This window comes from Pararge aegeria, chromosome 22, assembly GCF_905163445.1.
Source record: "Pararge aegeria chromosome 22, ilParAegt1.1, whole genome shotgun sequence".
Classification (NCBI taxonomy): domain Eukaryota; kingdom Metazoa; phylum Arthropoda; class Insecta; order Lepidoptera; family Nymphalidae; genus Pararge; species Pararge aegeria.
Window position 1 is genome coordinate 293,535 of NC_053201.1, and position 72,089 is coordinate 365,623.

Genomic DNA, 72,089 nt, shown 5'->3' on the forward strand with positions numbered 1-72,089 from the left:
CTAATATTCTTATTTTTAGCATTTGCGTAAATGCTACTTTTACGTATTTATTGCTGTACCTATTCTGCTACCCTCCATTTCTCCCCCGACCGCGGTCACTGGTAGAGATCTCTTATAGCCATAGATATAAGTGTTTCTTTGTCAATATCTTTTTTGTTTATGCAACTACTTTTTTCAATTCTTTTGTTACTAAATAAATAAATTAATCAGTCAAATTTACTGGATAGAAAAAAAATTCAGTTTTGAAAGACTGAATTTTTTTTAACACTTTTCAAAATAACATTTTATAAATCTAAATTTGCTTACTAATTATCAAAAATTTGGCATAAAATAAAAAATTGTATACATAGAAAATACTGAGTATTAGTGTTATTTTATATTTTTCATTAGTAATTATTCATGAAAAAATATAAAGTTTAATTAAATTATACTGCCTCCGACGATGATGAAGATAAAAGCGCAGGCGGACACCCAGTGCTGCATAGTGCATACAATGACTAGAAGAGACAAAGCGCCAAAGGTTTTTATACTTATGTACTAAAAGCTATAAACAAGTCTTCTTTGTTTAATGACATATTAATATTGTTACTAGTAGAAATATATAAATATGTGCTATATTGGAAATGTTATACTCTCTATTGCTATTAATTCTGCTGTACACAAACCTCATTTAAACCAAGCGGGCATTTCTAACAATTCATTTTAAAAAAACTTTTTCAGACGGAAGACCATCGGAGAGTCACATATAGGTAACAAACAGCGCTTGACAATAATATGCGAACTATGTTGCAAGGACACGAACGATTCGCATAGAGGCGGCATAACGCTTTTTTCTAACGTGACGAAAACACAGTTAACACCTAGCGCATTTATCGATACACGTATGTTTTAAACCAAGCGATCATTAATTTCATTGTTATTCCAGCCGGGGTTTAAAAATACTTGTACCAAGAAAGTGATTTTCAATTTCAACAATTCAGCAAAATTTACCATTATACCCATCATAAATGGTAGTAAAAATCAGCTTGATCAAAATAAACCAAATGTTAATGTCACCTATTTACCGGTAAAAAAGCAGTGTAGAAAAATAAATCTCCTACCAAATATTATTTTTTGCCTTTTTTGGAAGCCCTGAAGAATTATTTATATGTACAATTAATTCAGATATAGAGAGTATCTTTCAAATTAATTGAGAGATTGGTGTACTGCCAAATTAACGCTACTTTATAGTTAATTGGTTTTGAAATTAAAATCTTTCGAAGCAATTATTTACTTATTTCTACATTTTATAAATAATGTGCATCCATATTTGTTAAATATTTTTAAAATAAAAAAATAATCACATCTACATCATTATGTATATTTGAGTTTGACCGCTATGATATACTTATAATACAAGATGCTACATTATTTTGCTTTCCTCGGCCCATCTTTATTTTTTGCATACTTTGTAAAACATGCCTAAAAAAGAATAATTTTTGTCAATGACGTATATTGCTTTATATTGCCAATAGGTTACGTAGGTAGTTATAGGTTTAATAAACCCTCTTTGATCCTACGGCTTACGTCAGAATTAAAAAAAATAGCTTAAAGTCAAAGTCCATTGAGTTTTAACTTTTAAAGAGTTAAAAATTACGTAAGGACCACTGGCCAACGGCTGAACTCCGCCAAGAGCACTGGCACATATAACTGCACATGAATTAAGCCTAAATATTAGGTCTATAGGAATTGCGAGCGTTCACACCTTGTACTAAAAGTACAATGAGATCGCAGTCAAGCTTGTCATCGAATAAAAAAAAGCTTGGTACTTTTTAAATAGGTAGAAGTTTAGGCACGATTTGGGCTAAAAAGGTACAGGCAAACTTACGCGCTAGCGTACAGAGCACGTAATTTTTTTGACTTTATGGCGTTTTACATGTCGTTGGTCGCTGATTTGTGGCGGGCCCGTCTCCAATATATTATACTCATATTTCATACAACTGAAAGTTCCGCTATTCATTACAAGGGTTACCCGTGTCCTACGCAGAGCGCGGCGGCGACTGTGCCGGCGGCGAGGCCGGCAGCGGCGTGTGCGGCATGCTCGGCGCGTGAGGCATGCCCGGCGCTTGGGGCGGCACGCTCGGCACATGCGGCATGCCCGTTGCGTGCGGCATGCTCGACGCGTGCGGCATGCTCGACGCGTGCGGCAGTCCCGGCGCGTGCGGCGGCAGACCCGGCACGCTGAAGTGCCGCACGGCCGCCTCTAGCGCCACGTTGTTGCCGCTGAAGTAGGCAGAAATAGCGTTGTGGAACAGCAACAGCTGTTTGTTCATCACCTTTACCTGGAATTAGCAAATGCAGGATAGAACTCGCCACTACTTTATAACATAAATCTATCTGGTTTGATTGATAGCTATCACACCGATACTCCACTACTCGGTCACTGGAACATTCTCAGATCAGATATTGTCAATTAGACCATGCATGTAAACAATAGATTGCTTATCTGCCCAGCTGGGATTTTTTTATAAGTACCTAGTATTCAGTGTCTCTCGATTTATTCTGGCACGAGTAGCCAAACAAAACAATGACGTCAGTATTGTCGACGTCATTGTTTTTAAAAATAAGAGTCACGTCAGAGGCGCCGTTATACAATTTGCTATAACAGTGCCATCTAGTGAGCATGCCGTTTCCCAGCATTGTTAATACAATTAGTGGCGACAGCGCCATCTAGTGAGCATGCCGTTTCCCAGCATTGTAAATACAATTAGTGGCGACAGCGCCATCTAGTGAGCATGCTGGTCCCCCGCAGTGTAGTGGCGCCGGGGGACACGCACCCGGTTCTCGTGCAGCAGCTGCAGCTTGACGGCGGAGTCGCCGCGCAGCTGCTCGTAGCGGCGGCGCTGGCGCTCGATGCGCGCCAGCAGCAGCTCGGGCGGGTTGCCGCCGCTGGCCTCCAGCTCGGCGCGGTAGGCGTCGTACTCCACGCGCGCCGCCTCGTACGCGCGCACCGTGAGCAGCGTGTCCGCCATGCTGCGGTTGGCCAGCGTGTCGAGCGCGTTGTTGAAGAAGTGCAGCGCGGCCAGCAGCGTGTCGCAGTTGCGCGTCAGCGAGCGCTGCGTGTCCGCGTTGTACAGGAACCTGCGCGCACACGGACGGTACGATCACGTATTGCCTTGCCTAATACTTTGCATATATTGACGATCATAGACAAGGCATGCATGTGTGTAGACTTATGTATACGCGTTAGAAGTTATACTTCTTTGGCGTAATGAGATAAAAATCTTTACAAAAAATTTAAAATTATAACACAATATGATCTAGTTATCTATTATTGGTACACCGAGTTTCACTGAATATTAAAATTTGAGATTTTTGTACAATTGAGTCTATTAAATCAATCGACCGTTCCGCTGTCTCTCGACTATGGCTAACTTCAGGGTGTCAGTTTTTTGTGACGGTGTCGTAAAACGTGAGCTGGCGGACGATGTATTCCCCTCTCACTCGATTTCGCAACTACCTTTATCCTGTTAAAATAGTGTTACCATTTGCATTTCATTACATTGTATAATTTCACTCCCATGATTTTTTCCTAACACCGCTAAAGAAATATAACTTCAAAAGTTCATTTAATATGAAAAATCTGGAGGGAGCATGTAAAATGATAGAAGGGAATCTAACTGGTTCTGTAGTTCAGGTGACTTTTGTGCAAGCTCAGCGAAAGCCTCCCCGAGAGCCCGTTGTGTACTGGAGGAAGCAGTGAGTTGTGCCGTTAGAGCTGTACTGAGGCGTAGTACTCCATTGTATTTTCGCTGCGTCTCTCGCAGCATTTCTATTTGTGCTTCTAGTTCTGAAATTTAATATTTCAACAATTCAGAGGTTATCAGAAATCAAAATTTAGTGTCAAGTTTTGCTCATAGGAGATTGAGTAATAGAGCTTAGACTAACCACACAGAAGTGATAAATACTGGGATTAATGGATTAACATGTTCTGAGAATCACAAGGCAAAGGTATCTTTTTCTTATTCTGTGACTATATCTAAATTTAAAGTAAATTGTATAAAGAGCTTCTGAAGCAGCCACTTGGTAACTCAATAACAAGTTGGAAGTTATTATTGCTAACCTGTATCAACAGTTCTGGAACTCTTGCCAAGTTTCTCATACAGCAGTTGCTTGGTGCATTTGTATGTTGACACACTCCAGTTCTTGATAGACTCCAGCTTGGTGGAGCCTGCCCGCAGCAAGGTGGATGAGCCTTGTGCACCATTCTGTGACACGTCGGGAGGAGCTGGGGACAAACATTGCATTACTTTGGTTTTTTTTTTCATTTCAAAAACATACAATATAGCAATTATAGAAAGTTTTAGAAATATGATATAAACCTTGGCTAGGCTAGGCATTTGAAGGTCTTCCTGTAACAGTTTTCAACTGTGGATAAGTATTTCAATCATTTACCTATCAGAATACAAAAATATTTTTCCATTGGTTATAAATATTTGGAGCTGCTACATTTTATAAAGAGGGGGAATTGGTAAGCTGAATTTCAGGTTCTAGAGAACCAATTGTAACGAAAGTTTGTTCAGTGTTTATGTCAATGTGCTTTTCAATTGCAAAAAATTGTTTTACAAAAACATAAACCAACAATTAAATTTGTTTGTTCTTTGATATGCAAACATAAGTATGTAGTGCAAATCTCAAAGAAAATTTGTGATTTTATAATAGCAAATTTTCACTTTAGTTACAAGTCTCAGAGATATTTATCTAACGGCACTAAAATTATGGGCTTTGTTCAACACACGAGTGCCAATGAGTGGGTCTATTTACCATATGCCGGAGGAAAAGGCATAGACCGCGACGTCGGGAACTTCGCTTCCGTTCCCGATGTGATAGAATCGCTCGATTCGCGCAGCGGCGGGGTGTCTTTTAACATTTCGTGTATGCTTCGCTCTGATTGCCTGAAAACCAATATTTTTAATGATTTTAATAGTTCACTTTTGTCCAATCCTGTTTAAAACTGTTACCATATGAAAGTAGCAAAAGTATAAAGTAAGGTAAAACTACGCTAAGTATTGTATGGAACACTAAAGGAAAAGTAACTTACCACTTAGACATTTTGCAGCAAAAGCCTGCTTTAGTCTTTCACTATTTAAATGTAAATATTATTTACTTCTTTACCGACTATAATCACAATTAATTAATGCATATTTTTCGACAAAATTCTCAAAGAACACAATGAAATTGACAATGAGTAACAGATAAATTATGACAATGACAGTGACAGTTGACACTAACATTTCGCTTTACCTTCAAGCATATTATGCACTTACCTCTAGATGTTTCATTACTTTTTTTTTAAATGTAAAGATCTTTTAACATATTGAAAAATAATGTAAAAACATTAGTAAAAACATCTCTTTTTATTTAATTTGGAATTGAATAGCGTAGAACCAAGAGATGAGTCATTGGTGCAGTCCGTTCATCTAAACTAGACGCGTAAACTTATTGGCAGTACTGTAACATGCAGTGCTGCACGTTTCACTATGAATTGTACGTTCAAAAAATTAGGGACTTTTTGAAAAATAACTCAGTATAGTAGTTTCTTCATCTGAGATAAATAGTAATATGTTGCTTTTAGATAGACAGGGTTCTGATCTGTTCGATCACTTGCAGCATTTACTGTGCCACCAAGGTATTTGTTTTTGGGTAAAAAAATAAAGTAAGCACCTCGTTATGGCACTAATATTGCGTATCCTTTATTTCATACAATAAAGCAGGTAAATACCACAAAAATAGTTTGTTGTATAGTCGCTTACCCAGAAATGAATTATTTTCCATTGGAATTTTATAGCTAATTTACTATTATATAATATAGATGCATATACTTATCATACATAGACGGTTATATAGCAGTAATACTTAGTATATAAAATAATAACTTTAACAGCTAAATATGTAACTTAATATAATGATTGATACAGTCTATTTTAAGTACAACAAAAGCAAATAATTAATTAGAACCAATGTGACAACTTTAAAAAATATCAATACTTATTCTTCGATGGCTAAAGTGTCTTAACCTAAGTCTTGCAGTGGGGTAAAGACAAAAAAAACAGAAGGAGTTCTACAATACTATACCTCTTACAACCGGTTAGCAAATGAAATCTTTCTAGATGATCTCTCTAAATTATTTCTACGATGGACGGAAGGTTCAGTGCGAGTTTGCCCATGAATAGATCGGTTAACTACCGATACTACCAGTGACATGTAACAACGATAAGAAAACTCAAGATGGGCAAAGAACGGACACTAAACCAACCAGCAACTCTGTACCTACTCTACTTTAACTTGCTCCAATTCTAGCTTATAGGACGCACTACACGCTTTTTTGTTATTCTCTTGAGTGCGTAGGATAAAGATTCGATCATGGTCAGCCGTGTACGGTATACTAGACCCTGGATAATTAGTGATTATACCATAGAATAGAAGCGAGACCAAGTCGAAAAAAAACCGAATCCATATGTAGAATATGTATGTAGGTATGCTATCTGTAAATTAATTAACCAAACAAAATTATAGATAATGCTACAATTATTCTTCTTCGGGTCTTATTTAGATCTTTTAGTTTCATAAAATATTCCTCGGTAATTTGCAAATAGTGTTTTCATTTTGTCTCTTATTAGCCAGAATTACATTATCTTTTAATTGCAATATTAATAATTAGCATTATTAATACTATAAATAGTAGGTATACCTACTAGAGCAATAAAAGCTTTACGCAAGCTTCAATCAGAGAGCAAATCACCAACGGGATTAGGTAAGCTAAGCCAAGCTATCCTATACCCCATCTTCGATAAAAAATTATTGCCATAATTTGTATCTATAAGTATACTAAATAGGTACTTAAAGATAAAAAACGTGTAGATACAATTTATAAATAATAATTTTATAACAATTACAATGTGCTTACGAAAGAATAATTATTACTAGTACTGAGGATATGTTATTACCTCGATAGGAGAAAATACCCCGTTACACAGAATTGAGAACGTACAGAAGCCGTGAACACTACTAATATTGAAACATGATCACTCCACTCCACATGATCACACACAAATCACACCACTTTGCTGTGTTTCTTGAAAAAACGGTTAGACACTATACCAATTTGCAGTTGACAGTAATTATTTTACCTCTTATGTTTTAAACGTTTACCATAAAATGGAAAAATAGGAAAAAGTTTGTAAGCTAGCAACATTCCGCGCGTGTAAAGTGAGACGTGCGCTTGGCGTTTTCACGGTTTTTGGACACAAAGCACTGCATTAAATAGTGACTGAATACGGATACTGTATGTTCGTGATTCTGTGCCCCGTTACAATATACCTAGCATCGAAAAGCCGGTACCCAGTTAGACAGTAGAAAAAGTGCCAAAACAATAATTATAAATTGATCTATCGCTTTTTCTCATGTAACTCTTTTCTTTCATCATGGCCATCTGATATAGGTATTAATTGCTCAGTATTAAATAAATAATAATTAAGTTGGATTCACACTTGCCATTTTTCTTGACCGGTCACTGGTGGTCGTTTTTACCTGACAGTATGTTCTTTACGAGGTAATAACATTTCGCTGCCTAGACTACTTCAATCTTAAGACTAGATAGTTCCATAGAATGCCTTATTATTAATTTTGTACAAAAATATAGCTAATTTATGTTATCTTAATCACCTTAATGTCTGAGACTTTGTGTACATGTCATGTAACAATACAAGAGTTGCAAATCTGAGACGATCATGATGCGAAACTTTAATGCTGGGCACTTATTTATTAAGCGACACGCCACTCAACACATCACGCGCGCTTTTTGAGTCTCACAAAATCAATACTAGTTAATCTACATAATGTGACTTAGCTATGGTTTATGGAAACGGCCGGAGTTTAGTAAAGTTATCCCAACACACTAATATTATAAATGCGAAAGTTAATAAGTTTGTGTGTAAAAATAATTTAATAACGATGTTGCAGATTTAAAACATACCTATCACGCCTGACGCCAGGCAACTAAATCGCTCGTTGTAAAAAAAAAATGAACAGAGTAAGTTTATGGTATCCTCGAGGCATACAGTATTTGACGTTTTACTTTGTGTAAGTAAAGTAGTATGACTTAGGTACCTACTGAAAATTTCAATGATAATTTGGGAGGATCTGACCTTAGTATCTACTTATAAAATTTAAAAATTACTAAAATTGCCTGCGGCTATATCCACGGTTGTTGTATAAGCAAATAAACAAACAGATGCACATACGCATTTAAAATATCAGTGTGGTTATTTTAATACCTATTATTATTGATGAACGAGGCCTAGTAGTAACCCAAAAGCGTGGCGTAGCGTTAATACAGTGGCGTGTTAGAGATGTGTAGAGGTCTTTATAATTGAAATCAAATAGATGAAGAAAATAAAGATTTCGGAATCTGCTTTCCCATAGAATATATTAATAACTAATTTATAAATAATTTACTAATTACAAGCGGTGATTTTACTTTCCTGCATTTATTAGGTATTAGGTATTGTAGACAGTAATTTGGTTTTGATAAGTGATGATAGTTTACATATTACTTAAATCAATGTAATGGAAAGAGAATGAGGAAAATTTGGACCCATTTTATTTCATGTAATCAACATGCTTAGGCTTTTCTCCTCAGCTACATGAAAGGAAAACAAAATGCACTCAGCGCATTACACATTCGCACTGTGAACAATCAAACAAACTAACAGACAATGAAGCTGTCTTAGTTGATCTATTAATTAGTCCTCCATTCACGCAGCACCGGAAAAATAGTGAATAATTCAAAACAAATATGTACGCGGAAAAAGTTGCGGACAAACGATAATTACTGTTGATAACGGCCTGACGTCAATGAATGTCAAAAATAAGTGCCTAATGCTTCCATGCTTGGAAGCTCGAAATTATCCTCATTAAGGGCTTTTTGAAGTGCAGTCTTTCCTCATTTAAACTGCCTACTTCATCAGATTGGAGCACGAGCACTGTCATTGTGCTCCAACCATGGGCGTAAGACTTCTAGGGCCAAGAGGGTGATGGCCCGGGGCGACAAGCTGTGAGTGTTAGGGTGTTCCTATGGGATTGCAAGCGGACGAAGCCGCTATGCTCTATGCTGTGTTGGATATTATTGTGTATATATATTTTTTGCTTTTTCTATTAATTTTGGAGAGGCCAAACTTATCGGGCGCTGAATCTTTAAATACGCCACTGGCTCCAACCGCGAGCAATCTAATCTGGATACATGTAGCAATAGCGCTTTGGGAAAAAAATTCTAGGCTGTATAACATAATGCGTGGAACGGGAATAACAGAAATTATGCGTGGTTCCAGCCATTAGTATTTGGTCTTAGGTAGGTACTTATTAGACAGTTAGGGTACGACGCAACATGTCATAGTATTTCTAGAGCTCCGGTAGTTGGAGCATTAGACACTCGGTACTTCACCCAGACATTGGACTGTGCTAGTCTACAACTCATCAGACTGTATTATATACTGTTAAGTCCCTAAACGATCCATTAATTCTGTCTGTTGTACACATTTATTTAATATGTTACTTTCATATACAGGTATCTTATTTGTAAGCTCACTAGTTATACCTAAATCCCTAAAATACAATAACATGTTTAGAAATAGTGCTTCTTCCAAGAGATAGTAGATTTGGTATAAGATCGCAATTTCGCTTCAGCGAGACAGATAAAAGAATTATGACTAGACTATTCATAAAATATAAAATTTTCTTAGGCGGATAATCTGCAGATAGCGACAAAATCAAATAATTCGCAGGGAGTCGTATTTAGGCAGCGCAAGGCCGTGGAATTTGGTAAACGTTTACAGTGGCGTCTGTCGTTTGATACCTAAGAACGATGAAAGTTGATACAATGATAGCAGTCAAATGTAGAAATCAGCGCCAGCACAGGCATCTGCATGTCTGGAGTCGCGCGTCGGCCGCTCGCGCGCGCGTCAGTCGCCCAACTTGAGGCACACGGGCGGGCGCAGCGGACGCATCTCCGCGCCGGAGCTGTCGCTGACCAGCACTGTCTCCTGTGGGCAGCACGACGTCTTCATTGACTCCGTCGATGTCTTATGATTCTGGAATAATAAAGACAAAAGTTTTTGCATAGTGATACTACTCCATGAAGGATTGACCATTCGTAAGTCTCATTTAGAAGTGAACTCTGGAGGTAGAGGAAATCTTGATATAAATATCAAATCTCAAAGAGGATACAAATACTACGTAGTTATCATAGAAATCTTAGTAAGATAAGATATTATGGTTGGTATCAACAGAACTGTACCACCTCAATTGCACAAGGAATTTATCGGCCCACTGAAATAAAAAAAATCTATATCTTACGGCTGGTAGACGTAAATTATGAGACACTAATGTTAAGAATTGATAATACTCAACCTAAAATACGTTTGGGCAATGCATACGCGCAAACCTTCGCTAAGCTTTGTCGATCACCTCGAGCGTTTTCAAAACGTTTCAGCTTTCCCTTCGAAGTGGTCGCGGAATTGGACTACGTTCTAAATGGCTACTACCGACGACAGGTTGGGTCGTTAGGCAAATATTTAAATTGCAAATGTATCCATTGTGCGTTGATGTGAGGCGGCGATTAATGCTGGCTCGCCAAACGACGCACAATGTGTCATTGTTCGCGCACCTAGAGCGGCGTTAAATCGTTACGCGCGATTTATTGCTTCCACTCCACTCATGGGCGCTAATCTGCATATTGATGCACCCCAAGAAACTAAAAAACATCAGCTCAACACTACGAAGTCTAAGAACAATGATGTATTAATTTTTCTTAGACACAGCAATAAAAATAACAGGTGAAACCAGTAGTAAAGTAAAAAAAGGCATATTTCATACTTTCCGGCCGGTAATGAGTGGATGATGACGATTATGAACAGCTGGCACTGAACGCTAATTTAAAAAAAAAAAAGTTAATGAAAACGGGGGCATCAACCTGAAAGCCGCATTACTAGTTTTTTCTCTATAATTTTTACGCACACTGTTATCCTCTGACATGGTGTCATATAACTCATAGACCTTCTTTATGCTACCTACTTTTGCTCTTTATAGGTGCCAGCTCACGATTGTTGTGATATGGTTATGCTGGAGAACTACATGTTTTTTTAAAATTTAATTTCACTTTTCCCGATGTGTGAGTAGCGCTGAGAGTAGCCCTGGGTACAAATCTACTGTTAAAACGTAGGGTTTGCAACACTGTCTGTAATACACTGAGCAGTGTGAAGCGTGAGCGATGCAAACTCCTCACCCGCTTGAAGCAGTCCGCGATGGAGTGGCACAGCGAGCCGACGCTCGCGTGCTGGCGCTGGCGCATGAGCACGTACAGCACGGGGTCCAGCACGTAGTTGAGCAGCATCAGCGCGTCCGACAGCTGGCTCAGCACCTTCATCCAATCAGTCTCCTCCATGGACAGGTACAGCACCGACGTCACCTGCACGCGGGAGCTTTCGGATTATTGTCATCGACATTATCATATCAACTAATAAATTTAATGAAGTTGCAAACCGCCTGTTCTAGACAAACTACTAAAGTGGAGTGCTTTTTAATGCTTTAAGATTAGTCTTGAATACGGTTTCTATATGTTCGTAATTCGGATAAATTAATAGCTGTTAAAGACTTGTTATTGAAAGATTAAGATCGTCGCACTGTTCCCGAGAAATCGATCGGGTGCGGTCCAACGAGGCGGGGCGACCTGCAGTGACAATCCTAATTAATTGCGAGCTATCATTGAGCTGATTAGTCCCAATAATGTCTACTCAAACTAGTTGACTACCTACGTATTTATAAAAAGGTACGATACTTTTGTTTTTATATCTATAAATAAATACACCTACTACGTCAATAAATACATCGCCCCAAAGTAAGCGTAGCTTGGCTATGGGTACTAATATTTTTATGAATAATATACAGATAAACAGTGTCTGGGACACTGAAAAAGATTTATGTTTATCACACAAACATTTTCCAGATGTGGGAATCGATCCCACGGCCTTGGACTCAGAAAGCAGGGCCGCTGCCCACTGCGCCAATCGGCCGTTAAATTTTATTCGAATTAACAACACAGAATAAAAGAGACAAGTTAGGGCTTGCCGAAGCTGAAGTGGCAATGGGCGGGGCACATAGCTCGGAGAACCGATGTACGTTGGGGTTCAAGGTGCTGGAATGGCGACCTCGCACCGGTAAACCCAGCGTAGGTCGACCCCCGACGAGGTGGACGGCGAGTCGCTGGGAGCCGCTGGAGGCAAGCCGCCCAGGACCGTAGAACTCCCTACAAAAGACCTATGTCCAGCAGTGAATTGGCTGAATTGATGATGATGAAGTTAGGGCTTGAATTTGATCTCACCTCTATTACCTATTTGGAGGAAGCAAACTAAACAGAAGCGGATTGATTTTTAAGATCAGTTTAAAAGCTTACACCTTAATTGTTTTCTACGCAGTATTGGCAAGTTCAATAACCGACATTCCTTAAATTATTTATAGTTACCTACATGTATAAAAAAAGGTTATGCTTTAGCTTGATATAAGACCCTGACAAGTAACTTATCGAGACCAATATCGTCAGCGTCATCAAAAGCTTCAAGCTTCCACTGCAGAAGTTTAAAAAGCGTCAAAGCGTGACGCTTGCTATGAATTTCCTTTCTTTCATCCAACCGCCTCTAGACACCATTGTCTGTTGGCTAAAGATTGACCTGATCCTATAGATATTATCTCTGTTCTAGGCTGTTCTTTCGTAACAATTAACTATCCTGAATCAAAATTAACTATCCTGATCCTATATGCACCATTCACACATAACCGGTTTGGTTCCATTGTACTGCCTCGTTAGTTTTGTGGTTAGCATGTTCAACTACAGATCATTAGGTCCTGGGTTGGAATCCCGGGTGGGGCCAAAAAAATGGTATTGTGTATTTTTCGTTAAAGAATTTTCAGTACCAGTCCGAGGTTGGGAAATTGATTAGTACCCCGGTTATTAACACTTGTGATTATAGACGTTACAGCCCACCAAAACGCATAAGACTACGGTGGTGAGTGTATGCTCTAAAACCTTATCTCCTATAAAAGACGCGGCCTGGGCCCAGCAGGGAGGCTACATCACAATGCTACATAGCACCGCAAAATATCTGCTCAATCGAAAAAAAAACGTGTCCCAAACATTCTGTACTGGAAATACAAATACGGGCAAGATAAATAAAATCTTGTGAAAACAAATCGTTAAAATGTAATGTAGGGCGGATCACTTCGCTGTCAGATATTAGCCGCGCGCTAATGAGCGCATCACGGGCAAACATGGGGGAGCGATAGCAAGTGCAGCCGGGGTATGTTATGACACCCGGAAAATAGGGAGGATTGTTTTCTACGCTACGTTGCCATTGGCATCCAATTGTTGATAGCGACCATTATATCGATATATAAATTGTTATTTGTTGGATAAAAGCAATGATTTTGAGTCGGGAGTTTTCGGGAAAACGTAGACTGTTAATTTTTAGTTTAAATCACATAAAATCGCTATGTAGCGATAAGGCCACCAAATTGTACTCTCTTGCACTGTATTTATATCTCTGTAAAAGTGTATTCATTCATTCATAAAAAATTCAACTCGCTTATCATGGGAAACCTACTTATAAATTGAGTTTCTCGATATTCGGTTTAGGAATAAGAACAGGAATTACATACAACAAGATGTTTAGGATGTCCCCAATCCAGAATGTTTAGTTTTGCATTTCTTTAATGAATTTATTTGATTAAAATACTCCATCGTACTTTGTAGGTAGGCAATGCAGTTGGTATGTTACCGAATTTGATTAATATATCATACTTTATGTTACGCTACTTTTTCGTATATATATATTCCTAGCGGACCCGGCCAACGTCCTCCTGCCTTTTATACGATTTAAACTAGTTTATAAAACTCTAATTGGTGTTATTTTCCCCAACGCCAAATTTTTTTTTTAGACTAATAAACCAAGCGGATTGTCCACCTGATGGTTAGTGTGAATCCATCGCCTATAAACAGAGCAGGATATGATCTCTATAGCTCTGCAGGATATGTGAGGAGCTTCCTGCAAAGTGTCAATCATGAGGCGTAGATGTTAAGTCTCTTGCGACTGTAATTACGCCGGCAACCACCGCGTTGTTCAGATCAGAACACAACAATGCTGCTTGGCGATAGCAATAAGCGGTAGTACTTCCCCGGAGGAGCTCTGTCACATACAGCTGTACTACTACTACTGTTGTGGGCAACTAGTTATTTTGGCAGTAAACCCGTCATACCATAGCACGCCTAGGATGGATTGATAGCGACTGCCATTTATCGAAACAATGAAATATTTCGCCGGCCATCGGAACACGTATCGCATACAAATCACTTCCCACTATAATTATTGTTATCGTTCATTTAAACACAAAACACACGGAACTGAATAATGTTCACGCACGCGTTTGTTGTTCCTACTTATAATGCGAGCCTGAGTTTTTGGGTTCTATTCAGCAATTGATAGTAATATTTTGTTATAAAAACCATCAGAGAAATATATTTTGTATCAGGATTGTTGATTGATGATGATGATATTGGTCAAGTGGTCATCCAATATGCGGGAGAGTTCTGTGTTTTGGTTTCCGTAAAAGTCATCAGAATCTTTACAATATTTGGATAACAAAATTATGATAGCAAAATCAAACCTTTCCAATAAACAAATAAGCGTTAAAATCAGTTCAGGTCTAACAGAGTTATATGACAGTGAGATCAATACACAATTTCAACCCCTCATTCTGAAGGAACCCTATTGGTTTTTAGGATATGATATATCCTTTACATTACTCATATTTATATAAACTTATAATTGCAATCAAAACGGGTCTGCCGTTTTTTCGTAATGCGCAAAAAGAACGACACACAGATAACTTAATAAATAACTGTTTCGGGTTCTAATTAAATGTTAAAGCTTTTCCTAATTAAATTTTTCTAATTTATATCTTTAAAGTTCAGGAATCAAAAAGAAAATTCAAAAGCAAGGAAGTACTTTTATATAAAAGTATAGATAGATAAGTTTGGTAAATCTATTCTATCAAAGTAATGCAGACAGTCTTCGATAGTTTTGAACAGATTCAATAGAATCAAATAGGATCGCATTCCTACAATATAATAAAATGTTTATTTTTATTATTCCCACGACGTGCTCGTCGTAAAAATGTTTACGTCAGTACACTCGCTAATTGAAAAACAAAAATAGCTCCGTGATACTACGATGCTGACTGGAATATTGATGATGATGATATGGCTGTGGGTAGCCATCCTCCATTGACTTAGTGAATGATTTAGTGCCCTGCTAAAGTATCGTGTAAGCAAAAAGATTAAAAACAATTTCCTCGACAAAAAAAAATCAAATTTGAAAATTAATTCTTTTCTAAGGAGGTTCTTCTTTGTTTATGAATAAACTTATTATTATTATTTATTTCAAGTAGGCCTAACATAAGCACTTTTGAAACGTTAAGTCTGTCTGTTTGTAGTGACCCAACCACCGGTCCGGAAGGCAGATTCCACTGAGAATTGGAGAAGAACTGAGTTATTACTTTGAGATGTCAAGTCAGTATATTTGTAGTGACTCTACCACCGGTACAGCACACAAATTCGAACAAAAGAAGCTTGTGATAAACTTTACACGGAAATATATCATTTATTTAATTAACAAAAAGAAAAAAAAGTAACCCATTGACGGCCTACTACAGGGCTCGGGTCGCCTCTTGCCATTAGAAGGGTTTAGGCCATAGCTTTTGAGATCAATTTGGAGTACTCAGCCGTGCAGGTTTTCTCACGAAAACCAAGCAAGCACAAAAAAGCTCACTGCTTTTTTGTGGCAGAGCTCGTCCTGGGAAGCCACTGCTTACTGTTTTGGGACGTGTTCCTCGTATTCCTTGTATGCCCAGTTACTTGTTGATCTGTCTATAGGTGATGGTTTTGCACTTACCATCGGTGGATCATCCGCTTGGTCCGTCAATTATTACTAATAAACAAGATTGGCAGTGACTTTAGGTATTAAGAACGAGAAAAATCAAGACAAAGAGTCGTCGTACACTACTTTACATTCTTAATTAATGCTTGCAATTATGAATATGGAGCCCCAAGGCTGTCGGTCATGTCGATGAGGAACTTAGTAGCCGACACGCGCCAACACCCCGCCGACACGCCGCCGGAATACTAACGACCCATCCCATTAACAAGTTCAGTGATACTGATCTATTAACTGACTCGGCGGTGGTTAGGTTCAACTTTGGATTCCATGGTACTGGTTCAGTCATGCCTAACTTTGTGCCGGCGGTTATTTTTATGTTAATAGTTTGCGGACCAAGCAGATGTTGATAAGTGGAAATCCATCCGCCCTGTGTCCATCACAGGCGCAGGTGTTAAGCCACATGTGTCTGTAATTACACCGGCTAGCCCTTCAGACCGGATTTGAGCAATGTTGCTAAGCGGCAGAGATAAGCATGGTGGTGGCAAGTACTTCCCGGACGAGTTTTAGCTGTGGTTTCAGGGTAAACTGGTATTGGGGTAAATAATCACCATCAGAATTTAAAGCCTCTTGTCTGATAAGAGACCAACGACTTCTAGTTTTATTTAGATGTAAGAAACAGTTGTAGAGTTCCTGAACCTGCTGTTCTTTTTTTTTATACCAGCCATTTTGGTATCAGCCAATCAGCGGGATGGTACAGTACCTGCGCGAAGCTTTACCCGCAGCTAATTTCCGCGACACATATTAATAATAATAATAAATCTTTATTGGGTAACTAAGACCGATCTACACTATTATACAACAGAATAATTAATTTTAAATATACAAAATTTGTAACTTTTTGTATATTTCAAATTAAATAAACAATTTTCTGGCATTTTCTCCAGGCAGCTCTACATGGAGCTTATATAAAGCTTGTAAATAAGAGAGTCGTATCTATTTATTAATGCTTTTAGAATGCCGTTTCTGCTCACCCACGTTCTTATCATCAAGAATGCTATTTGTTTCTGATTGCAAATGAGGACAATTTGAGCTCTCTGATACTCTATTTCTGATACCCACAATAACGTGGTAAGCCATAATGTCTGAATCAAACTATTATGTTTATTATTTAGCATTTGTCACCGGTTTCGGGGTCGCAACCCCGCACCGACAAACGTAGCGTAGGTAGACATAGGACAGATGAGTCGCTGGGAACCGCTTGAGGCAAGCGGTCCAGGACCGTGGATTGTGGAAGACAAAATGAAGAAAATCTCGAGTACCAGTTATAAACAACTTAAGGATAGGCATTGTAAGAGTTATAGAAAGCCTACCCTCAAGTATTTATAACTCATACTCGAGATTTTCTTCATACACTCTATGCACGCCACTTAACTCCCCACAAAAGACCTATGGCCTATGTTGTAATGCGACGAGGAGAGCTCACCATCTGCGGCAGCCAGCAGCACATGAAGAGCACGGACAGCGCGGCCATGAGGCGGCTGAAGGCCACCTCCTCGGGCGTGGCGGCGTTGCGCAGCGCGGGCCGCGCGCAGCTGCGACGCGACACGCGGCGCGGCGCGGCGGGGCAGCTGCCGGCGCGCGGCGCGGTGATGGCGTACAGCGCGCGGATCACGGCCGCGTTGCAGTACACCAGCAGCGCGCACAGCAACGTGCCTGACAGAACCGCACACGACCAGCATTAAAGCATCACAAACCACTTTAGTCGTGTTTCTCGGACAGTTACTTCACTCCCGGAGACGTGCGCGGGAATTTGAACCAGGGTAAGCACAAAGCAGTGAAATGGCATAAAGGATCAAAATCCTCATCTGTTGCCAGTTATAGCTATATATTACCTTTTGTGCATGTATGAAGTGCACGCCACGCCACTTAAGAGTTGCCAACAATTATTTTACCTCTAAAATTCTTCTTTACCGTAAAATGGGAAAAGTTTGTGAGCTAGCAACATAACGCGGGTGTGAAGACGTACGCGAAGCGTTTTCGCGGTTTTCGCATGACGGTTCTGTATGTTCTTAATTCACAGAATTAAGAAAGTTCAAACCTTACACAGTTTCACTGACCGATTTTGGCGACGGTGCTCAATCTTCAAGGAGATTTTCTAAGTACGCTAGAAATATTTTTTTTTGACTTGATGATGACTTTACCACCTGATATGGTAAGCAGGAAAATATCACGTCTGAATAGAGCAACACTTCACAGGCAAGGAGCACGTCCTGCGACATGCCGCTCTGTGCCCATCAATTTGTGGCGAGGGCCTCGTGTGCCTGTAACTACAACGACACCCACGCCCTTCAGACGGAACACAGAATTGCAACAATGCTGCTAAGCGGCAGAAATAAGAGTGGCGTGGAGTCTTATGTTTATCGCGTGCAAGGTAACTGTGATATGTATGAAATTGAAAGAGCGCTATCTAGTGACAATATTGAGAAACAATGTAGTCACTAGATGGCGCGCTTTAACAAGGTAAGAAATCTTACACTAAAAACCCTGTGCAGAAATCTACTCTCAGAATGAGAGTTTCTCGTACATATAGGCGAAGCCCTAACCACTAGTCTAACACCACTAAATATATAAAATTTTTAAAAGAACTACGAAATAGTATTGAAACACCCAGTAAAAATATTAAATCAAAAGTAGTATATTTATTTTTTCTAACAAACTGATTCAAAACATTGTAAGAGTCACATGATTTTAATTTTGCATGTGATGTTAGGGCTGTTACTGATTTTTCACTAAAACACAAAACTATGGCAGTGGTTTACCCAAATACTATTAGGTTTTCAGTTTCATAGATTTGTCTCAAAGACAGTACATGATGTACATCTAAATTCTGTGAAATATTATTTCGGTTTTCATTTACACGTTGTATAGGTAATAATACTTCTAAACTAAGATTATCACAAAGCCTAGGAAAGATAAAAATGTGTGAGAGGGATATACATTTTTTCCTTTCCCCATTGAGAAACTATCGTCTGTCCATGCTAGAGGCTTTGCACGGCAAGGCATATAGGCAGGAGACAACTATTATATTATTATCCCCTGACAAGGGATGAAAATTAACGAGTCCACCTGCCAAAGCGCGGCTACAGGGAATAGGAGAAGTTTATCCCCGTTTATACACGTATGTTATTTGGATATTATATTCAGTCACTTGAGCGCCAGTGCTCGGAGAGTTAACTAGGGAAGAAGACAACATTTTGACGTTTTCCTGATTTCGGGGAGAGAACTGTCTCCTGGCCATTTTAGCCGTGCAGGGCGCCTTTAGCTCACCGCATTCCTGCGGATCCCGCCGCCCCTCTGCACCACATCCGCGCCAGCTCCGTAGTTTCCGCCAAAGCTCGCGCTCGGCGCACGATCCCACAGCTATATTGACTTGCTGCATAAATACGTGATGACGTCACGTCCGCTCGTGTGCGCAGTTGTACACGCAGCTTGTAATAGCCGGCCGACAATGTAAGGACATCATACTTGAGATCTTAGTAGGTCCGAGATTGGTATGCTCACAATTGTGTATTCGTTTGCGACTGTCGAGTGGAACTTCAAAGTAAATTAGACCTTATATAGGGCTGAAGGCAAAGAGCTATTACACCTATATAATACTGTGTATTGACTGGTCCATTGAACATATAACGCCGACTTAGTGGTGCTAAAATGTTAATAGTGCACCAGGTTGGTGTACGAGATAACCTTGTATTTAAAGCGAGTTAGGTCATCGTATTAATGACCACAATACAACATAGTTCATTCGTAGTGAAATCCCTACAAAAGTCCTATTTCCAGTAGTGGAGGTCCAGTGGTTGAGATAATGATGATGATGATGAATAAGGAAGAATGTGTGGTGAAGGTTGTTAGCCCGTTCAAAGCGATGGCTCACCGAACATGACGTAGAAGACTGCGTAGCCGAAGTCGAGGCCGTGCGTGGCCTCGCGGTAGCGGCGGCACGCCTGCTGCGCCGCGTCGTAGTACAGTCCCACGCCCAGCACCGGGGCGCACGTCAGCACCGCCGCCCACAGCCACGACACCAGCAGCGCGCCGCAGATCATGCAGTACGTCACTTGCTGCAACACGGGCCATGTGGCGTACGCAGGGTTATTAGTAGCATAGCTTTTTGTGGCAAAGCTTGTCTAGGGATGTACTATCGCCAACACTGTTTTGGTCTGATGGGTGTTATGACAGGCAAATGGGCCATGACGATTTAAACGTGATCAAATCAGAAATAAGGAGATCAATAGAAGATAAAGTTAGCTCAACTAACGCACAGCTGAAGTGGCCTGGGTGGGGCAGATAGCTCGGAGAACCGATAGACGTTGGGGCCCCAAGGTGGTGGAATGGCGACCCCGCACAGTTGAACTCAGCGTTACCTATACCGTATACGGGGTGCTCCCAATGAGGTGGACAGACGACACGTGATGATGATGATCATGATGATAAACCGACTATCGCCTAGTTAAGCGGTGGTAGCCTAGGTTAGAGCTTCGCCATACCTTTCGGGGTGACCGAGCTACCTCACCTCGTACTGTGCGTTTTATAATTAACCGTTATATAACTTTGCTTTAACTTTAAAGGAAAACATCGTGAGGAAACCTACATGCCTGAGAGTTCTGCATAATGTTCTCAACGGTGTGTGAGGTCTACCAATCCGCACTGGCCAAACGTGGTTAACTACATAAATCCTGGATGAAAGCGGCACGCTGAGCATTCTGAGCGGAGACCCGTGGCCTTTAGTGAGCTGATAATGGGTTGATAACGATAAGCCTCACACCGCACTGTGTAACGTGCTCCTTGCATGCTCTGGTTAAAGGCGATGGTTTTGAACTTGGCACAGGCACAGGCAGGCGTTGTTCAAATATCTTATCTACTTTATAGAAAGCACTTTCTGAACGTATAGACCATTTTTTCCATGGTAGTGATATCGTGATAAGTGCTACATTCATAAATTGTGAATAAAGTCTCACACAACCACTAGTTATTACAAAATCAGTTTGCCACTGTAATTCAATTAGGATTGTAGCATGTAAATGACGGATACATAATAATTAAAGATCTGAGTGATAGATAGCCAGGCGAGTCTAGCTAGCTTATAATGTGGGTGAGTTGATAATTGTATGCGTCTACGCATAAATCTATGAACAGGCAGTGCCAGCCTCCGTCCGCAGTGCCGAGTGACTTGAGAGTGTTGCAAGATGGATTTTGATTATATCTGTGACAGTCCCTGTCATGCCCATCGAGTCGTCATGCTTTATTTTCGCGTTGAATTGTGTTACTGTGGCATATCACAGGTATACTGAAAAGTTCTTTTATATATTTTCCCCATTATTAATTGTTATGGGATGATTTAAACTACATTGAAGCTAGGAGCGTTCCAAAGGCACCGTGGTGTAAAAAAGAACCCATAACAAACTTACTGTATTTTTCGTTATAATCTCCTAAAATCAATCCCTACGTATATTGCATTGTTATAATTGTCTGTGGATAACAAGACTTTGACAATGTTACAATGCTTTAAGCGATGGTACGAAGCCTTTTAAATGTCTTCGTTACATTGATGAAAGGATGTTACCCTGATGAAGTACCTTCTGGTAGAGGAAGGGGCGGGTGAGCGCCAGGTAGCGCTCCAGGGCCATGGTGACGGCGATGCACACGCTGCCCACGCCGAACACGCGCAGCGCCACGCGCGCGCCGCAGTAGCCGCGCGGCACGCTCGCGCCCGCCCAGCGCTCCGCCCACAGCATGGCGGCCAGCATGCCCACCTGCGGCACAGCCCAGGGGTCATGACTTCCGCTTCACTTTCCGCGGGCTAAGTTCACAGCATGCATCTCTAACTATCTCTGCTTCAACGGTGATGGAAAACATCGTGAATTCTCAATGATGTCTGGGCTGGTGTGGTGGACTAGGCCCTAAGCTCTTCTTATTGTAGGAGGAGACCTGTGCTGTAGTGGGCCGGTAATGGGTTGGTATGATGATGAGGCTTAACACCAACACTTACGGCTGATGGTAGGTGGCACTTTGTAAACCTACCATTCTATTTTATTCGGTTCCTTTAAACTCGATGTCATGGTGTTCAAAATTATGTTGTAGATGAAAAAAGTATCATACATTGACTCTTTCGATACATTTATATTTTGTACAAGATTGGTATTTATTGCAAATAGTCTGATTCATACATTGTGATATGACACATGCTAGTACTCACCAGCGTCTTACAAGTAGGACTATCTGGGGCCTGACGACATTTCGCTAGAATATCTACCGTTGCAGAACCTGTTCCATGCACATGCTCTATTTGTTTTACGCAAGCTCTAGAGCCTAGCCTACCTAGGTAGTTAATTTTAGTGTTACTTTGTGCTAACAAGTTTGTCTTTCCTTTATGCTTTCTTTTTAGTCCACTACACGTTAACCCTTGACTGAAATCTCACCTGGTTTAGGGCTAACCAGTAAGGGAGTATGGCAGTCATACCCCTCATCGGTATCTATACGATATCGCTCCAGAACACTAAAACGCGGCCAAAGCCTCCCACGAGGCCAGACCAGAGAAAATTAAGAAATTATAAATTTCCATTTCCTGCCGAGAATTGAACCGGGACCTTCTACTTAAATTTACTGGATCACCACTGCACCCGCGGGTACTGAATAACTAGTTAGTTGGAAGGACGGAGAGTAGTGAGTTCTTAACCGAGGAAAACCAATGGTTCCCATGGCATATGTAAAAACTGTAATAAACACGAACACGGACACCTCGCTCTTTTCATATTGTTACGTTCCACCGCGTATATACTATGCGTCAGGTTCTATGCGATCTATTTATATTTTAGACTTTATGAGGACAGAAACAGGCATTTATATAATATGTCAGATATAGTATTTTTAGGCTCCAGGCAGTGGCGTGCATAGAGGGTATGCACAGGGTATGCAAATGATATTAAATGAAGAAAATTTCCAGGACGAGTTATAAAAACTTAAGGGTAGGCTTTTTGTAACTCTTACAATGCCTATCCTTAAGTTTTTTTTATAACTTATGAGATTTTCTTCATTTTATATCATTTGCACCTTCTGTCATTGGCTCCAGGCCATTAGAATTGTGATACTTATAAAAAGAACGGCATTTGTGTTTTAAGGTTTAATTGTTAGGCATTATTATCCTCATGTCCCACAACTGGGCGCAGGCCTCCTCTCTCATAGGACGGAGGGAATTACAGCTCCAGTGCGGATTTCCATCTTTATCCTAAGAATCTTATTCTTCTTCTGAAAGCATCTTTAAAGAAAAGAATTAGCTATAGTTTAGTTTTTAACTATACCAGACTAGTAGATGTTTATGATGTAGTCTACCAATCCGCACGGAGCCAGCGTGGTGGACTACCCCCTTCTCCGGGAGGCGACCCCTGCCCTGTAATAGGCCGGTAATGAGTTGATGATTGACATGTTGCCCGCAAAGTCATTCGCGGTTTTTATATGTTTTTTAAACTAACAAAACTTTGTGTTTTTATGCAGTGTTATGACCGCGAATGCGCTAAGGCTTCTCCGCTACAAATCATCCCATCATAGAAATTATCGTTGCACGAGTTCTTTCGTCCGCATTTATCCCGAACACAAATCCTGGAGAACCGTTTGTTTTCCTGGGATCAACAGAAGCCTATATTACTCTCTCAGTCCTTTCAACTAACTTTACGCCAAAATCAAGTTGATTGGTTGCTTGGACAAACAAATAAATAAACACACTTTTGCATATATAATATTAGTAAGGAGACAAAGAAGTACGGATGTCTGTTTAAGTATACCGTTATCTGAGTTCTTACCAAAGCGACCAGATCGTTGACAGCTAGGGACGTGAGAAGCAGCAGATGTTTCCTGTTCCTCACGCGTCGCTCCCCAATCCTTAACGCAAGTATCGCCGCCGCGTTCCCGATGATGCCCACAGCGTACGCCACCTTCAGCAATATCCTCAACATCCCGAGACTGCTTCTGTGCGGCGGATGCAGTGCATCAGTGGCGTTCAGAACCACTGAACTAAATGTGTCGTTTAACAATTCAGGCATCGTGGAATTAAACATATCCCCAACTGTCGTGCTGAAATTGTATAGCTCTGCGGTAGCGTCTGGTATGTTATACATTTTGTTATTTTTTTCAGGAAATGTTTTCACTGAAATCTGTGGTAATTCGTTAGGTTTGGTAAAGCATTGGTGTTATATGCTTCGTTTCGTATCGGATTGGTGTCGTTCAGAAGTATATTGTGTGTCACTTATCTCTACGTGTCTTCGTTTGTGACACTATTTGAAGGAATGTAGATGTAGGGACCTCGTTATTGCGTTGCTTGCGAGATCACTCTGGAACAATAGAATAGAAACATTAATCATCAATAAGGTTTGACGATTTTCCCTCTGGAAGAAAGGTAAAAAAACATCTGGTGTTAGGGCCAGGCTACCAGATTTAATTTCAAATATGAGGAAATCATAAAGAAGACCATTCTCAAAATTTACTTTTTTCGCATTGTTTCTCGCACACGCCAAAGACAAAACTTTGTCGCCAACTGTTGAAATTCGTAGAATCAAAGTCAAAAGTCAAAGTAAAAATATCTTTATCCAAGTAGGCCCATAGGTGGCACTTTTGCTGCGTACATGAGAATTACACGGTAGTGAAATGATGGCGATAACCACATTAGTTAACTTAAAACTAAAGCTACGAGGGTTCCAAACGCATCCTGGTCTAAGAAGAAGCCCACAACAAACTTAGCCGGGTGTTTTTTTTGTTATCACCATCTCAGATTGTCATTTAAAATTATTTTACTTCGTTATAAACAAACTCTAGTGCATGGGTTTTGTTTACACATAAGATCACACTCTGTACAGCTTGTATGCAAGTTGCGTCCCGCAAACAACATCATTACAAGGATCACATCAAACATAGTTAGTTATTGCTTTAGCCATTACACTGTTGACAAGGCCGGGCGACAATCAGCGCTAATGCACAAACACTCACAAATACCTAAGCAAATGAAACACCACAAACCAACTGGGAAGGCGTAAACGCACTTTAGACACACGACGATACTAAAGGCATGACAAAACTGCGGCGTTCAACTTGCGCCCAGTGCACGACCAATCACCAGAAGCGCCCGTTAAAGCAAGTCTTATGATTGGTCGCTCGCAGGACGCAAACTTCAACGCTGCTAAAGACTCAGGTTGAATGCGGCGTTGTAGCCCGCGCTCAAATTCATTTTACTTTTCAGGCCCTTTACCGCGCCGCGTAGCTTGTAAGGTTTTCTATTTGTAACATTAATTGGTTGTTGGGGAATCGCCGAGGTCAACCTTTATACGAAATTCATCACAATCCTTTCAGACGTCCGTTTTAGTGACAGTAGAGCTTATTTATTGCGACAAAGCTCGTTCGTAAAAGTCCTGTAAAGCACTAACTTGTTCTTTCCCTGGCTTCCCGACTAACCTGGCTAAGTAAAGCTCATGGGCTTGTAAAGTTAAGTCACAATTGCAGGCCCATGAGGCTTGAAACCTTCACCTCAGGGCGTTGAACGGCACTTTCTAGGAGGTGGCCCTTGCATACTCTACAAAGAGTTGATCTTTTTATATCTGCTAAGATCTGCTAAGTCCGTCAATTATTACTACATATATAAAAAAAAAGTGTGTGTACTTATGTACACGCGTTGGAAGTTATACTTCTTTGGCGTATGGAACATAACTAAAATGCAGAAGTGATTAACGATAAATATTAAAATTAATCAAAAATATTTTATTTTAATAAAAAAGGTTTTATTAACGTTATAATATTTATTTATTCACACTGTTTGTACTGTTACGAAACACGTGTTCCAAATATAAAAATACTAGAATATACAACTTGAACATAGTTATCGATTTTCATGCCACCTAGAACTAACTTTACGATGTAGAATCCAGGTGTCGGTGTGCGCGCGCAACGTTAGAATTTACTCTCATCATCTTTCTCCATCGCGCCAAAAGAAGTATAACTTCAAAAAGCTATAATTTTAACATGAAGAGGTACTAACAGAATTATGCGCTTAAAATAATAGCCACAGGAATCGTGAAATATTCAGGGAGGACAATATAAGCTATGAAAATAAAAAAATTAATCATTTCATACACACGCATTACAATAGGTATTGGGGATCACTGCAACTAATGGCCAATACCATAAATCCTGTTAAGGCCTGCCAAAGTTTCGTTTCCGCGAAGTTCAATTTAGTACTGTAAAATGTAGTTATATGTTTCAGGCAGTTTTCTCTTTTGTATAGTGCTTTTGTAAGTATTCGAATATATCGCTCCACAAAAGTTAGCTTTCGTTAGCGCGAGTGGGTACCCTTATCTCGATGGTTATCTGTTTATGGCGGTGTAATAACGTTTATTTATTACTGCGTCTAATTTGGCGCGTCGCTACCTCTTTTTGCACTTTACGTTACATTTGATCGACGTCAAAAGGGAGTTGGGTACCTATTCGACGAATGTATGTGTTTTTTTCTCGCGCGGTATAAGCGTCTTATAAGTGGGCAGTCTCGGGTTCCATCCGCGACAGGGACAGTTTGGAATTTATAATTTTTGAACACCATTGGTCTGGACAGGTGGGACCCTTGTTCTGGAACAACAAAGACGCATCACCTAGCGATTTAGGGGGTCCGATACCGATGCCGAGTGACACAACTATCGCAGTCGGTTTCGCCTTAGAATAACTGATCGGTATATTATACCTTTACCATTCTTTAAGTATAATAAGTGGTAAACCGGTGATAGCGCATTGGGTAGGAGTAGTACCTGCATGCCTGAGAGTTCTACACAATGTTCTCAAAGATATAATAAGACCAACCCTTAAAAAAATTTAAAAAAAACAAAAAAAAGGGTCATCTTTGCTTCTACTATCATCAACTGCGATGGCCAACCCGTCTGCCCAGCGTCTGGGCAAACCGTTGGGCCTTGGGAGAAGGCCTTTAGTCCAGCAGTGGACTGTTGTAGCCTATTGATTGATGATGAAATATTTTCTTAGGACTAGATCCACCCTCCATGGGCATTTTTTTTGCATGGGAAACGTCTGCTGGAACTCTAAAAGCATAATCTTCTTTCCGCTGACATATATTATAACCCCTGACTTTTAGTGACCCCTTTATGTATACACAGCTGATTCTATGGTTACCACTTTTGTCCAGATATTTCTCTAAATATTTCTCTAATGAAGCGGTGATAGCGCATTGGACAAGAGCTCGACTTCCCTTTCAGGGGTCTGAGTTCGAATCCCAGCACGTGTAACTTTTCTAAGTTATGTGCGTTTTAAGTAATTAAAACATCACTTGCTTCAACGGTGAAGGAAAACATCGTGAGGAAACCTGCATGCCTGAGAGTTCTACATAATGTTCTCAAAGTTGTGTGGAGTCCACCAATCCGCACTAGGCCAGCGTGGTGGACTACGGTCTTAACCCCTTCTTATTGTGGGAGGAAACCCGTGCTCTGTAGAGGGCCGGTGATGGGTTGAAGCGATTATGATAATGATGATCGAAAAAAATTGTCGAATAAAAGTTTATCATTATTACTGTTGCGTCAAATAAGGCTAAATACCAAAAAGATCAACTTTCACGTCTTCTTTCAGACTTTCAGCTAACACGCATACAAACATTCTCCTATTATACATACACAGCGCACATAAGTATAGGATATAGCCATCCCAATGAAATAATGTGAAATACTAATAACCAGTCGCAATTAAACCTTGACAAAGTGCATACGTATTTTCTTTTAAACTATCCACAACCTGCAACAATTATAAATACTGAAAATATCCCATCCTCATAAGGGGATGGTAGGTGGGGGTGGTTATCCCCACCTCATCAGCTTAATAGCCTTTTTCAAACTAGCCTTCTAGTAAGGAATATTGATTAATATTTACCTAAATTACCTACTCCGTTCAAAAAATTTCCGAAGATTAGCTTTCACAAATAGACAAACAAGTAATGGGAGCGCCTGTTATAGTATATGTTTATATTATTACTAGCTGTTTTTCACCCATTTCGTCCGCGCGTATTGCAAGTCCAAGTTGTTTTACTGGGTTTACTATACGTCTTTTCAGCAACACTGTGCCAAAATCAAGATGATTGGTTGCTTAGTTAAGGGAGGACACACAAACAAACAAACACACTTGCGCTTCTATAATATTAGTTAGGATAAGTATCACGTTCAACTTATTATTTACATACTGTTAGACACAATACGCCTTTGAAAGAAGGGTTCAGGGCTTGACCCACCGCGCTGTTCTAATGCGGGTTGGCGGGCTTTACAAATTATATCACGAGATTTATTAATCAACAGGTGGTTTATTCAAGAACTCAAGAACAAGAACACAGCTAGACTATCAACATCATATCAACAGGGCAAGGATCTCCTCCCACAATGAGAAGGGTTCAGCCGTAGTGCGGATTGTTGGACAAACTCTCAGGCATGCAGGATTCCTCACGAGGGGTTTCCTTTACTCCTTTAATATTTCAAACGCAAATAACTAAGAAGTTAGAGGTGCGTGCTGGGATTAAAACTCGGCTTCCCGAAACTTTAGCCGAGGTCCGAACCACTGACCTTTCACCGCTTCTATCAAAGGTACATAAACTAAGCCATTTAGTCCCAAGTAACGTTTAAACATTAAATTACAAAAAAATATATATATGCATTAAAGTTAATTGGGTACCCATCTTCGGGTAAAGGCCTCCTCCATCTTGCCCCACTGCACTCTATTGGTGGCGAGCCCCGTCCATGTTGGCCCTGCGACAGCAATGTCGTCTCTCCAACGATACAATTTTAAAAAAGTATGTACCTTTGATACATGCGCGCGTATTGTATACTACTACTACTATATTGTGTACTTTTTTAAAATTGTATAGATTTTAAATACGAAATGGACGGTGTAATATGTTGTAACTGAGGAAAACGTGAACCGTCCGAACACTGATTTTTGATGTAAGCCGTGGTGATGTAATGGTCAGAGGTTGTTGCTTCAAGTCATAGGCACCTTTGAGATTTACATGTAAAACTATTGCACGCCTCATAAGCGAAGCGTTGAGGTGGGTATTACTGTCAGTTTACGCACACCGAGTGATTCTCCAACTTAAAATGTCACTTTTTTTATTCTTTATTGCTTTTATAAGTAAATATAAATTGACAAATGTAGTATTATAGTTTATTTTAGGTTATATTTATAAAACAATTATTTTAAAGAATAGATTACGTGAAATTATATAGTAGGTATAATAAATAACCTCGTGAACGTTAGAGATCATGAAAAAAAAAAGACAAATGTTGTGATAAACACTATTTTGAACACTATTTTTATTTTTTTATATTTTAACTAATTAAAAAATCGTTTAAAAAAGTTCCGTCTTGGACGTCCGTGTGTCTTTATGTGCGGATCCCGTATTGTGGTCACGATAACGAGCGAAATACTTCACTTATCGAGTTGTGTTTTTTTATAGGCTTCAGTATTTCGAGGAATAGAAGCTTATTACTTTTCGCGGTATAATTAGATGTAGTTTAATTATTATCTAAAAATAATCTCAAAGTTATTGTAATGAATGAGATTCTGAGGCTTTTTGGATTTTCCAACTATAACTTATAACTTGTCGGTATCCGAGCTACTTAATGATGTAAAAGTGCGGTGCTAAGTCACTACCTACATCCGCTAAGTAACTTTTTTTATTAATAATTGACCGACCAAGCAGATGGCCCACCCGATAGGCGTCTATAAACAGAGCAACACTTCACAGGGCACGCAAGAAAAATGTCCTCAGGTTGGTCCACCAATAACCACGCCCTTCAGCCTAGAGCACGGCATTGCAACAATGCTGCTTAGCGGCAGACAAACAAGAGGTCGTAGTAGTTCCCCAGAAAAGCTCTCTCACATAAAGCTATTCGTTTTTACTTCTTAAAACTTACGTGGCGTGCAATTGGCGATGTCTTGTCGTGGAGCTTATTGTGACAGCGCTCGTCCGGGGAAGTACTATCGTAATGCTTATTTCTGCCGCTAAGCAGCAATGTTTCAATGCTGTGCTCCGGCCTGAAGCGCGTGGTTGCCGCTGTAATTACAGGCACATGAGGCTTAACACCTACGCCTCAAATTGATGGACACAGGGCAACATGTTGTAGGACGTTCTCCTTGCATGCCCTGTGAACAGTTGATCTGGATATAGGCGATGGTTTTCCACCTACCATAAGGAGGTCCCACAAAAAAAAAGGAGGTATCCTTGGCTTTGGCTTAGCGTTTCAGGTGTCTAAAGCCCTAAATGATACAGCGGATGTGACATAATAAAACTTTAAAGATTAGTTTGCTACCAACTATGAGTTACTACTATATGAGTTATTTCTTTAAAATCCTATTAGAAGGATGCCTTATTTGTTTCAGGAATACACACTCGTTCTTCCATTAGACATCAGCTTAAAACTAAGCATGTCTTTTGGCGTAAGAGGTTGTATGTACGTTTAATTATGACAATTATTTTCCGGAAAAATTACCTGACCGAAATGGAGAGTAACTACTAGTAAAGTAAATAATGAAATATGACTTGAGTACAGCCACCAATTTTTTAACCTAACCTAATTATATAATATTTTTATAACCTAATTATATAATATTTACTGCGCTAGAGACGTGACAAAGTGCATTGACCCTTAGATCCCTTTTGCTGTAGTTAGGGGGGACCGGCCGGTGCATTTGAACGTGTTCTATCCATAACCTAACCTAACTCCAGTTGAGTTGTTCACGTTTAGAAAATAATTATTAAATTCATTTGCTTTCCTGTTACATTACTTCCTTAACATTATCCTGAAACGTTTATTAAATTTGTCTCATCATATTGTGTACTCATGACTGGATCTGCGATAGTAGCCCGAAGATATCCTTGTAGTACTATAGGTTGGAGCATAAGGAAACTGCTACGAATCTGCTCCTAATAGTAGGAGAAATGAGTAGGTGCATGTGAAAGGGGGATTTTAATGCCGTTCTTATAAACTACGTTTACAACTAAGTTCTAGCCAGTACAATAACACCACTTTATTCATATTAAATTCACTTTTACTTTTCCACGCCCTCCATATTTATTACTTCAATAATCTGTCATAGAGTAGACAACAAGAGTATAACCTACATATTTAATTACATATTTAAAGTATCCTAGGCATAAATCACAATGTGTAGCTCTCTTCTCTCTACGTTTTATCTTCGTTCTATCTCATATAACGTAATAAGCCTAAACGTGACGCGTCCTTAAAATATTATTAAATAGAAATGCCGTCTTAACACTTGAAAAAAACGTGTGTGTACTTATGTACACGCGTTAGAAGTTAAACTTCTTTGGCGTAACAAGATAAGAATCTTTTCAAAAATGTTATCTTTCGCCTTATTCTGCGTTTGTAGAAAAAACTACTCTAACAATAGAAAAAGGTATATTGAAAGATTTATTGTAACGCTATATCTAGTAACCGCACTATCGGAAAACTAAGTTTCGGCATTAAAATATGAGGTTTTGACGTGACAACGTCTTATAAATTGGTTTGCCGGGTGACACTTCAAGAAACTGCGTTACGCTCCGCTCACGTTATGCGCTCACAATGAGAGCGAGTGAGAGGCACGCGTCCCTTCCACTCGGGCATGGTTAGCCCGCCTAAGAGCGAGAGAGACAGACATAAAAAGTGAAAGGCACGCGTCCCTTTGTAGTATACGCTGTTTCATTGTACGCAAATGTATTGCAAGTTATTGTATGTATATTTGTATATAAATACGTATGTATGTGTAAAGGTAAAAATAAAATTTTGTTAATATGAAATTCAGTGCGAGATTCTTTGTATAAATTAATGTTTTAAATATAATTCTTTGTATAAATAAATGTTTTAAATTGTTACTATTATTTCATCCTTCTTCCTACTATACGAATGAATATTCACATTAAAATTATTTTACCACTCAAAGTCGTTGTCACGTAAAACTTTCGCCCGTATACCGACTTTACAGGCAACCAATTTTTTTTGTTTGTACAATTGAATCAATTAAATCACCAGAATAAGCCCGCAAACTTTGACAATTCAAAGTGTGCAGTGTCAAACCTTTTATTGAAAAACAAAATTGTTGACTATAGCTAACTTCAGGGTGTCGGTTTTTCGTGACGGTGTGCGCGCGCATCGTAAAAATTTACTCTCATCATTTTTCCCTAACGCGGCAAAAGAAGTATAACTTCAAAAAAGTTTTCCTGTTGTAGCTATCTCACAATGTCACTTTCATAATAGTGTTATTGTACTGTGTAGGTAGTTGCGTATTATTCAATTCCAAACGCTCCAGATTCGGGTCGCAACGTTTTAATATTCTATCGTCCTCATATTGCCTGCTATCGGCATTACAACATAATATTACAATTACAAATTAGGTTTAAAAATATCCTATAACGATATTTTTAAACGGAATTCACAGTTTCGATATTCAACTTTTAAAACCTGCTGCAGTATAAAGCTTGCTTTCACATCATAATCATCATCATATAAACCCATCACCGGCCCTTTACAATGCACGGCTCTCCTCCCAATGAGGGGTTAAGCTTACTTTACTTATGATACTACTACAAATTTTTTGACGACGTTACATAAAGGTTTTAAATTTGACGGGTATGTTTTTTCATGATTTTCTTAACTGTGCCTCGTTTGTCTAGTAGTTAGCATGTTCGACTATATTACACGAGGTCCCGGGTTCGAATCGGGTCAGTAATCGTTAGTTACAATTTTTTATATATTATCTGTTTGTTATCCATGTTCGACTCCAACACTACACCGATTATGATGAAATTTGGTAAATAAAGTTACATGAGCTAGCTGGCTTGGAGATAGGAAAGTTTATTCCAGAAAAGCATCCGGGTAACGTTCTTGGGGATTTAGAAAATAGTATTACCCACGCAAGCGTATCGTGGAGGCGGGCATAGGATACATTTTACCCTGGGATAACTTTTTTTTTTTCTTTACGACAACTTCACATCTAGCCCCAAAGTAAGCGTAGCTTGTATTATGGGTACCCAGATGACTGATCAATATTGAAACCAATCATGTTCATTACACAAAATATATTTTCCAGTTGTGGGAATCGAACCCACAGCTTTGGACTCGGAAAGCCTACTGTTCCTGCGATATTTAAATATATGCGGACTTCGTCACGCGTAACAACTGAATAATAGACTTTACATACACTTTTAAACGTCTGCCTGAAATGTTTCGTTAGGGTTTTAGTGAATAGAATATCATAACTAATTCTGGACTACGGGACTCTAACCGTGATCTTGAATTTTTTCGTTAAATTTTGTTCGCAATATTTCTTTCCTTTTATCGAAAGTAGGTAGTTGTGAGTCGGCAATTATATTACTCAACAATTAATAATTTAAAGGAAAACCACAGACAAATCCATGGTAAAAGTTAATGACAGCATTTGTTGAGTTTTGTAAGTACTTAGGGTTTTAGTGAATAGAATATCATAACTAATTCTGGACTACGGGACTCTAACCGTGATCTTGAATTTTTTCGTTAAATTTTGTTCGCAATATTTCTTTCCTTTTATCGAAAGTAGGTAGTTGTGAGTCGGCAATTATATTACTCAACAATTAATAATTTAAAGGAAAACCACAGACAAATCCATGGTAAAAGTTAATGACAGCATTTGTTGAGTTTTGTAAGTACCTAAGGTTGCCAGATTTACCGGCCAATAGTAGGGTAACGGAGTACGGCCTTAGTAAACAAGAACGAATGAATTAAATGATTTTACTTGTATTATAATTAAGCGGTGAAAGCCTAGTGGTTAGGACTCCGGCTTCATTTTCGGAGGACCAAGTTCGAATGCCAGTACGCATCTTTTTTTAAGTTATGTGCGTTTTAAGTAATTAAAATATCACCGGTGAAGGAAAACATCGTGAGGAAACCTGCATGCCTGCGAGTTCTCCATAATGTTCACAGAGGCCTTTTAGCCCCTCCTCATTGTGGGAGGAGACCCGTGCCTTGTAGTGGGTAATGGGTTGATATCATGATGAAGATCATGATTGCCAAGTACCACTCATCGCCTTTACTGTGCTCTACGTTGTAGGTTCAACATAGATTTATTTATTTATACACTTTATCTGTACACCACAAATAGGAAAAAAAAAACAATGGGCACAACAATAATAAACTTAAAAAGTAGGATACATAACAATAATAAACTCAAAGGGCGGCCTTATCGCTTACTAGCGATCTCTTCCAGGCAACCTTAGGATAAGGAGAACCAATATAGATTATTGCTTGACTAATTAAATGGACGCAATATGAAGGTATATGTTATAAAATTTATAAATAAATAACTAAAATATCAGAAAAAATAATAAGAATGTATAAATATGAACTTGTTTGGTTCGTTCAAACAAAAATAAACATAAAATATCAATTTATCAAAAAAAGAGCTTGCGGTGATTAAATTCAACAAATTCTTTTACTTTTCCTATAATCCCTAGATACTAATATTATAAATGTGAATGTAAGTTTGTTTGTTACGCTTTCACGCGAAAACTACTGAACCGATCTTCATGAAACTTTTTATACATATTCTTGGAGGTATTACAAATAATATACTTTTCATTGAAAAAAAATTACATAAGAAAAAAAAATGAAATAAAATCTCATATATGACTATAGGTGTAGACTATGTAGCAGTACGCTGCCTCCCAAAATTACGCGGGCGAAGCCGCAGTGCACATCTAGTAAGCTTATAAAAAAGCTATATTATAAAATATTAAAACCTTCGATTTCGATGATTAAGACGTGCTTTATTTCAGGTGCGATGAATTATTAGTAAATATTATTCATAATACTTATTTTAAATATTAAATTAATACCTACGGGAGTGGGAAAAAAGAACATAAAAAAAGCATCAGACAGTATTTACCCAGAATATAATCAGCGGTATATTTTGCGGATCCAAAAAAAAAACAAAACGCTCACAAAACACAATAAATGTCTTCGAGTACCCTCCAATAAGTAAATTGTCTATATTTTGAAAAAAAAATAAAAAGATCAATATTGCTACGAAAAGAAGTACGATGGAAAAGTTCGCAAATATAATTTCCGCGACTTCACAGGCTACGATGCGAGAGCGCGAACACGAGTGCGCCTCTATCGAATTCCGAGTCGACTGTTTACTGTTTAGTGTTTACAGCGCTGCTACAAGCCCACTGCAGCTTCTGGGCTGTGGCTATTACATCAGGGCGGTTATTGCTTATTGATATTGATTAGATAAAGAGCCGGAATTATCTTAATCACTTAACTGATAAACGATATCCTAATGGCGAGGACTTGGGACCGCTGACACGCAACTCAAAAAATTCTAGTAAGGGTTAATTTAAATCCCACTAATTTTATAAATGTGAAAGTTTGTACGGATGGATCGATGTTGGTTACTCTTCACGCAAAAATTACTAAACCAATATGACTGGATTTTGGAATAAATATAGATGGTTGAAAATAGTTCGTAGTTAGTATGTTTAACTAAAAAATATGTGGTTTATTGTTGGTGGATGTGGTTAAGCCCGCAGTTTGGAAGTTCACAGGTCAGTCGCTGTAAAATGATACGATAATGTCCCATCTTCGGTCCCGTCCACTCTTATATCGTTAGCTTGTAATTTTCCTCCGATAGGTATAATTGCAATATATGTGGACAATTTACTAAGCTATGAATGGGACAAGCAATTCCAATCCATTGGTTATGATTTCTTGGCCTGATTTATTTGTATTGATGTACAAAATAATCTGTACAACATACAATTAATTGAAATTGATCAGTCTGTCTGTGATTCGAAAGTCTAGTCTTTGGGTCCAGCGGATCCTTGCGACTTGCTTGATATCATCCGTCCAAGTCGTCTACCAACTACGCGTACACGGTACACTAACGCTGTGTTAACCGACAAGGTCGCCATTCCAGCACCTCGGGCCCCAACGTCCATTACTTATATTATTCGAACTATTAATAAATTATGTTGTAATATGTGCCGTCTATAGCCACTTCTACAGATTCCACGAGCTCTAAGCCTTCTTGCAAGCCCCAAAGTAAGTGACTTTGGTAATCAGGTACTGAGTTTTTGACCAAAAATCTGTTACGAGGGTTCGCAGACGCGTTTAATTAAAAAAAAATCGAGTTTCTTGCTCCAATTTTTAAATAGGTACAGAGTCCTTAACAGTTAGGTACTTAGCGGTGCAGAACATGTGCGTTTGGCTTCTCTTTCTCATAGACCCACCTGTTGGGAAACTTTGTTGCTATAAACGATCTATGCATCATTGTAGCAAACGCACTGTTTAAGGAGTTTTATTTTAGTTAACATTATATCAACCCATTAACGGCCCACAACAGGGCACAAGTCTTCTCCAAAGTCTTCTACCAAGAAGGTGTTAAGGCCGTAGTCCACCACGCTGGCCCAGTGCGGATTGGTGGACTTCACAAGCCTTTGAAAACGTTATGGAGAACTCTCACTTATGCAGGTTTCCTCAAAATGTTTTCTTCCCCGTTGAAGCAGGTGATATTTTAATTCCTTAAAACGCACATAACTTAGAAAGTTAGACGTGCTGGGATTCGAACTCGGCCCCCCGATAGTGAAGATGAAGTCCTACCCACTGGGCTATCACCACTTCTTTATATAAGCAGCAAGATAAACCGAGAGGAACTGGTAGTTTAGAATTATCATGTTTGCCTACTTAACGAACAAGCTGCCTTTGTAGTCAGGAGAGGTGGTCGCCGATCACGAGTCACAATAATTGAGGCAATATAGAGCGTGCGTTGAACCGTGAACACCTCGCGAGTTCTGCGAGCCACGGGTCACGGGTAGTTACACCGGCTCCAAAAAAAGGCGGATCATATCAATTATGTCAAAATTTCAACAAATTTATACTTAACTAGCTGTTGCCCGCGACTTCGTCTGCGTTTTATTTCATTTTTTGATCCGGCATTATATATAGTTGTAGTTCTAAAAATATTTCAAGTATTCAGTATAGCTAGCCTTAAATGAGCTTGCTGCTGTCCGCTGAGGCGTTCTGTCCTCAATCTCCAACCATAGTTTGGGCAAAATTAAACACATATTATAACCTCTAGAGTACAAAAATAATTAAGTATTTAAATCGGTTATTTGTCGGAGTTATGGTATAAAATCGTCAAACACTTTCATCCCTTCTCCCAAACGAATCGAGCTTAATGTCGGGATAAAAAGTATCCTATAGTACTTCTAACACTTCCAAAAACATGTGTACAAAGTTTCATGAGGATCGGTTAAGTAGTTTTTGCGTGAAAGCGTAACAAAAAAACTTACATTGACATTTATAATATTAAGTAGGGAAGTAGGGATAAGGATAGGGATGAATACCCGTATGTAAAAAATATTTTTTTATTATCATCATCATATGAACCCATAACCGGCCCACTTGGGCTCGGGAGAAGGGGTTAAGGCTGTAGTCCACCTCACTGGCAAGGCGGATTGGTGGACTCCACACACCTTTGAGAACATTGTGTAGAACTCGCAGGCATGGTGCTTCTTAACTATGTTTTCCTTCACCGTTGAAGCAAGTGATATTTATTGCATATCATGGAATTCCGCAAAGAAACGCCTGCTTCTATCCAATAACTAACAATTGGTTGATGGCCGCCAGAAGCGACGCGGCTATCCAAAGTGTTGCTCGGTGTATAGGCGTTGGTGTTCCACTTAACATTAGATGGGTCATCAGCTTGGCTTGTAGTCAATTATTACTATAAAATATTCAATCAAAGAATCATAACAACACGGAATCCTAAATATCATATAGTCGGTCCGACACTGATTCGCCATAAGAATTGATAACCTTTTTGTAAGTCAATCGATAATGGTTTTATTACAGCAAATATGGGACGTCTTATATTTTCTGTGGTTTTTACTAAAAATGCTTATATTGAGAACTATAGAGCATTGATCCAATGTTGAACTGATTATTATCACATGCAACCATGTCAAACGGTGTAGCGTGCTTTCCGAGGCACGGAGTAACAAAGCAACTTACTCACCGCTGGTGAGTAGGAGCAGAGAATATCTTGACAGAAAAACCCAATACCTAACAGACTTAGGTCTGACTGGGAAAGTTCATATTTACACCCTTAATATAAAACGGCCCGATTTCGATTCTCGGCACGCAGCTCTAACGTTTGAGAGTTTTGTGCATATAACATTTACCTAGGCTTGTTTTGAAGGTAAAGGAAAACATAATTATTTACTTTAAAACTAAACAAAACTACGCGCGAATTTGTAATTATAATATGCGGTAATGTGTAGGTACATTAATAGATAATTCATCTACGTAACATCATGTTTTTACCGAAAGTAAGTGAAACTAGTGGTTTTCCGTAGGTACCTACCGCACAGTGGCTTTGAATGACAAATATTCATGTGGTGACTTAAAAAACCCTGGTGCAGAATGTTATCAGCAGTAGATATTACCTTTTTCCGGAAGCAGTCAGCTGGTTCAGTCGATGTCTTCTTGTGATTGTCACATTTGGCGATCATCTCAATAGTTGTCACAGGCTGAACTTAACAATAATTTATTCAGAGGAACGAAGGTACATTAAGATCTTTAAATTAACGAAGTGCGTTTATGGCGTTACCTAGATTTATAATTAAAACTGTTTCAGTATTGTTCTTTACTCGAATGTATAATTTTGTAACATAGGCTATGCTTTATTTCTGGGGTCAAAGTACCTTTGTCTTAATCCATTTGGCACGGTCAATAGTTACATAGAAAAAAGCGTATAGGTACCTCTTACTAATCGGTATATGTAATAAATAATACATAGTAAATTAATAAGGAAATTTTCAAATCAAATGAAACGGACCTTTGTAAAGCACATTGGCGCAGTGGTGAGCGCTGTGATCTTGAAAGCGGGAGGTTCTCGATTCGCTCCCCAGCAGAGCCAATTCGAGAATTTATAATTACTTAATTGTCTCTGGTCTAGTCTGGTAGCCGTGGTTACCGTTACTGCCCTAACATCGCTCAAAAGCATACCTAACACCTGATTGTTTTTGTCGTTTGCTTGGGGCAAATTTAAGCCAATATTTAAGTACAGCAACCAATTACAATGAGTGTATCTCTGACGGCCCACGGTCGTTGGGGCCCAAGTTGCTGGTGTGGCGAGTTGGCGACCCGGTATACAAAAACGCAGCGTTGGGAGAAGTGGACAGAAGAGTTTCGATCAACGACGCGAGTTGTAGGCGATAGACGACAGCTGGCACAAGACTGTCGTGTGAAGACCTACGGGTATGCCCAGCAGTGGACATCGATTCGAAGGCTAAGTGACATTATGCAAAATTCAAAATTTATTTTTTCAAAATTCAAAATTTATTTATTTCAAGTAGGCCTAATATAAGCACTTTTGAAACGTCAAGTCTGTCTGTTTGTAGTGATTCTACCACCGGTTTGGAAGATTCTACCGAGAAGAAGACGGCAAGAAACTCAGCAGTTGCTCTTTTCCAACATCAACAATTTACATTTTGCATTTTAACATTCATTTTTCTATCTTGTGTGAGCTGAAAGCGGAGCCGGAAGCTTCCAAGCAACCTTGTCATTAAAAAATTCATCAATTGTATAGTAACCTCGCTGTAATAAGTGTGTTTTAACAAATTCTTTAAACTTGTGCATTGGCAGGTCCAAAATCACCTTAGGAATCATATTATAAAAGCGTATACTCAATCCCACAAATGATCCCTGTACCTTACGCAGACGATATGCAGATGACACTAATTTATGACCATTTCTTGTAAGTCGACTATGCACTAAGTGAAAACCATTTTTTTGTAGTAATAATTGCCAAACCGAGCAAATGGCCCAACCGACCGATAGATGATCTATATTCTCCTGTTTCGGTGGTGTTCTATAATGATAGTAGTTATGCCCAATCCGCACTGGGCCAGCTTGACCACCAAGGCCATACGGTCTGAAGCCCCTCCTAATTGTGTGAGGAGACCCGTGCGCTTTGCACGTGTAGTGGCAAATGGAAAACCCTCGCCTGTAAACAGAGAAAAACTGGGAATGCTAGGAACACGTCCTGCAACGCGCCGTCGTACGTTCATAAACCTCAGACGTTGGTGTTAACCCTCATGTATCTGTCATAACATCGGAAACCCCGCCCTTCGGACCAGAAGACTATGGGGATCACAAAATATTCACCGAGGCAAAGTCGCGCGCTACAGTAGGCGCCGAATACATATCCTTAAAGTGTGAAAGACCCCGGGCACGCGCCCGATGCCGATACCTATTCCATAATGCAGCATCTATCTTCCCAACGCCTGGCGCTCTTATCAGTTATCACTATGTGGCGGCTGAACACCGCCTCGCTGCCAATGTCGACAACAACCTCACCGTTTTATAGTAATAATTGACGGAATAAGCAGATTACAGATGAACAGTACGCCTATAAACAGGCCACTTCGCCTTGCTCATCTGCAACTTGCCACCCTGTGTCCAGCAACCTAAGGCGTAGGAATTAAGGCTCACGTGCCTCTTGTTACCGCTACGCTTCTGGGACTAGAACACAGCTACGCTGCTTGCGGTACAAATAAGCATGAAAGCTCAGCTCTCTCTCCTAGCTTAGCTACGAGTATGTTCATATAATATACTAGCTGTTGCCCGCAACTTCATCCGCGTATAAGTCACCCTTAAAAGATAAACAAATATGCTGTGGCGGATTTTTTTAGAAAGGGGAACAACATTATGATACATGTTTTTATCGAAACTTTAACCGTTTATGCAGCGCACGCAGCGGAAGCTCTCAAAGGGAAAAAAAACACCGGATTTTAAAACATTCTTCATTGATGCCATGCTCTTATTGGTCTTAGCGTAATGCTATACAGCCTAAAGCCTTCTTCGATAGATGGAGATCAAACACAGAAATAATTTTTCCAATCGGACCAGTAGTTCCTGGGATCGTCGCGTTCAAGTAAACAAACAAACTCACTTCAGCTTTATATATTAATACCGTTGGTGTGAGAAGTGGTGGAAGGCGCCCGACGTGACGGCCCTGTGGTGGAATGCGCGTGAGCTGCGCGCTGTACTCCACAGTAGGTACTTAGACATTATTATAAATAAATAAATAAATATACTACGACAATACACACATCGCCATCTAGCCCCAAAGTAAGCGTAGCTTGTGTTATGGGTACTGAGATAGCTGATGAATATTTTTTTATGAATATAATACACATAAATACTTATACTACACAGATAAGCACCCAGACACTGAAAAACATTCATGTCCATCACACAAACATTTTCTAGTTGTGGGAATCGAACCCACGACCTTGGACTCAGAAAGCAGGGTCGCTGCCCACTGCGCCACTCGGCCGTCACATTGCAACATTACTTTATTTTTCTAAAATCAATGTAGCCGAAGTTACTCCCTATCACATCAGCTACGTACCGATAAAAGTCCCGTCAAAATCGGTCCAGCCATTTCAGAAATAAGGTGGAACAAACAGACAGATAGACAGACAAAAATTGTAAAAAATGTTATTTTGGTGTATGTACCGTATATATATTCATATAGATGTAACAAAAAAACGGTTATTTCAATATTACAAACAGACACTCCAACTTTATTCTATGTATAGATGAGCTCCAGTGGATCTAGACGTATAGTCAAGTAGGTTAGGGCAATTCTTTAAAACAGCAAGGGCTATTGCTGCAATTATTATTGCTGAAAAGTCTTGGTCCGGCCAGTGCCGACTTTGCCCCTCGTGCAGACTTGGTCCGCAACCGATACTATTAGTAGAGCGGTGAGATAACGATGTGTAGTGTATCCTTTATAGAAATAGAATAGATAGGTAAATTGACAAGGTTGTCGCATTGCACTGTGATGCCGCGGTGGGCGCTGGAGTTTTAATTAGGAGGGCCCGGATTCGATTCCGGGCAGGTACAATTTGAGAATTAATCTGGACTGCGGCCTAACCTAGTTATCACTTTACCGACAATAACCCATTAGTGTTATGGGGTTTAATATAAATGCCATGCTTTCTAACAGGTTATACCATCTAAGACTGCAATATCTTACCTCCAGGTGAGATTGCAGTCAAGGGCTGTGGTGGAATAAAAAAATGTGAGTGTAGAGTCGTATCGATCGCAATGCCGCGATCGATACGACCGTTGTAGGTAAATCTTTGATAACATGACGAGGTCAGTCACTTAGTGAACCGTGGAAGAATGAACAATTATTCTAGAAACACAACAATGCAATGAGTGTTTTGCGCTTCTCGATAGTCGAGCTCCATCATCAATCGCCTAGAAGCATAAATAAAGCTTAAACAAACATAGACAAAGCTTTAAACCAAATTTTGATGTTTCTGGTTAATTTTTTTCTTAGCGAAAAATAATTTAACATCTTAACGCACCGAAATTGATTTAATAATTATAAATGCGTGTGAAGCATTGACAATTAATAAATTTATTTACGTAAATGGCGGTTTCTACATATGAAATACTATTTGCGGTTTAGCAATGAGTGGGTAACTATATTGACTTATTCTAATGTAAGTAAGTGGAAGTAAAACGCTTTTGTAATTAACAATACTAAAGAAAACAATCAGAAAGTTTCCCTCGCAAATGAACGGCAAAGAGAATATAATTAAGATTTAAGGAGGAGATAGAGAAAAATTAAGGCAGATTAGCAGATTATATATATAGATGTAGCAGATTAATTAAAAAAGTTATGAATAGTCAATACTGGGTTTGATCCATCCAAATTCAGAAGTGGGATTTGATCGGTAGACCTACATATTAAGTTTAATATGTCTCTTGATTTATATAATTTTATGACCATGATCCACGTTAATAACTTGAAGTAAATCCCATTTATTTACACTACTCTATGATCGCTTCTAGTATAAGCTACAGTAAAAATATTCTGAGCACAAACGACAGTTCTGCCAATCATTACAGTTAATAGCTCGCGAACAAAACGCAATATCTCGTGAAGCGACACTACAGCGGCCACATAAGGTGCGTCGCCCATTACGATAAAGGAAGCGTGCGATGAGCGCGCGATATGGGCACGGCTGCTATTGTACGCTGAAACTGCGCTGAAACCATGTGCCAAGCGTGTCACCGCGCCTTATGCGGATCCATGTGTATACACTGAATTATTTATCACAAGTACTATAACAATCGCCTACATTTTATCCAACTAAATGTACTGCAATCTCCCCTTCTTGCATTTTCATTTGTCTATTAAGAGCGGACTTTAACGATTTGTGACAAATAAGTGATAAGACGGATAAGTGTTAAGGGACATATAGAAGACATTGTGCCGTTCCACTTAACGTTAGATAGCGGCAAGAAGAAAAAGGAGAACATATTATGCTCTTTGCTTTCAAACTTCTAATTCGTCTACAGCAAGTCCTCCTGGCAAAATAAAAACAGGATCACAGAATTTTGTAATCCAGGTGAATTTTGTAAATTGGAAACTCTAAATCGAGTTCCATTAGGTTAATTTTGCATTGACATTTCGGAAACGATTAACATTTTGGTAACTACTCGAAATTTGCGAGCCTGAATCTTATACTAAGCGTACTGTCATCAACCGAGTTTTTACACATATGCATAAATAATTGTGTTAAGAATAAAACTATTGGATAAAAGCAGGCGTTACTTTGCGAAAATCCATGATATACAATAAACATTAAGCTTTATTTGCTACTAGCTGTGCCCTGCGGTTTTATTCGCGTCTACTACGGATCGCAGCGTACAACATAGTCATGGCGTAAAATCGACAAAAACTTTCATCGTCTATCCCGAACGAGCTCAATTGTTTTGCAGGATGAAAAATATATTCTGTTTGAGCACATGCGCATTTAAAACTGCGTAAATAATACTCAACTTTAGGCAGTGTACCGCGTGCGTGCACAATGAGTGATGAGTGGCGCCTGCGCAGGTTGGCGAGCGGCGTGTCGTACGCATGTTTATGACATTATTATAATTAACGTTGGCACTTTGTATGTGGCGCTGGCAGCCGGGAGGCACCGACAATGTACTTTATACCACTTGTAGTGACATCAAGATGATGATTGAATTATTTGATTACTTTAGAAGTAGTTCGATTGATTAGTTAAGCTTTTTGTGAAAGAGCTCGTCTGAGAAAGTACTACCCATGCTTATTACTGACGCCAAGTAGCTCTGCTGTGATCCGGTTTAAAGGATGTGGTGGTGCAATTACAGGAACATGAGACTTCACAGCTATGCTTCAGGTTGATGATGATGATGATGATGATGAAGTATTTCGGTAAGTATACAAGGCAGCCAAATTATCCACCTTCAACAATTCCTCCTTTATTTTTCTTCTTGTGGAGAATGATGAGCAGGATTTTGAAAATATTAAGCAATAAATGGGAAAATTTCATTATGGAGCACCGGGTTGGTACAGACTCATGCACCAAGTGCTCAGTAGAAGTGGGTACTTACCTTAATTAGGAGATATGTTTGATCAATTTTAATTTATAAATTGTTAATATGATAATTGTTAAAAGCTATGGAATTTTATCCGAAATAAACTCTATTAGTTTATTGCTAAAAATACGAAGGTAGGTATTTTAATTTAATTTTAATTAGTATATTTAATGAAAGTTTATTTAATAAATGGGAAAAATTAGTTTATTTAATAAATGGGAGAAGTATTCGCCTATCGTGTTGATATGTACGCGATAAATTTTAAATCAGCTTCGCCGGTGCGAAGTTGCCATTTCTTCAGGTCCTTTGGTCAATTTTCCGAGCATAGGGCCCTGCCCATTACCACTTGTAAGGCAACTGCTACGCCATAGAGATCGCTAGAGAGGCTTACAGTAGTGTCGCGGCGCTTCAGCCGCGACACTACTGTAAGCCTGTCTCTAAAAAACGTAGTATAATCAATACAAATAAAAATAAACAATTAACATGAACACCCTACGTTATCGTAGATTCCTCTTTAACGTAGCTGGTTATTGCATTCACAAATATGTCGCTTCCCACTACGTAGTATTGTAACTAAACATGCAAGCATCGGTTCAAGGTGGCAGTTAAAGTTCAGTTCATTTGTTCGGTGTAATGGATCGTTCAAGATCAAGTTGAAGGCTCAAGGCAAGTGAAATGGCGGCATACACGAATGTGGGGTCATTACAACATATTGTACGAGTATTTTTACTGATAATATGAAGTATTTGTTGCCCCCGACTTCATCGGAATTGACTATCTCTCTGAGGTCAGGAGCGTTGTGGTCATATGGGAATTTATAATTTCTGAATTTCTCTTTTCGGTTCTGCTTGGAGGCTTCGGCCTTGGCTAGTTACCACTTTACCGAAAAAGATGTGACTCAGCGTTCCGGTACTATACCACGTAAAACTAATGTTCTCGCTGATTTAAAAACATGTGTTGACTAGCCTCGGCTTAACAATTTTGCATGTAGAAAGATAGCTTAGATGGCATCTTGGATCCTCTTTGCTCGCGAGAAAACGTACTAGCCAGTTAAGCGCACAGTGGGTACAGTAACTCAAAACTTCTCCTATTCCCAGTTGCCGTGCTTTGGCAGGTGGGCAAGTTAGTTTAATCCTTTGTCAGTGGATATAATCGCGGGTTACAAAAAGTTACTGTATCGGTAAGTGGCAAGTTATATCAAACTAGCCCCCGCCGAGTTCGAATTGGGATTTTTCTTTTACAATCTTAAGGTCGTCACAAATATCTGAAAAACGATGATCTATCTGAAAGCTGAACGTCCATTGACCTACATCTGTTTGAATCGATCCAGGTCATTGGTTACGCACGTTATCTTCGAATTTAGATATTCGCGCTTAAGCTGTGTATTCACTTGGATGTTTATATATACATAAAAATACATGTGCATGCCATGACGGGGCTTTATGTTCATATGCCTATCTACTCAATAATGTGTACAGTGTTGTGTGATATAAAATATGAAATCAATAAATAAATGAATTGAATACTATAAATGTAAAAAGCTATAACAGAATAGATAATAGGAAATAATAAATGGATACTAATACTATGTTATATAATATTAAATAATCGTCTTATTTCAATTCATTTTCATGACATAATAATTTTTAACATAATTTTATGACAAAACAATTGGCTGAGCAATTATTTAATTTTAAAATAGATTTATTAACCTGACGATCTTTAATAGTAACTAATTATTCTGACACCTAATATATATTTCTACTAACACTAATTAGAATCCTGATATCGTGTATTTGTAATAGTTATAAGGGTCAAACTGTTTGTTATTGCAATGCCCTGACAGGGCTTCATGACTATGTGAAGGCATGGATGCAAAATAATTAAATAAATAAAATTAGTAAAAAAAAGTTGGGTTGTGTTGCGTGTTCTAGACAAAGACATAATTAAATATAGATAAAACTAAGAAGAAAAACCTCACCTAATTACAAAACTTTATCCAAATCTTTCGAGCCGTTTTCATGATAAGTGCACGAAGTATATCATGTAAGTAGGTGAATAACAAACAAGTGGGTGAACAAGGTATCAACTTAATTATCTTCATAATACATATTAAAAATACATAAATCAAATGGTTTCAAAGATCTCTTTACAATGTTGGCTGCGGTAAGGATAGTAAAACATTTTTAGATCTGTCAATTTAAAACCTACAGATTTATGTAGAATAGAATCGGTAGCGTTTAATATGTGCAAATATCTACTCGGCAAGTCTGCGTTTGCGCAGCTCTGTTACATCGCTAGTGGCCACGCTCCCTAATGGTACGCAATTTTGAGTGGTGATCTTATTTATTTGCGAATTGGTATTTTCTTATTTTATGTGTGAGTTATTGCGCTATTTTAATGATGCTGGCTAAGTCCATTCTTGTTTTGGATCTATCCGGGTATTTTTATAATTTTTTATTAGTGTTTTTACCTACACTTGGATGAATTATCAATTTACAGTCTACAGTGCTACAGTCGCTATAAAACTGATGTGAAAGGCATATACTAATTTTCGGCAGCGACGGTAGGAGAGCTGTAGCTTAATTGGTGAAAGCGCTCAGACTCCGATTGCCCGAGAGTCGCAGGTTCAAATCCTGTCGGTTCCGAAATTTTTTATATGCATTTTAAATTTATAAAATTATCCAGGTATTCGGTACCTATTTATGCAGTCATGATATTTGTTTTATGGGAAGCTTTAGCCGTGGCTAGTTTGGCCATACCTTTTTGTTCTCGCTCTTGCTGTCGTAATCCTTTTGTAGGTCGTAGGTTGCCTGGCAGAGATCGCTTTTAAGCGATAAGGCCGCCTTTTGTATTCTACTCCAGTCTTAGTGTTTCTCTCTATTCGTCCTTTATTTTCTTAACTGTGTAGTGGTGTACAAATAAAGAGTTTAAATAAATAAATAAAACTGACATCTTTGTCAGTGTGATCAAACTAGCCACGTGCCGCTAAGCTATTTAACTTTCTGGTATGATGTTGCGTACAAATCCAGTAGGGGTATAGGTAATATACCTGATATACCCCTAACCGTTAGTCTGTTACCAGAACGTGTGATTGCAGTCTTGGGCTAACTTGTAGTGGGATTTAAAAAAATTAAAAAAGCGTTAGCAGTGGGGATTTTAATAGTTGGTATAATCAAATAAAGACCAAATATTTAACTTAATGAATTAGTTAGGTTATGAGAAACAAGTGGTTTTGTGGGGCTTGCATCCTTGCACCCATTAAAGACATGGGGTTCCTCAATAAATAGGCGAGAGTACGGGCTACACTTGCATATTCATCACACTTTCTCCAGGTTTTCAGCCACCAATAGCCGTATATTAAGTTTTTTTTATTCCACTACAAGTTAGACCTTGATTGCAATCTCACCTGGTGGTAAGTGACATCTACGGTGGTAGCGGGCTAACCTGTTCTCTTTCTGTCACGTCTTTTTAAAGTTATAAATGCTTACTATCCAAGGTATAGCGTTTTATCCTGAAATCCTCCGAAGGGAATGCAATAGGTCATGGAAAAATTTCAACGTTTTATGTTAGGGATTTTTAGATTGACAGCATGCCGAATTTTAAAAGCAATCTATCCCTAAGGAGGTAAAATAGGAAAGACGTACGAAAGTCCTATTTATCTAAGTTAGGGACAATCTCACGGGAAATCAGAAATCGTACGCGGACGTAGGTCGTGTTTGTTTCCTCATTGCGCGATGGACTATAAAACCTTCTAATCGTTTATTGTTTGACCGTTGCTGACCGATGTCATTAAAAATTATGCATTATCCTATTGTCACATCAGGCAGCCATACAAAACTTATACGAGAGCCGCAATACCAAAAATAATTGTATTGACGACCGAGAGCAGCAGCCTAGGAATAAGGGAATTCGATCGCCAAACTTGTTAGTCAGCGGCCGAGCAGTATCAGCAAAATGAACTCGTTGCTGCACGCTGCCGCCATTATTCTGACTGTGATGCTGTTCCTTTTACAACCTCGATGTCCGCTCGCCGCCGTCTGTTACGTACGTACAGTAACCTAAGAATACAGATTGTTTTGTACTCTGTGGTACGTACCATAGAGGTCTTATTAAAAAGGCAATAGAACTTAGCACTATTAGCTAAGGCGATGTAGCTTGAAAATTACAATTAAGTCGCTAACTGTAACATGTTTTTTTTAATTCGACTGCTCTGAGTCTCGTTCGCTACGACCAGGTGATATAACATTTCTATTGTATTGTTGTTAACATTTCTATGGTGCGTACCTACTTCCGATTCCATAATAGAAAAATACGGGGTTTAGCTGTGTCGTTGACACTGGCCTTGTGTTTTACGACTTGTAAACGGTATATATAGCAAGAGTACGACTTATGCCGACGTACTTGCAGGTGGAAATAAAAAAATATTGAAAGTACGCCAGCTAGCTTGTGTTATTGGTACTAGCATAAATAAATACTTATAATTTACAAATAAACACCCAGATACTGAAAAACATTAATGTTCAACACACACACATTTTCCATTTGTGGGAATCGAACCCACAGCCGTGGACTCAGAAAGCAGGGTCGCTGCCCACTACGCCAATCAATGAGGCAGATTGCATGCAAATTCCTCCGCATCAGATATAACATACATTTGCAATAAATGGCCGACCGAGCTGTAATACATTGCCCCGTGTACCTTAGAAATAAGGCTATCAATTTGTTTTTGCACGAGACACGATTGGCAGTCACGCTGCACACGATGCGACGCGCAGTTAATGCTCAGGTGAAGGAGTAGCTAGTGCGTTTTGCGTTGACGTAGGCGGCTCAGGTATCGTGGATCGTGTAGTGCAACGTCAGCTAGTTTGTATGTTTCTTACAGCCGTCGCAAAAACTTAATAATAGCGCTCCGACGACATATCAAAACTTCGTTTACACTACTGACTATTTTACAACAAAAATGAACCACAATACCACTACTCTCTTAGAATATGTAAATTCGAATTCAAATAAGTATTTCTTCATTCAAATAGGCCCATACGGCCCATACGTAGCACTTTTTGATTTTAACGTTACACAAAAAAGGTGTAAATGGTAGTGAGATGATAGCGATAAGTGATAACTACACTAAACTTAAAAGCTAGCTAGCTTTACAAAGAGGGTTCAAAATGCGCTCTCTAAGAAGCCCCCAAAAAACTTAGCGGGGTTTTCTTTTCCTTATCACCGTCTCACATTGTAAACTGTTTAAAAAGCAAACATTCACACCCAAGCTTTTCTATCATTTAGGTTATCCTTTTACACTATGCTTATATGACTTTAGCTTTTAAAAGTTACTAGTTTTGTACCTACTATTCATTTTCCGTATATTTTTGTTTCAGAAAAAACTCAATATAAGCCAGCACTGGTTTCAATCAGACAACGTGAAGGAAATAGATTCCATGGACTGCGCCCGCAAGGCCTACCACAGTGCTCCCAAGTACAAGAAAGACCCCCCTATTCACATCGACAGCGAGCTCGTAGGGCAAGAACCGCGGGACTGAAATGAAACTACTAAAACCCCTTGATTATTTAGTAACTAATGAAATAGCGATTGCTTTAAAATAAATCTCGAAGAAAGTTCAATAAAAATAGTTAATTATCTACTTTCATGTTTTATTTTCATCGTTATGTCACTTACACCCGTCGGCACGACATAGGACATAGTGCTTGTATTCTCATTGGAAAGAGGGTCGATTTTTCTGAAAAGTTAAGGTACAGGTAATAGCCTAATGTTTCATTCGTGGGGTCGGGCACTGAGTTAGATCTCTTACAGCCCGCGCCTTTAAAGCAAGTGAATTCATTAGGACTTTTATTACCGGTGGAGAAGATCACCAAACTGAAAGCAAATACTAATGCTATAACTGCGGCTAGGAGGACCGCGCTCTGAGGAGCCTTTCTTTCTTTTTCTCCAAGAGTTTTAGATTTACATAACGCTTTTTTTGAAATATTGTAACATTTTCAAAACAAAACATAACATCAACCAGTAACATATTAAATCAAATTTAATTAACCCATATCTTTCTTGGTTTTCCTCTAATATTCACCTTGACGTTATCCTGTTATTTTTATTTAATGCTATAATTTATTTTATTTTATTTAATCATAATTAAATTATTGAAATTAGTACTAATGTAAGAAAAGAAAATATTTATTACAAGAACTAAGGCAGTAATAAATATTACATGAATATATTTCAACAAGTCACATAAAATGCTTCTCTATCGAGTGGGCGAGTTGAAGTGGCGGCGCCTCCTGGCCGGCACCATGAGGTACCTGCTGTTCTTCTTGTAGTACGGACACGCGGGCTCGTCGCAGCCCAGCACGTCCGCCTCGTGGATACCGCCATGGCCTTTCAATAATCATTTAATTCTAAGTCAGCCTATTATAAGTCCAATAGATGCAAATAATAAAAAATAAAAATTATGTAGACATCACATAATAAATATACTTTATTTTTTATCATTGTGTTTTTGGTTATTTTAATTTTAAATTACTAATTCTAAATTACTAATAATATGTTCTCCAATCGTTAGAATTGTAAAAAAAATATTGCAAATCATTGCAACGTCGCATAATGAAAAAGAATATTTTAAAGGTCTGGGTTGGATTAGACGCTGCTGGCACCATTTCATGAATAGGGTCTTTTCGCCTTTTCGCGTCCGACGCCCAATTCGCGTCCAAACGACGGTACACTGTTATACAACAGTGAAAAATAACAATACCGACACACCAATCTAAACAAGAGCGCTTCTATTGATGTTCGGACCTATGACAGGTACTCACAAGTCACACACAAACAAAAGATCTGTGCGTGCAACCCAAATTTAATGAAAAATAAACTAATCTTGCGTGTGCAACCAACAAGTGCTGACGCGCGAATGTGTTGTAAAAAAAATAGTGAGCAGCTGTACTTTTCACGGTAAGTATTTAAGGTGTTTATGTGAAATTTAGAATACTTTGTTATCCCTAGACCTTAATTGTGAACCACACTATAGGAATAACGATGTTTGTGCTTATATTTTTCTACTGACAGTTTTATATAAGGTGGAAGCGAACTAGTACATAAAATTTATAAAAAAAACCACTTTGCGTCCGCTGTGGACGCAGATTACTCTAACTATTTCTCAGTAAGATGTTTAATTAAATACGATAACATGGGAAAAACAATATAAACTTCCTATCAATTTTAACAACATTAACATGCATAATATGATGGCCGATTTGCGTCCTTATTATTAGAAATATAAAAAAAGATAATGAATGTCAAAAATCAGACTTGGACTCACAGTTTTCCTACATAAGAAACCCTATAACATTTTGCGTCCATCTTTTTATCACACGAAAATAATAGAGTAAAATTTATATAATTTTATTTAAATATACTCTTTATAACCTAAAAATATAATAATTGTTATTATACGAAAATTATTTTATATATTTGCCAATATTTGAATTTTGTTCCATTTTTAGGGTTCCTTACCCAAAGGGTAAAAACAGGAACCCAGTACTAAGACTTCGCTGTTCGTCTGTCACCAGGCTGTAGCTCATTAATCGTGATAGTAAGACAGTTGAAATTTTCATGAATGATGTATTTCTATTGCCGCTATAACAATAAATATTAAAAAATAAAATAAAACACGGAACGCGCGAGTCCGATTCGCACTTGGCCAATTTTAAGGGCTTTGTACCGAAATGGTAAAATAGAATCGTATAAAGCCATCGACATGAGTTAGTTGGAGGAGAAAAAAAAATATCCTGAAGTGCAATTTATGTTAACTTTTATGATATCAGCAATAATTAGGTATTAAATAAATGTTTTGATTAAAATCACAAGCTTCCCTTTTTATTTCCTATTTCCCTTCCTAATTATTTCTAAACAGGTGTACTCCAATTGGTCCACAGGCGGGCGCAATCTGGATTTTGTGGACGCAAAATGGGAAAATCGCCTGTTTCAGCTATTTGTACCTGTGTAGAATAAAACATCAGATGCGTTGTCCAAAACTGTGCATTAAACTTGACAAGACTATATAGGGACTACATTACAACCATATTTGATTAAAAACTATCGCACGGACATTTTTTTTTTCACGTTCAAACCTAACAACTCCACTAAGTGGACGCAAACAGGCGAAATGACCCTACACTAATAATAGTACCAACTTCGGGTCTCTGCGCAGTAGGTATGATTGTAATAGGATGGACTGAAACCGGTGTGGCTTAATTCGTTTTATTTGTTTAAAAATATCCGACCTTGTCTCTGCAACAACTCGTCTCCCAGAATAAGCCTTCGTGCACAAGCAAGCAAGCAAGGCCCGCAAACAGCAACAACACAAATTGCTGCTAAAAACTCAAGCATAAGCATTACAGTCTCATTCCAAAACATTTTTACCAACACTTGGTTCAATTAGGTAATATTTCCATGCCTAATACCTACTATAGGTACCTATTTGAGTTGCAGCCTTTAGTAGAATCAATTTTATTGAAATAAACTAAAATAGGTTTAATTTTATACATAATATACAGATTCAGCAAATAATATTTTTTAGCAAATAATAATTATAATATAAATGTTTAGAAGCTGTTAAAAAATATTTTAAATAGTTTTGCACCAAAATGTCATCTTTACGTTTGCTGCGACAAATGAAATGACAGTAATTGATGACAGGCAAAGAACAAAAAAACGTAGGGTTTGCCACTTAGGTTTGCTCAGTATTGCATGTTCGAATATTTATTGGGCGTCCCAAATATTAGGGACTACAATATATTTGTTTGGATTTCTTTTATATCTTAATAACATAATATGTATTTACGACGTCCTTCCTCCTAATAATCCCCGTCCATTTAATGTCCTAAGTTTTCTTATGCTAGTTTTTAGTCGTTATGTAAAATTTGTATGTAAATATATTCAATCTAACAAAATTAAGCTTTAAATATATCCTATTATGATTTATAATAAAAAAAATCTTTGAATTATAACTCTAACAATTATTTATAGTAACTACGAACCATAGGTGACGCCCGTGGCTCAAAGAGAACACGCATTTTTAGAAACAAAGATAAAAACATAGAATAAGCGTTATATAGCGGGTTCGAAAATGTTACTAAAAATGCTAGTGCTAATCTTTCAAAAAGGTCGGTTTATAAAATCCTAGGTATGTATGGAAGTTGTATGCAAGCAATTCAAAAAGTTTTAACTGGTGCTAATGGTAACTGTCCTTTTTTTTTACAAAATGCAAATCTGGTTTGTTTTGAGACATTTGTACCACTTTCGACAATCGACACTTAACTCTATTAAATAGATTTTGAGTTATTAAGGCGGAAAAAGAAGCTCTAAATGGTACGTAATAATAAGGGTTGCTTCGTCGCCAGAACCTTTCTTATGGCTTGACACGCTACGGCGTGTCTTGATCCTCTTTGGTTTTCATCTAAAATCTCCCTACATTGTGTAATTAAGTATGTGGTTCTTCTTCTTCTTCTTTTGATTTATGGCTTTTCGTAAAGTATGTGGTTGCAACTGTCAATTAGCTTGTGACGTTGGGTAAATGTCAGTGTCAAATTGACAAAAACATTTCACTATTGACATTTAAACATGTGACGCCGACGATATGTTTTGGTATTTTTAATAAAATAAATTAGGTTTAATGAATTAAAAAATACTACTTACCAATCAGTTAAGAATCTCACGTGTGGTTTGTACATTAGTATAAATCACTAAGTTTAAAGTAAGACGTTATGTACCTAATGTAGAATAGGATTGCATTTATATAGGTTTTGTGCGTTTTTACAACTAATTATCAATCAGTATTTTAACTAAGATCTATTTTATAATTAAATAACTATAATATCAATACAATGCGGTCAAAGATAGTAATCGGGTAAGTCCAATTTTCTATACTAAGACTCATTATCGTCACCATTTTCCGTTACTTTCATAATAGAGGGTTGAGAACCACCATACATAGAACGGTGGATTTTATAAGTAGCGGTTTATCTTAGTATTATCATTTCCATTCACAGCTTAGCTGGTTTGTTAAATGGGAGAGAAGAGCTAACCAGCACTCAATATGAAATTAGAAAGCTTGCAATTTTTGTTTTTGAGTATTAAAACTAACTTGTGAGTTGGACATAATTCACCATGTTTTAAAATTCAAATTTATCTAACCTGTATTCCAGTTGAACCTTAGTTAATTAAAATTAACAATATGTTGTACATAATTTACAACTTGGGCCATTTGATCAGTTTTACTTTAATTTGTTACTCAAAACCAACTTTATAGTGTGTAGTTCTGACAGTTCGACTATTGGGAAAGGAAAATAGCTACCACCTTTATGCTTACTAGACCTGTATCAGTTTAGAAATTATAGACCCTGGACTCCTTTCCTAATAATAAGGACACTGAATATGCATTCGTGGAATGTTACTTGATATGATATTTTGTTCTTGACATAATTTGCTATCTCATTAGTTATGCAAAATCAAAGCAGATAATTATATGGAAATTTATCATGCATTGTGCCTACTGTAAAGTTAAATAGTTTTGCGATGTAGCTATACAATGAATAGTTTAGTAGATCCCAGCTATTCATACATAATCTACTTCCAATAATAGAGAAGGCCAGTTCTTGGAAGCTAGAAGACTAGCTATGATTATCATCAGGCACCAGCCACCTCACACAGAACATAGGGGGTTATAAAGCATACACAAGTGCTATGTTGCCTGAATTGTGCTACAATTTTGCAATGAAAAGATTTCAATGTTGACAACTCGCCATAAGCAATAGCAACTCTGAGCCAGTAATAGAATGTAATGAAATATTATATTTCAGGTTAGTTTTACTGCTGTGTGTGTTTGCGGTTTTTGCCTTGGGACAGATCTACCACCAGCTTGTGGCTGCCTATGAAGAGGTTGGCACACTATCGGATTCTGAGTACTCATGGTAAGTATATGTGTTTTCCGCTCAAAAGACCCAGTTACATTATCAGCAACCTCTCCTGTTAGTTTATTTAACTAAAACTAACTAGAACTGTGCATATCATTTATGGTAAAAAAAAAAATCCCTTTCAGTAGTATATGTAAAGAGTACCTAGTACAAACTGGTTTCTGAACTCGTTACTTATGTAGGATCTATTAACTATAATTTTTTGTTTCAGGTGTTTCAGATTATTGTTAAATCTTATTGGATACTCCACAGTGCTATTGCCCTGCTATGTTTTGTATAAGTATTTGGAGAGGACTAAATATTTTGACAAGATTAGTAAGTAACTACTTATTTATAAAACTTTTTAGGAATTCAAAATATATGTGTTGTTTAGATTTTATATTAACAATAATTATACATATTTTGGTTAAATTCAAAATATGATTTGAAATGTATATTTTTTTATAACAAAAAAATTGAAGATTTTTCTGGACAAACATATTTTATAATGAAATTGACCAAAAAATAGGATGTGCATTTCATTCTTGATTAAAGGTAACTTTTTTATTAATTGTTTAAACTGCTACAAGCTAGCCCTTCACTGCAATCTCAACTGGATGATGCAGTCTAAGTTTGTAGCACACATCCCCGGTACAATGTGGTTTTGCATGTGACAGTGCACCGAGAAGCTAAATCTGATTTTTCAGCACTGGGAGAAATAACCTTGAATTCCCAAAATGGCCCTGCCAATAACTAAATCTGGGACCTGCAACTTAAAACTACAGCGCTCACCACTGCGCCAGGCTGTTCATCAAAGCCTAAGTTATAACAATCGGGAGCATAAAGCTTTTGTGTTTTCCAAGACAAAACATGTCAATAGATGTAGGAGCTCCTGTGCTTTGGTATTTCTGATAAGAAAACTTGATAAGGAAAAAACCCCACAAAATAAATCGTTGGAAAAATTATCTTGTCGCTTCTCATGCTGTGATACAAAACAAGTATTTGACTGATAACTAGTACTTTGAGTGAGAACAAGTTACTGGTACTTGTTTTTATCTTCTTGATCATCCATTATCCATAAACATCAATCATTATATTAAATTATCTGCAATGTATGTTTTTACATTGTTATCTTTTGACTAATAATAATGTAAGAAGGAATGTCAAAACACAGCAGCAGAATGTTAAGAAAATAAAGGTTTTTGCAGCTATTTTGCCGACAAATTTAATGCATATCCGGATATTGCATTTGATTATGTTGTTGATACACAAAAGCTTAATAAAGTCTCTTTTTTCAGTGAAATATTTTAATAATGTTATTACATGTTATTTTAACTTATGCAGTCTATTTTGATCTGAGGAGGAGCTGAGTAGCTTAGAGCTAAACAATAAGGCTCAAAAAGTGTAAGCAAAGGACAGATCCCTGAAAAACTCAGACATTAAGAGATATCAGACCATTTACCACAACCAATTTAGATGGTGATTTGTTTTCCCTCAAGTGAATTTAATTCTTTCAATATACTTTCCTTATCTTGAAAACCATTATTGTTATTTAGCGTAACAATTGATAGAAAATATATTGTTCACGGTTACTATAATTTGTTGCACGTAAAGCATGTTTTATTTACTTACAACTTTATTCACTCACGTTACTATAGAGTCTTATTTATTATATTACACAATGAGCAAATATTGTTATTCATGGAACTTTGCATTCTGGATTCACTGACTGTTTAGATCTGTCTCAAAGCAATGTTTGTATATCTCTCTCTCTCCTATAAGAAAGAAAGAAAGAAAGAAGATACATTTATTCATGGCGGCTGACTGGCGCAGTGGGTAGCGACCCTGCTTTCGGAGTCCAAGGCTGTGGCTTCGATTCCCACAACTGGAAAATGTTTGTCTGATGTACATGAATGTTTTCCTGTGTCATTATATAGTGTGTACATTTTACGTATTAATGTATAATTTTCAAAAAAATATTGATCAACCATCATAGTACCCATAACACAAGCTTCGCTTACTTTGGGGCTAAAAGGCGATGTGTGGATTGTCGTAATATATTTATTATTTGTTAATATTATTTATGCCACAAAATTTTAGAAATAAAAAATATTACTCACTTCAACGGTAAAGGAAAACATCGCGAATCGTAATGGGTTTATGATGGTGGAGTGTTCCAAACAGTACATCTTATACTAATATAGAAACATCATGTCTGTCTGTAACACCAGCCAGAACACCGCCCAGCATATGCCAAGCACTATCGCGCATAAGATATACGATGCTGATTTGATGATAGAGGACGACTTTTGTGAAACATAAATTTTGACGTCACCTCAATACCGAGTATTCTTAGTATGATTTGCTCTTAATACTTGAACATCGGAGTAAAATGCGTTTTATTTACGTAGGATTAAATACCAAATTTGCCTAAAATTTACTGAGCTGGGGCTTTTGACAGAGCGTTTGTTGATTAAAAATAGATTGTAGATTTGCGACTCTAAAACATGTGGTATTGGGTTGATTTGACTTTGTCAATACAGAGTTTGATATGTGAAAACGACTCGTCAAATCTTGTACGAAGGCTATTGGTCTTTCCAGCAAACCAGACGTGGGTCTCGCGCACGCTGTTCGCGTGTTTCCACGAGCAGGAGCGCTTGCCGGAGTCCGTCAAGCCGGCGAAGGGGGAGGAGAGCCCGCAGCGGGAAGGCCTCGAGCTGGCTTTCTGCTTTACCGGGCTCATGGGCGCCTACCTGGTGTGGGGATTGCTGCAAGAGAAGATCATGACACAGGTCTGATTGATAAATATTAAATGCGAGGGCCAATAAAGCCGAGATGGATTCACTTATCTTAGTCGACACTTAACTCTTTAGTGTAGGTATAATCTTATAATTGCCCTAAAATTAAAATTTCTTCAAAGATATCATGATTCAATTTTCAGTATTGATTAAAGAACATTACGGAGGGTGGTTTCAAGCTTCCTATACAAACATTACAGAACTTGTAAAGTGTGTCAGAAGTACGATTATATTTTTTCGTAATGTTTGTTTTTTCTATATTATACATTAAACTAACCTATTGTTACAAAATAAAATCTAAAACGTCTTCGATACCACCGCAGCGAGGCATAGTACCTAAGATGTTGTAAATTGAAAATTGTATCGTCGAGCTATTACATTATTATTTTCGATTTATTTTCGGTTTATAAAGAAGTGTTTATTATCAAGAATTAAATTTTTAATTGGTCACCAACACGACTACAAGCCAACGTTAGGTGTATCTATATACATATCCGCGCGGCATGTGGGAAGCGGGGACGCCGGTCGAAGTGGTCACCGTGTGAAGTTGTGCGCAGAACTACGAGATGGCGGACGGCTCGCTGGTGCGGTTCCACGACTCGCAGTTCCTGGTGTTCATCAACCGGCTGCTGGGCTTCGCCATCGCGCTGGCGCGGCTGCTGTGCAGCGGCCAGCGCGTGCTGGCGGCGCCGCTCTACAAGTTCTCCTACTGCTCGCTCACCAACATCGTCAGCGCCTGGTGCCAGTACGAGGCCCTGAAGTACGTCAGCTTTCCCACGCAGGTAACCGAGCCCGCGCCGCCGCTACCCACTGCGTCTGCTGCGTTTTAATAACTTGAAAAAAATAACCTAGACCGCCACCATGTTTTATTAACAAACTATTTTATACGCGGCCGTGCGGTTTGCGACAGTTTTCTTGCTTTCAGCATTTCTATACCCGTCGCGTCGTAACGATAAGTCCAATTGGTATAATATAAAAAGGAATTTGCAGGTACATAAGTAATCTTAATTACAATACTATTTATTTGGATAAGGATTAATATGACGAAAAAATTAATGGTTGTAGATAATACTAATTACTTACATGGTAGGTACTAGGTAGGTACATTATTTATAGGTGACATCAATTATTTAAGCGGCGTCCGCCAGTAAAGCCAAGTCGAAATGTCGTAGTGTGTGGTGTGGTGTGTCCTTCTAACATCCTCTGTACTATTACGATCTTCAGCGTGCCCAGCGTGGTGATTATCCAACCGCCTGCTGGAGGAGGCTTTTAGCAAAGCAGGGGAATGTTAAGGCTGTTGATGTAGGAATTCTTGTATTGGACTGAAGGCCACGTTGGCCTACCCAGCGACGGTAGTGTAACTCGGGCCGCAGGTGCTGTCGAAGTCGTGCAAGGTGATCCCGGTGATGCTGATGGGCAAGCTGATCTCGCGCAACAAGTACGAGCCCTACGAGTACGGCACGGCGCTGCTCATCTCCGTGGGCATGATGCTGTTCATGTTCGGCAGCCACGACCAGCCGGCCGGTACGCATGCGCTAAAAAAATATAGAATGGAAGACCAAGGTATTCAGATATTCACTTCAATACTGACAATGTTCAGGATGGCACTTTTGGATCTTTCATTAATTAACAGTATTATTGATGCTAAATACCTAGTTTCTTAGCAGTAATTATTTATTCTCATGACAATTATTCTTTCTTACTATTAAAGTTTTAATTTTATAAAAGATATCATTAAAGCCCACCAACCTGCATAAGAGCAGTGTTGTGGGTCTGTACTCTATAACCCTGTCTCCCCAAGGAGTAAAATAAAACAACTGGATCAACTCTAATACTGTATATTAAGCTTCTCTATAGTTCATATTACTTGTTACCTTTAAATTACTCTACTACCAGTTCGGAATGCTGTCTTCGGCAGAGAAGACCCCTGGCAAGAAACTCTACCGTAGCTCTTTTATTCAATCAATCAAAACAAGACTTATAAACACAATTACAACATTGTCATATGTAATAACGCTAGGCCCTTTGATACAAGACATATTTTAAGACCGGTCTAACATAAGTACTATTATCACTTATAACATCAGGACTTTTGGAACAAGTTGTTTGTATAGAGCAACGTCTGTTACATAAACTGTTTGTATTAATTAATGCTAGGGCTCCATATATGATACCTAAATAACCCAAAGGATGAGATATACTTATCTTATGCAACATCAGGTATAACCATAGTACCAACAACTTTTAACAACTCCATCACCAGTACATACGACTCTTGTTTCGCTACGACAATATTTCGTCAAGTATATCGTTTCCTTTATAAATCATCTGTTCCCAATTTGTAACGTTCCAACCACAATACTTTACTTAATCTCCTTTTCTCAATTCATTAATTTAAATCTGTCCTCACTTTTTTTCCCGCCAATCGATCGCGTCAAACTCGCGTCACCCGCCATAGATCCTTTACTTTTTGACAGTCTAGTAAACGTAAAATTCTATTTTCAAAACACTATCAATGAGTATACAAACTATGGTTTGTTAATCATAGACAAAGTGTTGTGATCCCCTGTTCCCTACCGCGTGCAGCGTGGGGCGCGCCGGGCGCGGCGGGCGCGGCGCTGCTGGCGCTGTACCTGTGCTGCGACGGGTTCACGGCGGCGTGGCAGGGCGCGCTGTTCCGGCGCCACGCGCTGCGGCCGCTGCAGATGCTGTGCGGCGTCAACCTGTGCTCGTGCGCGCTGGCCGCCGCCGCGCACACGCCGCCCGCGCCGCGCCTGCTGCAGGTACGCCGCCACCCGTACGCCTGACACGTATACACACTACTGAGTCGGCTGTACGTCAGTCATCTTTGCCTGCCCTGAAGCCTCAAAAAGGTACACATCGAAAACCATTCAAAGTTATATGATGTAAGGCACGAACTGTGTTTAACGCCAGAACGTTCAGACGGCCGATTGGCGCACTGGACAGCGACAGTTTGTGTGATGAGCATTAAGTGTTTTTCAGTGTCTGGGTGTTTATATGTATTTTCTAAGTATTTATGTATATATAATTCATAAAAATATTTATCAGTCATCTTAGTACCCATAACACAAGCTACGCTTACTTTGGGGCTAGGTGGCGATGTGTGTATTGTCGTAGTATATTTATTTATTTATTTATTATTTATATTTATAATTTATTTAACTCAAACTCAGATTCAAACTCAACTGATAAGGATTTCGCGTACTCTAGCCACAAAATTGTGAACAATATGGAGAGCTCTCTCTATGGAAAACTTTTTAACGACTTAGATCCTACTCGCCCGAGAAACTTTCCTTTGGTATTGCTGAGGCAAATGACCTAGAAGCAAATGCTTATCATTATCCATTGGGCCGAATGTTTGCAGTGGCTCCTAGCAAATCGTTCTCCTACTTGGGTCGATGCAGCGTTTACAGATGGGGGTCGTCATTCAACACCTTGGGATCCCAAAATTCATCGGTTATCCGAGCTATGTGTCCCGCCCATTGCTACTTCAGCTTTGAAACTCTTTGAACTGTTTTGGTTTATCTACGAATCTCTTCATTTCATCACATGGAGATACACACGAGATAAAGTATTGAAGACTTCAAGCACTGAGAGATTTTGGTGTTACAAAGTTTCTCGAACGCAAGTTAGATTCCTAACCTTACCTAACTGTTTCGTGTACCTTGGTATATTTCATCATCATCATGTCAATCAATCGACATCCACTGCTGGATATAGGTCTTTTGTAGGGAGTTCCACAATACCCGCTCTAGCGGCTACCAACGACTCGCCTGATAGCTAGCTCTCTCCATCGCGCGTTGAGTGACTCTGAGCCTTCTTATTATAATCCTAGAGATTTAATCAAGTTCACAAAATTGGTGATGGGCGGGGTACATAGTTCGGAAAATCGGGAGACGTTGAGGTTTCAAGATGCTGAAGGGGCGACCTGCACCAGTTCAGCCGCGGTAGATTCCCAATTAGGTTTCCGTCGCACACTAAATGCCGTGCCCTGCGCAGCACCCCATGTTCGTGACGGACTGCGCGCTGCTGTCCGTGAGCTCGGCGCTGGGCCAGCTGCTCATCTACCGCACCATCGCGCGCTTCGGCCCCGTCGTGTTCACCATCATCATGACGCTGCGACAGGTAACTGCGCGCCGGCCGCTCGTTGCCTTTTATAGCAATATTGAACCGACCTAGCACGTGCCCGCCGGATGGTAAGCGGAAAACATCGCCCACGAACATAGCAACACTTAGCAGGGCATGCGAGGAACACGTGCTGCAAAAGGCCGCCCTTTGTCTATCAATCTGAGGTGTAGGTGTTAAACCTCATATGCCTGTGGTTACACAACACGACATTTCTGCTTGGTGACAGAAATAAGCACGGTGTAATGTTTCCCCGGACGAGCTTTTTGCTTGACAACTGATCTACGGTGTAGTTTGTCAGTTGCTTGGATCGAAATATGTTTAATGGCCAACGCGGCTGTGTGCGGGAAGTAACGCGAGGCGCGCGCAGGCGGTGTCGATCCTGCTGTCGTGCGCGGTGTTCGGGCACGCCGTGTCGGGCGCGGGCGTGCTGGGCGTGCTGCTGGTGTTCGGCGCCGTGCTGCTGCGCGTGCGCTGCCGCCGCAAGCCGCAGCCGCAGCCCGCCTAGCCGCAACCGCAACCGCAGCCGCAGGCCGCCTAGCCGCGGGAGCCATCCTCGAAGAGTGCGCCTAGCTGGCCTTCATCGTAAGCTCCGGACTCGCTGGCTCCGTACAGATGCCAAATGCGACGTACAAGTGTCTCCAAAACTAATAATAACGTTTTTGGTAATTTCAAGTTATAGTTCCTCGGACACTCTTATCACAGCTTCACACAGACAAAAACAAAGTAACCAAAGACTGTCCAGTGGTACTAATAGAGCTCAGCGCTGTAACTTTCCAATAAACTAATAATATAATTCTCTGCTAAACTTACTTGTGAAATCGTGACGTTAGTCATCTTTATGAAAGAAAGAAAGAATTTGTTTTTATATATGGCAACACTGCACATCGTATTTATTTAATCTAATCATTATAACATTGCCATTCGGTCTTCACAGTCAAAAACCACAAGTGGGTAGAGATAGTAATTTGATGTTTGTATTTGGTGCCTTGAGTTACACTTTCACGTAACGCACACATTCCAAACTCCGTGACATTTCTAGTGGCCTCTAAAAGAGTAGGAAACGTACACCTTTTTAAGGAACCATTTCAACGACTTTCTTGCCTGCTTCTCTTCTTTATATATTGGATGTCTTTCTTTTTAAGCCCAGGCTTCAAGTTTTCACAGATGCCACTGTAGCACTTAGCTAGGTACATACAGACCGGATTACTGATGCGAGTAGGCAACCACTAGGTAGGTAGACTGATAATAATGATTTAAACTGAAATTACCAATACATTGTCAAAGGCACAAAATACAGATAATATTAAAATTATTTTTTTGTTTATAAAATGTATTTTATCTAAGTTTTACTTTGAAAGCTGCTGTAGAGTTGTCAATTGACTGTCGGAATGCCTGACGTCAGTTAAAACCACCCGGCAGTCTGGTGTCAGAGGTTACTTTTTGGAATTCATACAGATGTTTTTTTAATTCATACAGATGTTATTAAATCAATGTGGTTTGTCTGTTGAGTAAATCAGAGGGGATGAAAAAAAAGAATTGTGTGGTTATTACGACATTGAGTGTTTTAAGGTTGACAATAAATGTTTCAGAATCTTTAGTAAAATATTTAAAGCATGGGAGTAGATGCAACCTATTATATTTTCCTATTCAATATATTATTTATATTTTGTCTCATAATCGAACGCACAGTCGTATTAAATGTTAAACCTAGTACTAAACCTAAGCACAAGGTTTGCTCGCTTGCAATCCAGGAATCTTTTTCAAGTATGGAAATACTTGAACATCGCAGTAAAGTAGATCTTATTCATCTTAATATATATAAATCTCCTGTCACGATGTTTGTCCGCGATGGACTCCTAAACTACTTAACCGATTTTGAATTAAATGGGCACACCGTGAGCAGTCTGGTCCAACTTAAGAGATAGGATAGCTTAGATCTTTAATTATAGTCGCAATTTTATTTTATTGCAAATTATTTGTCTATAATTAATTGACAGTCACGTGTTATATATATATAGATATATATACTACTATACTCATTTAAGGCTTAGCGATACTGAATACTTTAAAAACAAAATCAAACGCAGACAAAGTCGCGGGCAACAGCTAGTATATTATAATTCTTTAAATTTGTTTTGAACTTCTTTTAAAGGTTTTTATATTTTTTAATTTGTGTAATTGGCTTCTAGCCGTATAATAAATAAATCATTACGACTCCTACAATACTTTAGCTAAGGCATTTGACGGAGCGTTTGTTTAACGTTTAACATTAGGTCCATTTTACTTCGACGATAAAGAAACGCTTTTTTAAAATTCCAATACAAGTTAGCCTATGTTATTCTGAGGAGATCGAGCATGGACGGCATGGAAGCATTAATATTGAAAGGTCAACTCAGATGGTGTGGACATTTGACGCGCATAAATGACACCCGGTTACCGAAAGCAGTTTTTTACTCTGAGCTCAGTAATGGTAAACGAAAGTCTGGTGGTCAGTACTTGCGCTTTAAGGATGTTCTAAAACGCAATCTAACATCATGCAATATACCATGGAGCAATTGGGAGCGAATTGCCACGCAGAGGTCTAAATGGCGCAAACTGATAAGTGAAAAATGTAAAACCTTCGAAATGAAACGTCTAGAGCACATTGACTCAAAGCGCTACAACAAAAAAATTAGGCCTAAGCCTTCCTATACGTATAGTTATAATAACAGCGGTCAACTTTACTGCGGGTCGTTCAATCGAATCTTCAAAACTAAATTTGGCTACGCTAGTCATATCCGTGCACACTCGAGACGATAAAGCCAAGGTGTCGCCGTTGACGGATACGTCATGGAGGACATCATCATCATCATGGTAGTCATACCCCTAATCAGTCTTCACTCGACACACGACGCGCACCGAAACACTAAATCGCTAAGCGGCACGTCTTTGTCAGTAGGGTAGTAACTAGCCAAGGCCAAAGCCAGACCAGACAAAATTCAAATTCCCAAATGACCCTTGCCGAGAATCAAACCCGGGACCTCCTACCTATATTTACAGCGCTCACCGTTGAACCAGGGGAGTCGACAAAACTCTTCCAGAGTTTAATATGCAAAACGATTCCTCCATTGCGACCGAGCAAATCTTGGCACTAAGGCTACTTGTAAACAAGGATTGCAGTGGGATTTAAAAGTAATGTTTGTGAATATATTTATTAGATAAATAGTCTCAAGTCTCGAATAGCCCGTTCACGGAAAGGGTACCCAATAATCGTCCACTATTCCAACTTCCGTGACGCGTTACACGGCCTATGCGCCCGAAATATGTTTAGTGGGAATAAGGAATACTCTAAAGAAATAATACTGAGTAGGTACATAATATGACTACGTAGTAGTTGATAGATTGTATGTGTTTTTGTACTGTTGTGTACATATCTGATTTATTAAGAATGATTATTGTGTGTTTTGCAATGAAATTGTACATAAATATTTACAAAAATATTGTTGTTCTATCATTTTAATCCCTTTGCCTAATGAGTCTTTGGGAAAGTACTGTACACCTGGACGGCGCCAAGAGAATTGAGGAGCTGAACAACACGAGTGTGGAGACTGTCCAGCAGTGAAGGCCCATCAGTTGAGGTAAGGTTAAATATATTAATAAGAACACAGGAAATATAAAACTTAGCGACTAAGCAGTCGCAAACACTGCGTTACATTTCGCCAAGTTGAATTAAAGTCATATATTTTATCAATGACCGAAGGGCATGGATGATGTTGTTAGAACAGGCACCCGAGGATTTACACCTCATGTGGATGCCCTTTGACGTGTTGCTCTGGTTAAAGTCAATCTTTTACACTTATCATCAGTGGACAATCTGATCCAGTCTGTGTCAGTGAATCTGATCTGAGTCCTTTCTATCTCCTATAATCTGAAACTGCCTAGACCTTTAAGGTGAGGGTCGAAGAAAGACTGACCTGCGTTGTAACTGACGTGCCTACCAATTGAACGTAGCGACCATGTCGGCATTTATTATTATAGCTGTCGGAATAAAGACTTTAAGTTAAGTTTAGTGAAGAGGATTTTGGTATATTTGAGGTCACTTGATAACGTGGGAACGTGAACCAGAAACTAATAACATGAATAAGGAGTTTTTATATTTTGGTTCTTGCAGACAATACTATAGAGAACACGTAATTTTGACTTGACACTATAGTGTCTCTTGTCTTTGCTTTTATGTTATTTTTATAGATTTTTATCTGAAATGTTTTGGCTGACCAAGCCCACTATCAGCATTAACAGCTATTATGAGTTTAAAACGTTCCAGAAAATCCATCTTGAAAAGTAACTTTTGACACGGTACGTTCTTTATACGCATCAAAATCGCATATCTAGCGCGTCGAATATTCAGTATGTATCACTCAACCTTAACACTTCTATTTTTAGGATCCTTAGGAAATTTGTTGAGCCGACATCACCGTAGGTATCAACTCGTTTTTGAGCCTTGTAACACTTGCTTTAAACTTTACAGTAATCAGTAAATAGACTTCATTTCCCTTTGTTTTAAAGGTTAGGTTAGGTTAGTTCTTCAACTGTTTCTAGCGGATTACACTATTGACTCTACGACCGGTTCAGTAGGCAGATTCTACCACGAAGAAGCCGCCAAAACATTCAACATCATTCAACCGTCTCCTCTACTATCGAACTGCGAGGCACCGATAGAATTTGCACCGTTACGTTGTTGAAATACCATCAACACGGACGAAGCGTTGTGCTTCTTCCTCTCTGATCCGAACCGCAAAGGCCTGGAATGCCCTTCCATCTTGCGTATTCCCCGATACAAATCAAGAGTGAATAGGCATCTTCTAGGCAAGCGCGCACCATCGCGCGCAGGTGATAACAAAAAAAAACCTGGCTAAGTTTGTTGTGGGCTGTGGGGGTTTGGTACCCTCCTAGCTTTAGTTTTAAGTTAACGAATGCAGTTATCACCATTACTAACATTAGTGTTAACATGTTAAATGTATGAACGCTTCATAAGTGCCTGTGATAAGGTCTAAGATGAATAAAACATTGTTTCGAATTTGAATTTGAACATCTTAGGCGGCATCATCGCTTACCAGGTGTTGCAGTCAAGCACTTGTCTCTATATTAAAAAAAAAGATCTATTTAGAAATAAGACTCATCACGTACCTATTATCTAAAAAGATTGAATCGTCGCGTACTAGGCTGTCATAAACGCGTGAGGGAAAGCGTGCGCAGCTGTGGCGGTGCCGGTGCTGCCATGTGGCTGCAGGTGCTGCTGACGTCGCTGGCGGCGCTGCTGGCGGCGCCGTGCATGCTGCAGCGCGCGTGCCGCACCCGCGAGCCGCGCGCGCCGCCCGCCGTGTGCATGCACCGCCTGCACCCCGACGACAAGTCTGGCCCCTGCATTACACTCCCGCCCTGCCCTTACGGACGATGGCGTGCATAGAGGGTATTCGCAGGGTATGCAGATGATGTAAAATGAAGAAAATCTCCAGTAAGAGTTATAAAAAACTTAAGAATAGGCATTTTCAGAGTCTACCCTTAAGTATTTATAACTCATATTGGAGATTTTTTCATTTTATATCATTTGCATACCCTGCTCATACCCTCTACGCACGCCACTGCAGTAACGGACCCTTATGCCATGCCATGAGGGATTTTATCAGCTTTGCGGATCTTTTACTAACGTATAAAATTTCGCATATTTTATATCGCTACATAGCGATAAAGCCGCCAAATTGTATACTTTTCGTAACATTTTTTTTGTCAATTTTTCTATGTTTGTGTGTGATGGATGAATACAATAAAAGTGTATTCATTCATTCATTCATTCATATAAAGCTGTATTGGATTTCCGCAAAGTAACGCCTGCCTCCAACATAATATAAAGCTGTTTTGAGCCGTACCAGTGGCACTACGTAGATACAATGGAAGGTTCCGGACGACCAAGTACGGAGACAAGTCCAGGGAAAGAAGAAGAAGAAAGCTGTTTGTTTTTGTTTAAGTTTGTTTGTTTACTTGGACGCGATGATCTCCGGAACTACTTGTTCGATTAGATAAAATCTTTTAGTTTTTAATAGCCCATTTATCGAGGATAGAAGGCTATAAGTATACCACCATGCTAAAATCTATAGGAAGAAGAAGAAGAAACACTTTATTACACGTATAACATACAGGAAAAGAAACAATAAGTAGTATACAGTACACAATGTAGACATGCAAAGGCGGCCTTATTGCTGCAAGCAATCTCTTACAGGCAACCTTTGTAGATAGGACTTACAGCTAGGAGCATAGCACCAATGAAGAATGTTTCAAAATCGGGGTTTTTTTCCTTTGGAGAGCTTTCGTTGTGTATGTTGCGTAAAAGGTTAAAGTTTCGATAATCATTATAATGGAGGTATGACAAAGTTATTCCCTTTTAAAATTGAAAAAAAGGTCAGAATACTATTTCTATCTTCATAAGCGGATGAAGTTGCGTGGGACCGCTAGTACTTCAATATAGAGCGATATGCCAATTGGTACGGGAAATACCTATAGGTAGGTACCCCTGACTATATTGAAAGCGGTAATAGCCAAGTAGTTAAGAGTATCATATGAATATACTGCTATACGCCTTTTACTTTAGCGATCTTATATCTACATCTTAAACTGCATTTTCATTAACTTACCATTAAGTGAAAATAACAAAAAATCATATTTTCTCCGTTTTAGGTATATAATCAAGTGTTCCCGGAAATGTTAATCTTCTACATTGTTTATCGTAAACTGAAGTTGATTATTAGAATACATAAGTGCTCTCTTGGCAAGGAAGAAAGGTAAGGAAAGGTTTTAATGTTTTTGTATCTAGTGTTAGGTTTTCATTATAAAAAAAAACATTCTAGGTAGGTACTATCATACTTAGTTAAGTAAGATGGGCAACAACTAGTTTATTTAATTTATAAGCTTAAAGACGGTATTGTTGTGTTCTATTCCTGTACCTGTATTAATATACCTACTCGTAGTACCTAAGCAATAATTTGCTTGATTGGGTTGTGAATGGCATGTTCACGATCTCTCCTGAGGAGCGAGTGGATTGTTGTGTTGGGAGTTTCGAGAGTGGAAAACGAGGCTGCGGTTGAACTTTTATGAGTAAGGTAGATACCTACGTATTTGGTGACAGATATTTGTTGTGTAAGCCACGCTGTGTCCACCGGCCACGTCCGCCGCCTGTTTACAAAACAACCCGGCATTGTCCGCCGTCCGCCGCGCCGCATCGCACAGGCCCTACCAAGGCAGCCAATGCACGACTCGACTGAATTATGCCCACTAAAGTGCCGTCGAATATCATTTCACAGAAATATGGAACTTAGGTCTACGGCTTCATTCGGGAAGTTTCGGGGGTGCGAGTTCGAATCCCAGCACGCACCTCTAACTTTTCTAAGTTTTGCGCATTCTAAGCAATTAAATATAACCGTCTCATTCTGAGAGGAGACCTGTACTTACTCTGAAGTGGGCCGGTTATAGGATGATGATGATGATGAATACTTAGTTGTCAAAGGTATATAGATTTTAGTATGTATTTTAGATACCTGTGCATGATTTTTGTTCATAGATTTGTGTACCTACTGAGAGCACCAACCCGTCCACCAAATGTATTTGTTTGTGTAGATTTAGCACCAATTAATTACATTTAATTGCAAAATAAGATTTCTCAAGAAACCAATTTTTAGGTATCCTACAACCAACAAACTCGAAGCGAACTCGATCCACATTCGGATATTCGCCACTACCCGCCGTGGTAGTGGCGCGCGGTATCACAACACACAACAAGGCGAGGATGCGCCGCCGCATAAAGCGCCCGCGACGCCGCAACTCTCGCGAGTGCTACTGCCGCCGTTGTTGCGGGTGCCGCTGGTTGCTGTGCTACTTTTCGTGCCGCTGCGTGTGCTGCCTACGCGAGGAAGAATGACGCTGCCCTGGCTGCTGATAGTGTTGTTTGCTGCCTGCCAGGTAACGCGGGGCCAGGGGATTTTAGCTTTTGAAACCTCTAAGGTTTTTGAAATGAAATGAAATCACAATCCCAAATTGACGTAATATAAGAACTTTCAAACTTCAAGTTTGTCTGTTTGTAATGACCACCGGTTTGTTAGTCTGAGTCTACCGAGAAACTCAGCAGTAGCTCTTTTACTCTGTTTTTTAACTTTAAACTCTGACATGCTCAGCGGACTGTAGATTGAGTTATGTTTGGAGTATCTCTACATAAATGGTGTGGTGGTGTGAATTTTCAACTAAGGCTCACGAAGTCATGGCCAGTAGTTCAAAATTACCTTTTGAGTTTCTGTCTAAAGTTAACTGTGTTAGGAACTTGGCGAAGTCCACCCCGTACATCAGATATGTAAGATTTCTCATAATGTCCCAGTAATAATGAGATAGGAGGCCTCTGGCAGTGGTGGCCCATTGGGCTGCGAATGAGAATGATGATTTAAAGTAATGGAATTACCGGATCATAGCTAAATAAGTTGCATAAGTAGCTGAATTAATTTAATAAAAAAAGAAGATGCAAATCAGTTTTTTTGGATACCTGTAGCTTTTCTAAGCTTCTGTGTGTTATACTTGCGGTGTACCTACAATAATTCCTTGCCATTGTTTTATTTTATTAAAAATCGTTTGTATGTATACTTAAAGATTTATTAAATTAGAAAAAAATACTTTTAAATATCGTCTTATTGTTTTGTTATTTTCAGGCTGCACCAGAATGTAAAAACTGCGTGGTGAGTATTTTATAAGCCTCTAAATAAGGAGATTAGTTGTATTATTTGTAACGGGGATTTTAATCAATGAATTTGAATTTTCAAACAAAATACCTTGGTAATGCTTACGTTGGTGATAAGTGCATTGCATTATACATACCAACTGAAAATGGTGGTAAATCTAGTTCAGAACAAGTCAAGAACAGTCAAGCGCGTCCCAAAAGGGCCCATAGGTGTATCAGCAAGGCTACATGGTCAGCAGCTATTTTCCTCCTAGGGGGAGGACACAATTTTATGTACTCCCATAGCTTTATCAATTCTCTGAACGAAGAAGTGGAATTAATGTCCAAATAATAACGAATATTATCACCATCATCTAACATTAATCGTAACATATTTTATGTATGAACGCTTCATAAGTGCCTGTGATAAGGTCTATATGAATAAAACATTTTGAATTTGAATTTGGATAATAATTAAGTATTTAGTTACCTCAAACCACAGTCCATAATTATTTCGTTGATAGACACGAGTAACAATTTACTTATTAAACTTGGGGTGTTAGTAACAATTACTTATTCTATAACATAGACATACCTTGGGCAGGACGGAGGTTATGTGGGACTTCCCACTCTAAAGGGGGTTTACCCAAACTAAAAACCACCACGGCATATCCCTCCTGTTGGCTTTGTTAGAACTTAGACGCCCGCGGAACCCTTTGTACCTCCCGGGAAAAAGTTCATTGAAAGACTCAGGATTCAAACTCAGATGCCGCGATATATGTTGCGCCGCACGCACTGCACTAATCCCTGGTGCTGATGTGCAGACCGGTCCAGCTCCTCCAGGATACAATCCGGGGATTAGTTTTGTCTCCTATGCGTCGTGCTG

The 72,089-nt window shown here is 39.0% G+C and overlaps 4 protein-coding genes across 8 annotated transcripts in view; 2 read left to right on the forward strand and 2 right to left on the reverse strand.

Moving 5' to 3' along the window:
* Nucleotides 1-514: 514 nt before the first annotated feature.
* LOC120633932 (arfaptin-2) lies at nucleotides 515-5,196 on the reverse strand. The gene is made up of 6 exons (XM_039904343.1): nucleotides 5,081-5,196; nucleotides 4,804-4,934; nucleotides 4,103-4,267; nucleotides 3,661-3,829; nucleotides 2,817-3,120; nucleotides 515-2,321 (listed from the first exon to the last, which is right to left on the reverse strand). Exons 1-6 carry the CDS (start codon nucleotides 5,089-5,091, stop codon nucleotides 2,019-2,021), a joined length of 1,083 nt encoding a protein of 360 aa, XP_039760277.1. The 5' UTR covers nucleotides 5,092-5,196; the 3' UTR covers nucleotides 515-2,018.
* Nucleotides 5,197-9,126: 3,930 nt separating this feature from the next.
* Nucleotides 9,127-35,231, reverse strand: LOC120633778 (prostaglandin E2 receptor EP2 subtype). 2 transcript variants are annotated; one of them, XM_039904125.1, is made up of 7 exons: nucleotides 35,013-35,231; nucleotides 23,873-24,400; nucleotides 21,653-21,829; nucleotides 19,954-20,137; nucleotides 17,506-17,735; nucleotides 11,321-11,503; nucleotides 9,127-10,127 (listed from the first exon to the last, which is right to left on the reverse strand). In XM_039904125.1, the coding sequence occupies exons 2-7, from the start codon at nucleotides 24,185-24,187 to the stop codon at nucleotides 9,999-10,001; spliced, it is 1,218 nt and encodes a 405-aa protein (XP_039760059.1). In that variant the 5' UTR covers nucleotides 24,188-24,400; nucleotides 35,013-35,231; the 3' UTR covers nucleotides 9,127-9,998. The 2 variants fall into 2 exon arrangements, with proteins under 2 accessions (XP_039760059.1, XP_039760060.1); XM_039904126.1 differs by lacking the exon at nucleotides 35,013-35,231 and adding an exon at nucleotides 30,008-30,069.
* Nucleotides 35,232-54,201: 18,970 nt separating this feature from the next.
* Nucleotides 54,202-64,287, forward strand: LOC120633827 (adenosine 3'-phospho 5'-phosphosulfate transporter 1). Of its 2 annotated transcripts, none has more exons than XM_039904189.1 (9): nucleotides 54,202-54,480; nucleotides 55,433-55,543; nucleotides 55,758-55,861; nucleotides 58,127-58,317; nucleotides 58,881-59,105; nucleotides 59,697-59,886; nucleotides 60,910-61,106; nucleotides 62,344-62,469; nucleotides 62,840-64,287. In XM_039904189.1, the coding sequence occupies exons 1-9, from the start codon at nucleotides 54,458-54,460 to the stop codon at nucleotides 62,975-62,977; spliced, it is 1,305 nt and encodes a 434-aa protein (XP_039760123.1). In that variant the 5' UTR covers nucleotides 54,202-54,457; the 3' UTR covers nucleotides 62,978-64,287. The 2 variants fall into 2 exon arrangements, with proteins under 2 accessions (XP_039760123.1, XP_039760124.1); XM_039904190.1 differs by having other exon boundaries at nucleotides 59,697-59,847.
* Nucleotides 64,288-66,696: 2,409 nt separating this feature from the next.
* The window catches only part of LOC120633765, a 6,390-nt gene continuing 997 nt past the window's right edge, over nucleotides 66,697-72,089 (forward strand). The window contains exons 1-4 of one of the 3 annotated variants that reach the window (XM_039904103.1): nucleotides 66,697-66,807; nucleotides 69,184-69,287; nucleotides 70,182-70,461; nucleotides 71,196-71,222. In XM_039904103.1, the coding sequence (XP_039760037.1) occupies nucleotides 69,208-69,287; nucleotides 70,182-70,461; nucleotides 71,196-71,222 (387 nt within the window). In that variant the 5' untranslated portion in view covers nucleotides 66,697-66,807; nucleotides 69,184-69,207. Of the gene's footprint in view, nucleotides 66,808-67,807; nucleotides 67,864-69,183; nucleotides 69,288-69,992; nucleotides 70,010-70,181; nucleotides 70,462-71,195; nucleotides 71,223-72,089 lie in introns of those variants that run through there. The other 2 variants (XM_039904102.1, XM_039904104.1) reach the window with 2 other exon arrangements.

Coding starts and splice junctions, on each gene's coding strand:
- LOC120633778 (XM_039904125.1), bottom strand. CDS start 24,187: ATGTATAACATACCAGACGCTACCGCAGAGCTATACAATTTCAGCACG. Junction 20,138..21,652: donor GCCCCTTCCTCTACCAGAAG/GTACTTCATCAG, acceptor CCCGTGTTGCAG/CAAGTGACGTACTGCATGAT. Junction 11,504..17,505: donor GCTGCTGGCTGCCGCAGATG/GTGAGCTCTCCT, acceptor TCCCGCGTGCAG/GTGACGTCGGTGCTGTACCT.
- LOC120633827 (XM_039904189.1), top strand. CDS start 54,458: ATGCGGTCAAAGATAGTAATCGG. Junction 58,318..58,880: donor AAGAGAAGATCATGACACAG/GTCTGATTGATA, acceptor AGTTGTGCGCAG/AACTACGAGATGGCGGACGG. Junction 59,887..60,909: donor ATATAGAATGGAAGACCAAG/GTATTCAGATAT, acceptor TACCGCGTGCAG/CGTGGGGCGCGCCGGGCGCG.
- LOC120633932 (XM_039904343.1), bottom strand. Junction 4,268..4,803: donor GCCTTTTCCTCCGGCATATG/GTAAATAGACCC, acceptor GTTTGTCCCCAG/CTCCTCCCGACGTGTCACAG. Junction 3,121..3,660: donor TCACCTGAACTACAGAACCA/GTTAGATTCCCT, acceptor GTGTGCGCGCAG/GTTCCTGTACAACGCGGACA.